Raw genomic sequence first — 72,089 nt, 5'->3', positions numbered from 1 at the left:
CAACAAAATCACACAGAAATAATCAATGGAAATCCAATTTATCAACCCATGGAGGTCTAGATTTGGAGTCACACTCAAAATTAAAGTGGAAAACCACACTACAGGCTGATCCAACTTTGATGTAATGTCCTTAAAACAAGTCAAAATGAGGCTCAGTAGTGTGTGTGGCCTCCACGTGCCTGTATGACCTCCCTACAACGCCTGGGCATGCTCCTGATGAGGTGGCGGATGGTCTCCTGAGGGATCTCCTCCCAGACCTGGACTAAAGCATCCGCCAACTCCTGGACAGTCTGTGGTGCAACGTGGCGGCGTTGGTGGATGGAGCGAGACATGATGTCCCAGATGTGCTCAATTGGATTCAGGTCTGGGGAACGGGCGGGCCAGTCCATAGCATCAATGCCTTCCTCTTGCAGGAACTGCTGACACACTCCAGCCACATGAGGTCTAGCATTGTCTTGCATTAGGAGGAACCCAGGGCCAACTGCACCAGCATATGGTCTCACAAGGGGTCTGAGGATCTCATCTCGGTACCTAATGGCAGTCAGGCTACCTCTGGCGAGCACATGGAGGGCTGTGCGGCCCCCCAAAGAAATGCCACCCCACACCATGACTGACCCACCGCCAAACCGGTCATGCTGGAGGATGTTGCAGGCAGCAGAACGTTCTCCACGGCGTCTCCAGACTCTGTCACGTCTGTCACGTGCTCAGTGTGAACCTGCTTTCATCTGTGAAGAGCACAGGGTGCCAGTGGCGAATTTGCCAATCTTGGTGTTCTCTGGCAAATGCCAAACGTCCTGCACGGTGTTGGGCTGTAAGCACAACCCCCACCTGTGGACGTCGGGCCCTCATACCACCCTCGTGGAGTCTGTTTCTGACCGTTTGAGCAGACACATGCACATTTGTGGCCTGCTGGAGGTCATTTTGCAGGGCTCTGGCAGTGCTTCTCCTGCTCCTCCTTGCACAAAGGCGGAGGTAGCGGTCCTGCTGCTGGGTTGTTGCCCTCCTACGGCCTCCTCCACGTCTCCTGATGTACTGGCCTGTCTCCTGGTAGCGCCACCATGCTCTGGACACTACGCTGACAGACACAGCAAACCTTCTTGCCATAGCTCGCATTGATGTGCCATCCTGGATGAGCTGCACTACCTGAGCCACTTGTGTGGGTTGTAGACTCCGTCTCATGCTACCACTAGAGTGAAAGCACCGGCAGCATTCAAAAGTGACCAAAACATCAGCCAGGAAGCATAGGAACTGAGAAGTGGTCTGTGGTCCCCACCTACAGAACCACTCCTTTATTGGGGGTGTCTTGCTAATTGCCTATAATTTCCACCTGTTGTCTAATCCATCATGCACAACAGCATGTGAAATTTATTGTCAATCAGTGTTGCTTCCTAAGTGGACAGTTTGATTTCACAGAAGTGTGATTGACTTGGAGTTACATTGTGTTGTTTAAGTGTTCCCTTTATTTTTTTGGAGCAGTGTATATTGTCCCATACAATAATCTGTACTCTTAATTTTTTTGTCCCCCCCCCCCCCCCAAAAGTAAATTTTTCTTTACATTTTGGCAACCCCACCCCGACTTTGAATACCACTGATCTACCCTCTAACCCTATGGCCATACCTAAACCCTGCCCCCTCTTAATCCCCCCTCTTAATCTAATGTATCTTTCTCTCTCTCCATTCTCTCGTTTTCTCTCTCCATTCTCCAATGTCCCCATTCACCCTTCTCTCTCGATCTGCATGTGCGTCAACCCATCTCTTTGCATCATACTGTTGCATTTAATTTGAGACTGGTGAAATGCAGGTTGAAGTTTATCAAAAGAGTATAAAAAAGTATGTCCCCACGACCCCACCCCTCTCCCTATTGGTGCTTTTGAGGTGTACAATACCTGAGATGGATTTCCATACAGTTTTGGGGCGTATTTGTGACAACCCAATGAGCATGGGGTACTTTGTTAGGTTCCTTCATCCCTATAACGACAAATGAGGTTGGTTTAATAGCTACTGTTTCTCTACGTGGCTATATTGACATGGACGAGAAAGATACAACGACCACATTTTATATTGGATAGACTTTAACTAGCTTGTTAACGCATTTTAAGTTAAGATAGCAAGTTAGCCAGTTGAAATAAGATATTTAAACAACAACCTAAGTATATGGCTAGCTAGAAAAACAGGCTTGTTAGCATGTTATGTGTTAATAGAATAATAACATAGACTGTGCTACCCATAGTGCAATGCACCACCAAGAAGTGGACGTTGATAGAATGCCTTGCATGACTACACACCGTTGTATTGCTAGCAGAAGTATTTCGTTATTAAAAGTAGTTAGATGTAGACTCAATGAAATGAAGTTGCCACGAGCAGCGCCGCAGATATTGAGATGAGCGAGATGCAAGACTTCGCTCTCACACAGTTACACACAGTATCGGAGCATGTGCACGGGTTCGCTTCACCCTGTTTACAGCGTGGAAGCCAGGTCACCAAAACAGTGGAGAAGTTGAGCCCCACTATGCTTGAGGATCACAAATTTACCCACTATGCTGTTTACTTTCTGCATCTATGTCATATCGCTGAGTCTACCTTTAAACCTATGCCGTGGACTACAGGAAAAAGAGGGCCGAACACGCCCCCATTAACATTGATGGGGCTGTAATAGAGCGGGTCTAGAGCTTCAGGTTCCTTGGTGTCCACAGTACTAACAAACTAGCATGGTCCAAACATACCAAGCCAGTCATGAAGAGGGCACGACAACGCCTATTCCCCCCTCAGGAGACTGAAAAGATTTGGCATGGGTCCCCAGATCCTCAAAAAGTTCTACAGCTGCACCATCAAGAGAATCCTAACTGGTTGCATCACCGGTTGGTATGGTAACTACTCAGCATCCGACCGCAAGGCGCTACAGAGGGTAGTGCGTATAGCCCAGTATATCACTGGAGCCAAGCTTCCTGCCAACCAGGACTTCTATACCAGGCGGTGTCATGTTCAAAGACTCCAGCCACCCAAATCATAGACTGTTCTCTCTACTACCGCACTGCAAGCAATACTGGAGTGCCAAGTCTAGGTCCAAAAGGCTCCTTAACAGCTTCTACACCCAAGCCATAAGACTGCTAAACAGTCAATCAAATGGCTACACGGACTATTTTATTGACCCCCTTTTGTACGCTGCTGCTACTCGCCGTTATCTATGCATAGTCACTTTACCCCATCTACATATTACCTCAATTATCTAAACTAACCTGTACCCCCTCACATTGGCTCGGTACCGGTACTCCCTGTATATAGCCTCGCTATTGTTATTTTATTGTGTTACTTTAGTTTATCTGTATTTTTATAGATTTTTTTTATAGACTTGTTTTATTTTTTCACTCTGCATTGGTTAAGCGCTTGTATGTAAGCACTTCACGGTAAGGTCTACACTTGTTGTATTCGGCGCGTGTGAGGAATACGATTTAATTTGGTTTGTCATTGTTCAAGGATCATACATAACAGTTAGCTAGCTTCTCAGTTATGTAGCTTAGCTGGCTATCAGTTAGCTAGCTAACATTAGCCATTATCAAGCTGGTGCACAAGATATGATCATGCCAGCATAGCTACGTAGGGTAGCCACGCACGTAGACACACATCAAAACAATGTCATTCGTCACTATGGGGGGCGGTGGAACCTTGATAAAAAAGGGCCCCATGCTCATTGGGTTGTCACATATTCTCCTATTTCAGCCAGGTTGCTCAAGATCCACTGTGAAATTCCACGTCCGTCCAAGTAAGCAGGACATTGGAAGATTACTTCAAAACCGGCCACTAAGGGCCATGGTGAGTGCTATTACCATCAAGTTGACAAGCTCGGCTCCAAGGGTCACGTGTTAAATCCCAATGCTAGTCACTCGTTTACAAAATAAAATGTTTAACCCTATCCCAAACATTAACCCTTACCTTAACCATTCGGAATGAATGCCTTGACTTAACCTTAGAAATGTGACTTCTATTGACAAACGTCGGATTCTGCATTGAGACTGTGAGAGCTTGTTGCCTATTTCCTCAACATAACCTACAGTAACTCAGACTAATTTTGACCCTCTCTGCACCAAACGATATACAGGAAAACTCTCTGAAGACAAAGGCGGGTGTTGAGTGAAACAAGTGATGCTTCTTCTGCTCCCTTTCAACAAGGGGCATCAAGCTGTCCTGTATTGAGCCCTGAGTGTGTGCATGGCCTAAGGCTAGGTGGCTGGGTCACACCAGACTTTACTCAGTAGGATTGAGGACATGGCTTAGAGCTATTGGGGTTAAAGATCAGGCTCTCTGTTGGATGCCAAGGAGGGGTCCTAGTTGAGACTGTATTAATATCCCTCGGATGAAGAATCATCACTTGTTACAGACAACATGCTCACAACACTCTCCATTGTTCTAACGCAGAGGTATCAGTCATTTTGCCAATTGGGACATTTCTTTAAAGGCAAAAATCAGGAGGTCTGCAAACGTTGTCAACTAAAAGTCTATTACTTTTTTTTTTTTTACAAATACACCAACGCTATACTTACATGCCCCTAGTATATTACCTATGAATTCTCCAACTTCCAATCTGTTCTAATAAGGGGTGATAGAAAATAAGAAGTAGAATGGTGAAGCCTGGGGAGGGTATGGGAGAAGAGGAACATGTCTGATTTTCTCTGAACACACACAAAAACACCCTGTGGTGGGGCTTAATAGAAGGTGTGTGCGTCGCTTGCAGAGAGGTGAGAGACAGCAGATCATGGGCTGGGGACTTATTTATAAACATTGTGTACCCACAAAATATGCCCCAAAACATGGGTGCGCCAGTTTTCACGCAAAAGTTGGAATTGATAAAAACGGACGTGAGAACGTGCTTATCCTCCCGCAAACCATGTGTACGCACAGTTTCTCATGGTTGAAGTATTGCATTGCAAGAAGGCAAAAGTAGCCTAGTAGTAACCTTGTGCAACAATATACATTGGGGGGAAAAAGTATTTGATCCAAAGCTGATTTTGTACGTTTGCCCACTGATGAAGAAAGGATCAGTCTATAATTTTAATGGTAGGTTTATTTGAACAGTGAGAGACAGTATAACAACAAAAATATCCAGAAAAACGCATGTCAAAAATGTTATAAATTGATTTGCATTTTAATGAGGGAAATAAGTATTTGACCCCCTCTCAATCAGAAAGATTTCTGGCTCCCAGGTGTCTTTTATACAGGTAACGAGCTGAGATTAGGAGCACACTCTTAAAGGGAGTGCTCCTAACCGCAGCTTGTTACCTGTAAAAAAGACACCTGTCCACAGAAGCAATCAATCAATCAATCAATCAGATTCCAAACTCTCCACCATGGCCAAGACCAAAGAGCTCTCCAAGGATGTCAGGGACAAGATTGTAGACCTACACATGGCTGGAATGGGCTACAAGACCATTGCCAAGCAGCTTGGTGAGAAGGTGACAACATTTGGTGCGATTATTCGCAAATGGAAGAAACACAAAAGAACTGTCAATCTCCCTCGGCCTGGGGCTCCATGCAAGATCTCACCTCGTGGGGTTGCAATGATCATGAGAACGGTGAGGAATCAGCCCAGAACGACACGGGAGGATCTTGTCAATGATCTCAAGGCAGCTGGGACCATAGTCACCAACAAAACAATTGGTAACACACTACGCCGTGAAGGACTGAAATCCTGCAGCGCCCGCAAGGTCCCCCTGCTCAAGAATACATATACATGCCCGTCTGAAGTTTGCCAATGAACATCTGAATGATTCAGAGGACAACTGGGTGAAAGTGTTGTGGTCAGATGAGACCAAAATGGAGCTCTTTGGCATCAACTCAACTCGCCGTGTTTGGAGGAGGAGGAATGCTGCCTATGAACCCAAGAACACCATCTCCACCGTCAAACATGGAGGTGGAAACATTATGCTTTGGGGGTGTTTTTCTGCTAAGGGGACAGGACAACTTCACCACATCAAAGGGACGATGGACGGGGCCATGTACCATCAAATCTTGGGTGAGAACATCCTTCCCTCAGCCAGGGCATTGAAAATGGGTCGTGGATGGGTATTCCAGCATGACAATGACCCAAAACACACAAAGGAGTGGCTCAAGAAGAAGCAAATTAAGGTCCTGGAGTGGCCTAGCCAGTCTCCAGACCTTAATCCCATAGAAAATCTGTGGAGGGAGCTGAAGGTTCGAGTTGCCAAACGTCAGCCTCGAAACCTTAATGACTTGGAGAAGATCTGCAAAGAGGAGTGGGACAAAATCCCTCCTAAGATGTGTGCAAACTTGGTGGCCAACTACAAGAAATGTCTGACCTCTGTGATTGTCAACAAGGGTTTTGCCACCAAGTACTAAGTCATGTTTTGCAGAGGGGTCAACTACTTATTTCCCTCATTAAAATGCAAATCATTTTCTAACATTATTGACATGCGTTTTTCTGGATTTTTTGTTGTTTTGTTGTTATTCTGTCTCTCACTGTTCAAATAAACCTACCATTAAAACTATAGACTGATCATTTCTTTGTAAGTGGGCAAACGTACAAAATCATCAGGGGATCAAATACTTTTTTCCCTCACTGTATGATGACGCTCTTAAGAACCACTATCCGCTACCACTCATCTCCTCTGCCTTTGAGCCGCTCCAGGGGGCCACCGTTTTCTCCAAGTTGGACCCGCGGAACGCCTACCATCTGGTGTGGATACGGGAAGGGGATGAGTGGAAGACTGCCTTCAACATGGCCAGGAGTCACTACGAATATCTGGTCATGCCATTTGGTCTAACCAACGCTCCAGCTGTGGTCCAGGCCCTGGTTAATGATGTTCTCTGCGACATGTTGAACCGGTTCGTCTTCATCTACCTCAATGACATCCTCGTTTTCTCCCGCTCAGCCCAAGAACACGTGCTCCATCTCTGATAGGTCCTCCAGCTCCTCCTGGAGAACCAGCTTTTTGTGAAAGCGGAAAAGTGCAAATTCCATCGATCCACCATCCCCTTCCTTGGTTACATCATCGCTGTGGGGAATGTACAGATGGATCCCAGAAAGGTGAGAGTGGTGGTGGATTTGCCCCAACCTACGTCTAGAGTGCAGCTGCAACGCTTCCTGGGATTTGCCGCTTTATCCGGGGTTACAGCACCCTGGCTTCCCCCTTGTCTGCACTCACCTCTCCCAAGGTTCTGTTCACGTGGTCCCCAGCTGCTTCACCACAGCTCCCATATTAGTTAATCCTGAGCCAATGAGGACCTGGAGACGACTCTTCGCTGCCTTGTCTCTGCCAACCCCACCACCTGGAGACAGCAACTTGTGTGGGTTGAGTACACCCGCAACACCCTCCCCTGCTCTGCCACTGGTCTCTAGCCTTTTGAGTGTTCCCTGGGATATCGGCCCTCGCTCTTCCCGGAGCAAGAGGAAAAAGTCAACATACCCTCAGCCCAGATGTTCGTCCGCTGCTGCCGCCGTAACTGGAAGAGAGCCCGGTCGGCTCTTCTCAAGACCACCTCCAGGTATCGACGACAGGCGGACAGCCACTGGACCCCGACTCCCCGGTATTGTCTCGGGAAGAGGGAATGGCTGTCCACTCGGGATCTGCCCCTCTGGGTGGAGTCCCGCAAACTTTCCCCCCGTTTTAATGGCCCTTTCCCCATCTCTAAGATTCTTAGCCCCTCTGCTGTTTATCTTCTGTTGCCCCATACCCGCCGTATACATCCCAATTTCATGTGTCTAGGATTAAACTTATGTCTCACAGCCTATTGTCTGTCCTGGACTACCGACCCCTGCCTCCCCTTGACCTGTCCTTTGCATGCCCCCTGTTTATATTATAAACGTCCATTATTTGAACTGTCTGCATCTGGGTATTTTCCTGAGCCGTGATAAGGTGTCCTTCTTTGCAAGGCATTGGAAAAACCTCCCTTGTCTTTGTGGTAGAATCTGTGTTTGAAATGCACTGCTCAACTGAGGGACCGTACAGATAATTGTATGTATGGGAACAGAGATGAGGTAGTCATTCAAAAATCATGTTAAACACTAGTTTTACACACAGTGAGTCTATGCTACTTATGTGACTTGTTAAGCACATTTTTACTCATTAACTTATTTAGGCTTGCCATAGCAAATGGGTTGAATACTTATTGACACAAGACATGTAAAAATGTTGACATTATGTGGTATTGTGTGTAGGCAAGTGACAAAAAAATTCTAAATTGTATCCATTTTAAATTCAGACTGTAACACAAAATGTGGAAAAAGTCCAGGGATGTGAATACTTTCTGAAGGCACTGTAGATGCCTATTTCTAATTCTTTTTTTTAATGCAAAGATTTAAAAAAATCGATTTTCGCTCTTCTCACTAACAGCAAATGATTGCATTTTGTTATTATATTTAGCTACCAATTTTTTTATGATTAAGTATTTTTCTCTATTTGATCCGATCTGAAGCGCAGTTTAAGGTAGAACAGTCGGTTCACCTTTCCCATTGATGTTTGTAGGCTGCTAGGTCTACCAGGTCTACCTCTGAATACTGTAATGTCAAATTTCTCGAGTAGACAATATTTAATTTATCAACATAGGCCTAATGCATACTACATATATCATAACCATTGCAGAATAAATTCACCTTTTCTGGCCATGGTGTAGCCATACAACAATTGACCATGCGCATCTTTCACTGTGCCTATTAGATAGCCTATTATAACTTGAATTGTTTGCATCCGAAAGGGGAGCGCGGTTATAACATATTCTACAATTGAACTGGTGAACAGACAGTTGGTATTTTGCAATGAAGTGTGTAGGTTACCACTCTAAGTAGCCTAGGCCTACTAGTTTTTAGTTTTTTTTCGAGTAGACAATGTTTCAGAATTCGCAGGCAGTGCAACATATTAGGATCAGAAAAAGTCAATGCAAAACATGATTACATTCCAACGATCTGTTTACAGGTCCACAACAATGTGCAATTGTTTTTGTCTTTCAGACACGGTCAGATAGCCTACAGCAAATGTCACTGCAAAAGAAAACATTCTGCCCTCCAAAGACATTTGACCAAGTTCGCCATGCATTGCTATTTCCTGAGACACTGTCTTGGCCTAATTTCTATACTTCTAAGTAGGGCCAATAGAGAAAATAAGGGCGTTATTCTCACCATAAAAGGTAAATGATGGGCGTTTTTCAGGCGAGCAATTTCACAACAGGTCTGATTTCTAACGGGAAACATGCGTATGTATGGCGTGCGCCAAAATTATACGTCTCAATATTTCTGTGCGTGCGTAGTCTTTTCAGAAATGGCGCAATTAAATGTAGCAACAACGGTTATAAAAGAGGTCTCAGGAGACTACTTCTTCTAAGTAATTTCAACGATCAGGATCCATGCCATGCTCTCCCTCTACCTCTGGGACGGTAATCAATCACTGGTACTGACGGTATTCTGGCAGCCAGCAATTCAGTCCTTAAAAAACAGCCGCAGGTGTGGATAGAATATAGATCCTACAGAATTGTATTGATTATCTCCCAAACAATGGTTAAGCCGAACAATACATGATTTTTTACTCCGCAACTCGCTAATCAGGTAAATCCAGGTCACTTGGATGAAGGAATTCCTGAAGAAATGTCTTAAGTCTATAGTGTTCTTGTCCCGACTCCTGTCCCAAGGTGACAAGACACAGCCCAGTCATAGCGTACAATGCTGCACGGTCATAAAAATAACACCCCTCTCTACTTCCCCTCACTTTATTGAACAATAAGTAACTTTTAAGCAGCTATCCCGCTGGCTTACAATCAATTATCTTCACTGCATTGTTCATTCATTCTCGCTCTCTCTCTCCTTCGCTCTCTCTCTCTCAGAAGAAGGGAGGGGTCGAGCAGAGGCAGTAACCTCTAACGGATAACAGCGCTCGAGGATTTCAAGTTAGACCACCGTCAGCGTGAAGGATATAATGCTGTTCAGTCAAACCGGAGCACTGACCAAGGACATTTTGATCCATTTTATAACTTTTTGGAGCTATTTGACCAATTTAAACTTGATTTGAAAAAGAGTCACAGAGCACACATAAACCAGCATTTACCAGACAAAGATCAGCATCAAACTTCATGCGGACGTGAGAAGAGAAGTGATGTGGACAGTTTGGACAAGATACCCATGACATAGTTGGAATAATAGACCCCCTCTTCTGTTTTTTATGGAACCACTTAATGCCAATCTATGACAGTTGGGGAAGTTGTTTTCAAACGTTTAATTCTCAACTGGGAGAGGCCTATCAAAACAAACATTTTCTGACGTGTTACTCAAAGGATCCTTAGAGAATCTTATTTCCATCTTGCAGGTAAGAAAATGGTTTTACTGACATTCACCTGCTCATGCCTCTTCAAATTGAATTTAGCTGCACATGGGGGGATATTTTAAGCCATCAGGTTTTCTAACTCATGGGCTATTGGAAAAATTGTCCGTTATAAATGTTGTAGCCTAATGTTTTCATGTGTTTATGAGCAGACAGGACTCCTGTCGATTATGGCGAAGACCTTGTTCATCTGTTTCCCACTGGTTCTCCTGGCGGGACATCTCCTCGTGGTTACCGGACAAGCCACCCGAACACCGGTTTCGCAAGACGCGCGCCCAGACGTCCATCCGTCCGCCACCCAGAAACCAGTAATCTCTGGTAGAGAGGACAGGTTCAACGCCAATGTCTCCACTGCTCGGCGCATGCGACCTTTACCACCGATGTGCTCGGGACCCACCGAGATCAGAGACACATTTAAGTACATCAACACCGTAGTATCATGTCTCGTGTTTGTTGTCGGTATTATCGGGAACTCCACGCTCCTCAGAATCATTTACCGGAACAAGTGCATGCGCAACGGGCCCAATATTCTCATAGGGAGCCTGGCGCTGGGAGACCTGTTGCACATTGTGATTGATATTCCCATTAACGTGTACAAGGTGAGAACAATCAAAACACACATCGGCTCGGCATGCATGTAGGCTACGCAACGCGCGCACACACACACACACACACACACACACACACACACACACACACACACACACACACACACGGGTAGTTAAGGGGTAGCTTATGAACAGGCTGTACCAGAACACTGGGCCAAAAATATTTTCTCTGTCCCCAGTAAGCTTGTTTTGATATTTAAAAAAAATCCCTCCAGGCAGGCCAGAATCATATCAAGCTCAGAAACTAGTCTGCAAGCCAAATACTTTCTTCTTCTCAGACCACATTGTATTACAGTAGCTCTGTCTCTGTAGCACGTTTTCCTTCGTCTGAGCCATACCACATTCCACATGACTTTCTCTCTCTGTTATGCTTGAATATTCTGTATATTTGGACTATTGGAGGCCTGTGTGTGTGTGTGTGTGTGTGTGTGTGTGTGTGTGTGGAGATAGATACACATACAGACAGAAAAACAGAGAGATAGTATTCTAGATATTGGCGTTATGGGAAGCCAAACATGTTTAAATGATTAACTGCATACCAGAAGAATCTACCTGTGTTCTATGGAGATAAGACCACATGTGATTCCAATACAGTAGGGTGAGATTGCCTCCACATGCTGATCTATGGTCAGTTTGGTGTTTACCTCCACATGTGATTCCAATACAGTAGGGTGAGATTGCCTCCACATGCTGATCTATGGTCAGTTTGGTGTTTACCTCCACATGTGATTCCAATAGGCCTCATAAGCAGGCATGAAAACCATAAACCCCAATACAGGTTAGCCAGGGTTCAGCCTATACAGATTCTTGTATTTTACTCATGACTGGTTATCATTTGCCATGGGTGTTCTTTTTGTCCATATCATTAAGTAGATTAGTTGAAATGTGTATAGAGTGAAATTCCGGGTTACGCTATTCTACTTACCTAGTATATACCAGGTAGAAATGACACGATAGCATTTTAATCACATTCCTCCAAACTCAGATCATTCCTGTGTGAGTAACCCTGAACTCTTTATCCCTCTTCCCCTAGCTCCTAGCGGAGGACTGGCCATTTGGTGTGGGTCTGTGTAAACTGGTGCCTTTTGTCCAGAAAGCTTCAGTGGGCATTACTGTGCTGAGCCTGTGTGCTCTGAGCATCGACAGGTACGCAAACACACACACACACACACACACACACACAGAGGATATCCCCATAATGTCCCCCCCATCTCATCCTCGTCCAGGTACCGAGCAGTAGCGTCATGGAACCGTATCAAGGGGATCGGTGTTCCCAAGTGGACGGCTATAGAGATCGCACTCATCTGGCTGCTGTCCATCCTGCTGGCTGTCCCTGAAGCTATAGCCTTCGACATGATTGCCATGGACTACAAAGGAGAGCACCTCCGCATCTGTCTGCTACACCCCATGCAGAATTCAGACTTTATGACGGTATGTACACACACACACACACACACACACACACACTAGACTATATGGAGTGTCCCTGGATGGGGTCTGATGTGGGAAATCTGCAGCTGTGTGCTGACTCTCCCCTAGTGGTCACTCTGGAAAATATAAATCATATGACTTATGAGGCCCCTGTTTGTCTGGATACGGTAGTTTTAGTGTGTTTGTGTGTTTTCACAGGTTCGAGTACATCTGTGTGTATGTTTGTGCGGTGTGTGTGTGTCTCAGAGTGACCGATAGATGATAGCTTGAACTTGTGTAGTTGTCGTCCCAGAGAGGTTTTAGATGGAGTGCTAGTTGACGTTTTACCAAGACTGAACTCTGAGTTAGAGAGACCCTTGGTCTGCTTGAGGTTACTTCTCCTCACTCTTCTTCACTCCCCTCATACTTCAGTATTAAGGTTTGGCTCCAAACTAACTCCCAAGGCAATAGGGCCAGTCAGAGTCAGCTTTCCTCTACTGTCCGTGGATCTTTCTGATGGGTATTTTGTATTGTGAATTGCAACACACTTAAAGGGATACTTCGGGATTTTGCCGCTGAGGCCCTTTATCTACTTCCTCAGAGTCAGATGAGCTCGTGGATACTATTTTTATGTCTCTGCATGCAGTTTGAAGGAAGTTGCTAAGTAGCGCTTGCGCAATTGCTAACTAATTTCCAGTCATTGTGCTAATGCCAGATAACATTGTCTCTCAAAACTACCTCTAACTTCCTTCATAGAGACGTAAAAATGGTATCCACGAGTTCATCTGACTCTGGGAAAGTAGATAAAGGCCTCAATGCCAAAATCGCGGAGTATCCCTTTAAACGGAGTGTCCATTTATCTGGTGTATGTATCCTTGCACGAGCCTTGGTGTATGCGAGCTGGAATGGCTCATAGGAGCAGGAGCCCATCTCCTGTTTCTGTAGCGTGAGGCAGCTTGATGCACAAGTACACCCCCTGGACAGGACGCTAGTCTATCGCAGGGCCTTACCCCCAATCAGAGACGCGTCGGGTCCCATTTTTACAGTCTTTGGTACAACTCGGCTGGGGATCGAACTCCCAACCTTCAAATCTCAGGGTGGACACTTTAACCACAAGGTCAATGAGTTGGTGCATTATGTGGTGTGCCCTATATGTATGTGTATTTTCTTTGTGTCCTTCCAGTTCTATAAGTCAGCTAAGGACTGGTGGCTGTTCAGTGTGTATTTCTGCCTGCCTCTGGCCGTTACCGCCGTCTTCTACACCCTGATGACTTGTGAGATGCTGAGGAAGAAAAACGGAGTCCAGATCGCCCTGAGTGACCATCTGAAACAGGTAACCTCTCTCTCCAGCCTTTATTTCATCTTTAATATTTAGGGGCAGCAGGTAGCCTAGTGGGGGTTGGCAGGTAGCCTAGTGGTTAGAGCGTTGGACCAGTACCTGAAAGTTTGCTAGATCAAATCTCTGAGCTGACAAGGTAAAAATCTGTCGTTCTGCCCCTGAACAAGCAGTTAACCCACCGTTCCTAGGCCGTCATTGTAAATAACAATTTGTTCTTAACTGACTTGCCTAGATAAATAAAGGTTTAAAAAATATATTGTAATGTCCCTATATTTATGAAGTGCACTGTAGCTAGATTGGTTGGTTGGTTGGTTGGTTGGTTGGTTGATTCCTCTCTGTGTGTGTGTAGAGGCGTGAGGTGGCTAAGACAGTGTTCTGCCTGGTGTTGGTGTTTGCTCTGTGCTGGTTGCCTCTCCATCTCAGCCGCATCCTCAAGCTCACCATCTATGATGAGAAAGACCCTAACCGCTGTGAACTGCTCAGGTGAGGACCACGTACTCTCACACACTTCAAACTGTTTTCCTTAAGATGTCTATGTGCCCCACCCTCGCTACATTGACCGTAATATTGTAAAAAGGAGAGAGATGAAATAGGATGGTGTGTTTCTCCAGTTTCTTCCTGGTTCTGGATTACATCGGGATCAACATGGCGTCTCTTAACTCCTGCATCAACCCCATCGCTCTCTACATGGTCAGCAAGCGTTTCAAGATCTGCTTCAGGGTAAGACATATGTGTCCACCCACGCACCCACCCACCCACATACTGCATCTAACAGTGTGCCAAATGGTGTTAAATGTCCAAATAACTAATGTCCTCTCTCTCTTTCTAGTCATGTCTGTGTTGCTGGTGTCTGCCAGCTGAGATGTTGATGGATGAGAAGCAGTCCTGTATGAAGCTCAAAGTCTCAGACCGGGCCTCCGACCAGAGCAACTCACGCGCCACTAACAAGTACACTTCAGCATGAGAGGTGCCCTGCGCAGTGCAGATAAGTACTCAACGAAGTAACCGATGATCTACCTTAAAGGACTAATTGAAGATCAGTCATATAACCTGATTCTGACTTAAACCATTATGAGAAGGTCATAAGAAGTGTCTTAAGAAGTGCCCTTATTCAGCTATAGTTGATGTAGTTTTAAACCACTTGGAGAAAATAAGTGCCCTAATCCAGTAAAGTCTCCTCTGACTGGAGGGTGAAGTACTCAAGTGCACTTTGAGTGTTGCCTATGACAGTGAATGGTCTGGGATGTGTAGCTGGGAGAGGGTTGATGGAAAGGAGGATAATTGGGGGAACGAGGAGTAGAAGGATGGAAGTTTAGTGCAGCCAATCAAATATCAGTATTATTGCTAATGAATGACACAACATAGGGTGGTCATATTGTAGAGAAATGACATGATTAGAACCTCTATATGAATGTTCATAAGATACATGACATAAGCCAAACCCAAAGAGGCGTCATAGTGCAAATGCCTGACTTGAGACATACAGAACATTATATGAACATTGCAAGTAGGTTGTAAAAACGTTGTTAGTTATACAGTATAATATCTGAACATATCCCATATACTATTCAGAATTCAAGGACTTTAGAGTTAATTCATTTTTATACCTTTGTTAAATTGCTTTTACACTGTTTGATATTGTTACCAGGGGAGGAAGGCTCGTAATAATGGCCGGAACGGAGCAAATGGAATCAAACACATGGAAACCTTGTGTTTGATGTATTTGATACCATTCCAACAAATCTTCTCCAGCCATTACCACGAGCCCGTCTTCTCCAATTAAGGTGCCTCCAACCTCCTGTGATTGTTACCATTAGCATTTGTATGTGATTTTAGCTGGATAGTTAGCTATAGCATTTGTGATTGTTACCATTAGCATCTGTATGTGATTTTAGCTGCATAGTTAGCTATAGCATCTTTGATTGTGTGTTCTGTGTTTGGTAGGCGTTCAGCTGTTTCTCATTAAACTACTGATCTAATTGGGTTGGACTTCATGTGAATAAATCATAAATGGCAGCACATTCCTAAAGTTCTCGCAATAACTTTTTGGCTTTCTTTTCAAAATGTGTTTCAAAAACAGTTCAGTGTTTGTCTCAAATATGATCATTTTAGTATTCTGTAGCTTTGTGGACTGCCACCCAATTGTAAAAGCGGATTGACTTTATTATGCTTTAATAGCGATCATGACAAGCTAAAAGGACTTTCGCCGCTTACTGGGGAGTCGGATGAGAGGGAGGGGAGAGGATATATTTGAAGTTTTTCTCTCCATATGCCTTGTGGTTTTTTGCCAAGGGATCTGCTGGTGTGTTATTGAGTATGGAGCACAGTATTGATATTGTTGTATATCTTGTACATACAGTAGCTGTCCTGTGAGTGTATGGTTGTGATGATGTGCCTGTCAAAGGTTGTGTGCTTTATATTTTCCCAAAAATGTAACAAAATAAAAAGATTTACGTTTAAATAGTATTTTTAAGACCTCTAGAATCAGACATAATGTAATCTACTGTATCACTACAGTCAACTGTCTGATAAGGACTGAACTAAACCAGAGCCTGCAGCTATACTGAGCCAGCATATATATTAAAATGATATATTTGACTTAGTACTGGTGAACTGCAATACTCTTCAACACTGTGAGGGATTCATTTTTTTTAATGGTTTTATTCTACTCCCCTTTCTCAGAGCTGTTTCCCTGCCCTCTCAAAACTGAGTGTGAACAAAGGCACCCATCATGTGAGACATTCTCTCTCTCTCACACACACACACACACACACACACTCACACAGTGATTTGACTTGGGAATGTCCCTATGGGCCAATGCAGTGTCACGCATGTTACATTACGCGTGAAAGACGGCAGGGAGCCTAGTGGTTAGTGTTGGGTCAGTAACTGAAAGGTTGCTGCATCGAATCCCTGAGCTGACAAGGTTAAAATCTGTCATTCTGCCCCTGAACAAGAATGTTCACTGTTAGGCCGTCATTGTAAATAAGAATTTGTTCTTAACTGACTTGGCTAGTTTAAAAAAATTTAAAAATAATCTATCCCTCTATACATCTGTCCCTCAATACATCTGTCCCTCTACACATCTGTCCCTCTGTCCCTCTACACATCTGTCCCTCTACACATCTGTCCCTCTATACCTCTGCACCTCTGTCCCTCTATACCTCTGTCCCTCTATACATCTATCCCTCTATACATCTGTCCCTCTATCCCTCTATACATCTGTCCCTCTATCCCCCTATATATCTGTCCCTCTCTTCTGTCCCCCTATACCTCTGTACTCTCTATACCTCTATACATCTGTCTCTCTGTACATCTGTCCCTCTGTACATCTACCCCTCTATGCATCTGTCCCTCTGTACATCTAGCCCTCTATGCATCTGTCCCTGTATACCTCTGTCCCTCTGCACCTATTTACATCTGTCCCTCTACATCTTCCCCTCTGTCCCTCTATACCTCTGTCCCTCTATACCTCTGTCCCTCTATACCTCTGTCCCTCTATACCTCTGTCTCTCTATAACTCTGTACCTCTGTCCCTGTATACCTCTGTCCCTGTATACGTCTATAGATCTATCTCTACCCATCTGTCCCTCTACACCTCTCACATCTGTCCCTCTGTCCCTCTGCACCTCTGTCCCTCTGCACCTCTGTCCCTCTGCACCTCTGTCCCTCTGCACCTCTGTCCCTCTGCACCTCTGTCCCTCTGCACCTCTCTCCCTCTGCACCTCTCTCCCTCTGCACCTCTCTCCCTCTAAACATCTGTCCCTCTAAACATCTGTCCCTCTAAACATCTGTCCCTCTATACCTCTATACACCTGTCCCTCTATACACCTGTCCCTCTATACACCTGTCCCTCTGCACCTCTATCCTTCTCTACATCTGTCCCTTCTCTACATCTGTACATCTGTCCCTCTTCTTCTGTCCCCCTATACCTCTGTACTCTCTATACCTCTAGACATCTGTCCCTCTAAACATCTGTCCCTCTAAACATCTGTCCCTCTATACCTCTATACACCTGTCCCTCTACACACCTGTCCCTCTGCACTCTGTCCCTCTGCACCTCTGTCCCTCTGCACCTCTGTCCCTCTGCACCTCTGTCCCTCTGCAACTCTGTCCCTCTGCAACTCTGTCCCTCTGCACCTCTGTCCCTCTGCACCTCTATACATCTGTCCCTCTCTACATCTCTCCCTCTATACCCTTGTCCCTCTACATCTGTCCCTCTCTACATCTGTCCCTTCTCTACATCTGTCCCTTCTCTACATCTGTACATCTGTCCCTCTTCTTCTGTCCCCCTATACCTCTGTACTCTCTATACCTCTAGATATCTGTCCCTCTGTACATCTGTCCCTCTATACATCTGTCCCTCTATCCCCCTATATTTCTGCACCTCTGTCCCTGTATACCTCTGTCCCTGTATACCTCTGTCCCTGTATACCTCTATAGATCTATCTCTATCCATCTGTCCCTCTATCCATCTGTCCCTCTATACACCTATACACCTGTCCGTCAATACACCTACACCTCTGTCCCTCTACACCTCTGTCCCTCTACACCTCTGTCCCTCTACCTCCATACATGTGTCCCTCTATCCCTCTATATCTCGATCTCTCTATTCATCTGTCCTTCTTTACGTCTGTACTCTAGCCCTCTATACATCTGTCCCTCTATGCATCTGTCCCTCTATGCATCTGTCCCTCTATGCATCTGTCCCTCTATGCATCTGTCCCTCTATGCATCTGTCCCTCTATGCATCTGTCCCTCTATGCATCTGTCCCTCTATGCATCTGTCCCTCTATGCATCTGTCCCTCTATACATCTGTCCCTCTAATCTGTCCCTCTATACATCTGTCCCTCTCCACATCTATCTCTCTCTACGCCTGTCCCTCTACACCTCTATACATCTGTCCCTCTATCCCTCTCTACATCTCTTTCTCTGCCTCTGTCCCCCCCTACACCTCTGTCCCTCTATACCTCTGTCTCTTTATACCTCTGTACCTCGATCTGTCTATACATTTGTTCCTTTGTCCCTCTATACATCTGTCCCTCAGTCCCTCTACATCTGCCCCTATATCCCTCTATACACCTAACCATCTGTCCCTCTAACCATCTGTCCCTCCATACCCCTGTCCCTCTATACCCCTGTCCATCTATACAGCTGTCCCTCTACAACTCTATACAGCTGTCCCTCTACACATCTTTATCTCTATAACTATACCTCTGTCCCTCTATACCTCTGTCTCTCTATACATCTGTCCCTTTACACCTCTATACAGCTGTCCCTCTATATCGCTATACATCTATCACTATATATATATATATATATATATTATAAATGTGTCCCTCTATACCTTGATCTCTCTATACCTCGGTCTCTCTATACATCTGTCCCTCTATATCGCTATACAGCTGTCCCTCTATACAGCTGTCCCTCCAATACAGCTCTTTACAACTCTCCCTCTATACAACTGTCCCTCTATACCTCGATCTCTCTATACATCTGTTCCTTTGTCCTTCTATACCTCTATCCCTCTAGCCCTCTATACATCTGTGCCTCTATACATCTGTACCTCGGTCCCTCTATACCTCTATACACCTATGCATCTGTCCCTCTATACATCTGTCCCTCTACCTCCATACATCTGTATCTCTAAATCTATACCTCTGTCCCTCTATACACCTATCCCTCTATACACCTGTCCCTCTATCACTATACAGCTATCCCTCTATACATGTGACCCGCTATCTCTCTATACATCTGTCCCTTTGTGCCTCTATACGTCTGTACTCTAGCCCTCTATACATCTGTCCCTCTATCTCATCTGTCCCTCTATCCATCTGTACCTCTACCTCAATACATCTGTCCCTCTATCCCTCTGTCCCTTCACTCCTCTGTCCCTTCAACCCTCAATCCCTCTCCCCAATCCTCCCTCTCTTTGCTGTAATTCTCAACAACAGTGCCAGTGATGAGTTCTGGGATGTATTCATTCTGCCGATTCTGTTGCAAAACATTTCTTAAACGAGACGAAACCAGGAGGGACCTACCTGAATTTGTACTATAGAAACTCTCGTTTTGCTCTGTTTGCTTACGTTGGGTTCTTAAACGGTAAACGATTTCCATAATAAATTCACCCCTGATGTTTGGAAAACAGAGTGTGCTATCACAGCTCCTTATCGAATCAGTGTCTATCCCTGAACCCTGCATGGATGGCAGCATTAGGAGATCAACAGACTATCCAGGTGTGTGTGTAGGGTCACGGTGTTATAGGATAATGGGTGGGCAATAAAACACACATACTGTACTTGTCTTTGTTCGAGGCATGTTAATCTTGACTGTAGCTCATATTAGAGAGAGTTTGAACCAAACATCCCCAGTGCTGCTCTTCAGTTTACTCTCCAACTGATGAAGAAAACCCAACCAAAATATTCGGGGAGATTTATGAGATTGTATGAGTCTCTCCCTTAGCCTCAATTGCCCCATACTCTCTCATCTCTCTCTCATTCCCATTTCCACTTGAGTTTTCAGATCATAGATGAAGGAGAGGAGGGCCCTTTAGAGTCAGGCTATGGAGTCCATGTCACTGATCCAGCCGAAAGCTGGTTTATCATGCAATTCAGATTTATATCAATCTCCAGTAATCAGGACACACACACACACTGTACGCACGTGCACACACACATATTGTGGAGCGTTTGTCCATCTGGCCGAGGTAACAAACATTTAGACAGAACAAATAAAATAGTCCTGCAGAGTGTGTGTGTGTGTGTGTGTGTGTGTTCTGACAGAACAAATAAAATAGTCCTGCAGTGTGTGTGTGTGGGTTCTGACAGAACAAATAAAATAGTCCTGCAGTGTGTGTGTGTGTTCTGACAGAACAAATAAAATAGTCCTGCAGTGTGTGTGTGTGTGTTCTGACAGAACAAATAAAATAGTCCTGCAGAGAGTGTGTGTGTGTGTGTGTGTGTGTGTGTGTGTGTGTGTGTGTGTGTGTGTGTGTGTGTTCTGACAGAATAAATAAAATAGTCCTGCTGTGTGTGTGTGTGTGTGTGTGTGTGTTTTGACAGAACAAATAAAATAGTCCTGCAGTGTGTGTGTGTTTTGACAGAACAAATAAAATAGTCCTGCTGTGTGTGTGTGTGTGTGTTCGTTCTGACAAAACAAATAAAATAGTCCTGCAGTGTGTGTTCTGACAGAACAAATAAAATAGTCCTGCTGTGTGTGTGTGTGTGTGTGTGTGTGTGTGTGTGTGTGTGTGTGTTCTGACAGAACAAAAAAAATAGTCCTGCAGTGTGTGTTGTGACAGAACAAATAAAATAGTCCTGCAGTGTGTGTGTTTTGACAGAACAAATAAAATAGTCCTGCAGTGTGTGTGTTTGTGTTTTGACAGAACAAAGAAAACACTCACTCTCCTGGCTCTACCATAAAATCACTTCAATGCAAATATGTTGAAGTAACCCAAAGTCAAGATCTTCACTCCACCAAGAGAAGCTATGTGGGCCTGGAATGTGTGTGTGTGTGTGTGTGTCATGCACACGTGCACATGTTTCAAATACATAGTGAGGAGAAACAGAGAAGAACAAAGTTGCCACAACTTTGATCCAAAGCTTCATAAATAACTCATGGACATATGGAGAACAAGATGGGCACACCAAGCTTTATGTTAAATCCAGGAGAACAGAACAGAACCGGCTGAGTTGAAAAGAAGAGGGTCAAGTCAAGTGTTCATGCCAACAGAAAGGTTTGATCAGTTTGTTTTGTGGAAAATTCCTGGGTTTTCTCCCTCTATTCTCCAGTATGAGAGTAATGGTCAGACACCACAGACAGTTTCGTTCTTTCTATGTCCAAGAACCTGTCATCTTCATTTATGCCATTTTATGGTCATATGATACACGATGCAATAGAATGTGATATGATATAAAATGTTGGCGTAAAACACTATAGAATTGAGTACTATGCAAATAGCCCAGTCGACATTATAAAAAATATATCTTCAATAAGATCACTAGGATCTGTCAGTCTCTTCAAATGAGATCCTCGGAAGATCTATATATCTATACCTGCATGTGTTTCCTAAATCTGACAATACTGAGAAGAAGGACCTGACAGTGTCCTGAACTGTGTAATTTCAGAGGCTGGATGAAAGGAGTGGAATATTTGCGTTGCTCCAGGAGTTATCATGGGAGAATGTCTACAAAAACTATACACACACACATGCAAACACGTACGCAGGCTGCGCGCACACACACACACACACATATTCATGTACACAATCAGACTGTGTCCTTTGCTACTTTATAATAACAGTAGGGGGAGTGGACCTATCTTTTTGGGCCAAGTTTATACACCGCAGATAATGGCAGAGGGGGAGGGAGAGAGAGAAAGGGAGTATTAAAAGCAGAATATTGCCTTTAATGGCACTGAAAACAACAACCAAACACACAGTATTATCTTTCCTTTTTATCTGTTCTGGATAGAAGTATGACAACTGGCATCACATTCTCTTGTCTATGTGGCACAGTGGCACTGTAGGGCGGTTCTACACCAGCGGGAGTTTTGAGATATTCACATTTTGAACGTATATTTCAGAGTCCAGACATGCGCCATATGTTAGAGTACACTATAAGGAGTATAATAACACCAGGATGTTGTCTGTATCATGTACGGGTCACATATTATAGGGTCTGACAGGTGGCATGTATAGCAGGGCTGGGAATTGTCAGGGACCTCACAATACGATATTATCACAAAGCTTAGGTGCTGATACGATATGTATTGCTATTCTAACGATTCTATATGTATAGCGATTCAATATTGCAATTTTATTGCAATTCCATGGTCCAAACATTGCTCACCATACAGTATGTCTGCTGCAGAGGGACATGAGAAAACATGGAAATAAAAGTGCTTAAAACAAATGGGCTCCCTATTTAAAAAGAACCAGCTATGAAGGAAAAATAGTTGCGTTTTGTTGCAGGTACAGCCAACTAGTGCAAAAATAATATTGCGATATTGTCAAAACGATAGGATATATTGTAAAAAATAATATCCGATATGTAACTATATAGATTTCCTCCCCCATCACTAATGTATAGGTCTAAAAAGGGCCTAAAATGGGAATTTATCATGATTTACAAAAAATGGTTTGTGATACAAATGTAAAAAGCATGTTAAACATCCTTAGTTCAATGAAGTTCCTATGTGAGAATTGAGAAAACAATCTGAGATACCCAAAATATTTTCCGCTGTCGTGGAATCCCCCTATATGTCACCCTACCACACACACACTTTTGTACAGCTAACCTTGTGGGGACACACAATTCAGTCCTATTCAAAATCCTACTTTCCCTAATGGATACTCTTACCCTAACCCTAAACTTAACCCTAGCTCCTAACCCTCAACTTAACCCTAGCTCCTAACCCTAAAACTAAACCTACAGTACCAGTCAAAAGTTTGGACACACCTACTCATTCCAGGGTTTTTCTTTATTGTAGGATAATAGTGAAAACATCAAAACTATGAAATAACAGATATGGAAAATGTAGTAACCAGAAAGTAGCCACCTTTTGCCTTTGACAGCTTTGCACACTCTTGGCATTCTCTCAACCAGGTTCACCTGGAATGTTTTGAAGGATTTCTTGAAGGATTTCCCACATATACTGAGCACTTGTTGGCTGCTTTTCCTTCGCTCTGCGATCCGACTCATTCCAAACCATCTCAATTGGGTTGAGGTCAGGTGATTGTGGAGGCCAGGTCATCTGATGCAGCACTCCATCACTCTCCTTCTTGGTCAAATAGCCCTTACACAGCTTGGAGGTGTGTTGGGTCATTGTCCTGTTGAAAAACAAGTGATAGTAGCCTAGTGGTTAGAGTGTTGTGCCAATAACCGAAAGGTTTCTGGATCGAATCACCGAGCTGACAAGGTAAAAATCTGTTGTTCTGCCCCTGAACAAGGCAGTTAACCCACTATTCCCCGGTAGGCTGTCATTGTAAATAAGAATTTGTTTTTAACTGACTTGCCTAGTTAAATGAAGGTTTGCTGGTGACACTGATAGTGTCACCAGCAAAGCACCTCCATGCTTCACAGTGGGAACCACACAGGCGAAGATCATCCGTTCACCTACTCTGCGTCTCACGAAGACACGGCGTTTGGAACCAAATATCTCACATTTGGACTCATCAGACCAAAGGACAAATTTCCAACCGTCTAATGTCCATTGTTCGTGTTTCTTGGACCAAGCAAGTCTCTTCTTATTGGTGTCCTTTAGTAGTTGTTTCTTTGCAGAAATCTGACCATGAAGGCCTGATTCACGCAGTCTCCTCTGAACAGTTGATGTTGAGATGTGTCTGTTACTTGAACTCTGTGAAGCATTTATTTGGGCTACAAAAACTGGTAACTCTAATGAACTTATCCTCTGCAGCAGAGGTAACTCTGGGTCTTCCTTTCCTGTGGCGGTCCTCATGAGAGCCAATTTCATTATAGCGCTTGATGTTTTTTTGCAACTGCACTTGAAGAAACTTTCAAAGTTCTTGAATTGACTGACCTTCATGTCTTAAAGTAATGATGGACTGTCATTTCTCTGCTTATTTGAGCTGTTTTCGACTGAATATGGACTTGGTCTTTTGCCAAATAGGGCTATCTTCTGTATACCACCCCTACCTTGTCATAACACAACTGATTGGCTCAAACGCATTAAGAAGGAAAGAAATTCCACAAATTAACTTTTAACAAGGCACTCCTGTTAATTTTTTTATTTAACCTTTATTTAACCAGGAAGGGCTCATTGAGATTTAAAATCTCTTTTTCAAGAGCGTCCTGGCCAAGATAGGCAGCGCCAAGTCATTACAAAAATGACAGACAAACAACATGAAAAACTACAAGTAATCTAGTAAAAAACATAGAATTAACAAAGAATATAACAAAATCAAAAACAGCAAATTAAAAACATTGACATGTCAGGGAATCAGTCTCAAGATCATTCATCAGTGATTTAAAAATACCAATCGGGACAAGTTCTTCCAGTTTAAAAGTATTTTGTAAGGCGTTCCAAGACGATGGCGCAGACTACATAAAAGCCCTTTTACCAAATTCAGTTCGGACAGAAATCCGTTCCAGGTGACTACTTTGAAGAATCTGAAATATAACATATATTTTGATTTGTTTAACTATTTTTGTTGGTTACTACATGATTCCTTATGTGATATTTCATAGTTTTGATGTCTTCACTTTTAATCTATATAGTAAAAATAAAGAAAACCCCTGGAATGAGTAGGTGTGTTCAAACTTTTGACTGGTACTGTAACTCTAATTCTAACCTTAACCCTAAACCCTCTAGAAATAGCATTTGACCTTGTGGGGACCAACAAAATGTCCCCAGTTGGTAAAATTTTTGTTTGATTAGTATTCTTGTGAGGGGTCCCGACCAGAATAGTTAAACACGTCCACAGACACACACACACACACACTCCCTCGCTCCCAAATGCCTGGGAGGAGTGAGAGAGCCAAGCTTCCAGGTCAGTAACTGACAATCACAAGTGCCTGATTTACTGACTGTATTAGCCAAACACTGTTTTTATTATTATTAGAACTAGTTCTCCATATTATTCCTATTTCTGTTAAGCTACCCAGGAAAGCGCTAAGAATAGCCCTAATAGGAGTGTGTCCCCAGAGGTGTGGAAGGAAGCTAAAGTAATTCCACTGTCTTAAGATATCTCTCGTCAACCATCAACTAGGATGGTTGACGAACCTAATCAACGAGCCTAATCAACCGCCTAACCATGTTTGACCAAATACAATGCTATTTTCAGAGAACAAGTTAACAAGTTGACTTTCAGTATGCATGTAGAGAAGGGCACTCAACTTGTATTGCACTGACTCAGATGACAGATGATTGGTTAAAACAAATGGATAACAAGATGATAGTTGGAGCTGTATTGTTAGATTTCAGTGCAGCCTTTGATGTTATTGATCGTACATCATTATTGAATAAACTCACTTGCTATGGTTTTACATCACCTGCCATCACATGGCTGGAGTGTTATTTATCCAATAGAACCCAGAGAGTGTTCTTCAATGGAAGCTTCTCTAACATCAGATATGTACAGTATGGTGTCCCTCATGGCAGTTGCATTGGTTGGTTACTTTTCAACATTTTTACAAAAGGAATTGCCACTGGTATTACAGAAATCTAGAATGACTATGTATGCGGATGATTCCACACTCTACATGTCAGCACCCAAAGCCAGTGAGCTAGCTGCAATTCTAAATAAGGACATACAGTCAGTATCACAAAGGGTGATTAATAATAAACTGGTCTTAAATGCATCTAAAACTAAAAGCATTGCATTTGGTTCAAAACATTCTCTAAGACCTAAACCTCAACTGGAGTTGTGTATGTAAGGTGTGATCATTGATCATGTTGAGGAAGCTAAACTCCTAAGTATAACATTGGATGGTCAATTATCATGTTCAAGTCATATTAACAAAGTTGTTATGAAGATGGGGAGGGGTATGTCTGTTATAAAAAGATGCTCATCATTTATGAGACAAAAATCAACTGTACTAGTTAAGGCTCTGGTCCTGTCCCATTTTGATTACTGTCTGTAATATGGTCAAGTGCTGCAAGGAAAGACCTAGCAAAGCTGCAGCTGGATCAAAACAGAGCAGCACACCTTGCCCTTAATTGCACATACAGAACTAACATCAACAACATGCAGGCCAGTCTTTCCTGGTTGATGAGAGATTAACTGCTTTTCTTCTAGTTTTCATGAGAAATATTACAGTGATGACAATTTCAGATTTTCTGCATAATCATTTAAAATTCAGCTCAGACACCCATACCTACTCCACAAGACATGCCACCAGGGTTCTCCTTACAGTCCCCGAGTCCAAAATGATTTCACGGCAATGCACAGTATTATACAGAGCCATGATCACATGGGACTCCCTTCCATTTCCAATTACTCAAGCAAACAGTAAAATGACATTTAAAAAACATCTCATGGAATGGTGGGGACTATGTGGACTAGAGTATGTGAGTGGAGCTGGAGCGAAGCGAGGAGCAGAGTGTGCCTAATTTGTAGTTTCCACAACTGAAGTGTCCACAACTGATGTAGTGTTCACAACTAAGGAATCATTGTGGAATCTGAAAATGACATGTATCCCGAAAACATGATGATGCACTTAGTACGTGCACATGCTAACAGAAAGGAACGAGCTGGGTAGAATACTAAGGTTGTCATTGTAGCAAAGTATTTATGAACAAAAAATCTAATCTCTTAAACGTTTCATTCATTTTTGTTCTATTATCTATATAATAGGCCATAATAGATTTTGGCCCAGTTGTGGAAACTCCCACATTCAAGGAGCTTTCTGTTTAAATTGGGTAATTTTGCCTAAAAACCTTTAGGACTACCTAAAGATTTTTTTTTTAAACAACTCTGCATCTCTGCCCAGCCTGGCCAAAAGGGTGTTTACCATCCCCAGTGGCTCTGCAAGTGTAGAGAGGATATTCTCTGCTGCTGACTGGCTCTCCAGGTCCCATCGCATGAGCCTGAAGCCACAGACTGGCCAAACTCATGATTCTAAAAATGAATTCAAAGGCACTAATAACACATTTTTCATTTAATTTTAAGTAAGTCACAGCCTATATGCACAATTTATATATAGACTATAATGAGATACAATGAAATGTTTAAATGCTGAGCACTTTATGTCCCTTCCAGCTTGTTGTGTTGCACTCGCAAATGCTTCACAATTAATTCATTTATAGCCTAAATAATACATTTTTGTTCCTTCTTAGGCTCCCTGTCTGGTTCTTGACCTATTTATGCTGTTTAATATGACAAGTAGCCTATTTGAAATGATATGTGCTTCTTACATTCACCTTTTCATGTTTATTCAAATACTTTTCATTCAAATCATATGGTTTGGTTTCAATATCTCAAAACCAAATGGTAGGTCCAAGTAGTCACAAAAATAAAATGGGTGTTGGTTAAATTTAGATTTGAATGAATGGAGCGAATTTGGAGCGGCAGTTTTTTTCCTGTGAGTAGGGAGCGGTTTTTAGCAGAGCAGTTGGAAAGGATGTGGAGCGCTGGAGCGATGTGCGACCATCGCTCCATGAGCAAGATTTCCAACCACTCAACTCCGCTCACATACTCTGACGTGGACACACACAAAGAGACACACTGTAACACACACATTATTTTTGTTGTTGTATTGTTTGTATATACTGCAGTTGTATTTTACATTTGTGTGACTGTCCTTGTCTATTATTGTATCAGTGTTTTGTTACTTGTCATGTTTTGTGTTTTTTGTTGACCCCAGGAATAGTCAATGCTTTCTGCAAAAGCTAATGGGGATCCAAATAAACACACACACACACGACTCAGGAGAGAGGAATGCCCCCTACAGGCCACAGGGAATAGTTGTTTTAGCATGTGGTGGCATTCCCTTTTGAGCGATTAGGGACCTGCTTGAAGCCGGAAATTAGCAAATTGGATAAGTACAAACCAGGTTTCTGTACATTGCAGTTAACCAAGTTCCAGTCATGTCAGATCAGTGATTACATTATAGACGGGAGGAAGGAAGGATAGGCCTATATTGAATTATGCATGAATGTATTAGCAGTTCTACACTCCAGTACGAAAAAGAAATGTATGCAGTCACCACTGTAAGTCGCTCTGGATAAGAGCGTCAGCTAAATTACTAAAATGTCAAATGTAATAAACACGGCCACTAGGGAGGTCTAGTGACTATGTAATTGAGAAACACTGTTGTTCATCTCACATACATACCTGGCCCTGAGCGGTGTGTGCGAGTGCATGCATGTGAGTGTGACAGAGTGTGTACTACATGGTATTGTTGCTCTGCCCTCTGGAGATTTGCAAAGACCGTCGTATACCTGTGTTTACCTTAGATCAGGGTTTGGGAAATGCTGCCTTAGATCATTGCTGACAATGGTCGCCAGCGGTTACCTCTACTTCAGGACAGGTGGCCAATAAGAATTCACGGTGGGAGGGGCCCTTAGGGGAAAGAGGAAGCAGAGCAGTTGTTTGCGGAGAAGGATGAAGTCACCCCCTGGATACTGATCTGAGGTCAGCTTTGTATTTCCCCCCTAGTGGTTACTGTGAGGGTTTGAGGACGTTAAGCTGAACCTATATCTGTGCCAAAAGGCATTCTCTAACCGGAGTTTGTTTTATGTCACAGGAGGGGTAAAAAACTGTTTCCTGTTCTCAGCTTTGTCCGCATTGTACCAGCCAGCTGCTACACACAGACACAGCACAGCAGTAACATACAACAGAAGGTAAGCGCACTGCTCCTATCATAGAGCAGAAGAGATAATAGACGATTTTACAAAGAGAATGCTATTATGTTAATAATAGGAGGTGGGTCTGTGTAGTACAGGGGTGTTAAACTCATTCCACGGACTGCCGTGTCAGCGGGTTTTTGGTTTTTCCTTCCAATTAAGACGTAGACAACCAGGTGAGGGGAGTTCCTTACTAATTAGTGACCTTAATCAATCAAGTACGAGGGTGGAGCGGAACCCGCCGACATTCGGCCCTCGGTGGAATGACTTTGACACATGTGGTGTAGTAGATTGAGGCTGAAGTGAAAGTGAAAGTGTTTAGTGCTCTACAGTTGAGCATTGCAGAAACCCCAAAACTGAGGTTGTGCGTTTGGCATGATCTGTGTGTTATTGAGAATACATACATATCTTATCTTATATCTGTTTAGCTTTAGAGTACTTACATAAAGTATCCAAGCACCTGTGTCTTTGTAGTATAAACATAAATATTGAACAAAAATATAAATGCAACAATTTAATTGATTTTACTGAGTTACAGTTATGAGGAAATCAGCCAATTGCCATAAAATCATTATGCCCTAATATGGATTTCACATGACTGGGAATACAGATATGCATATGTTGGTCACAGATACCTTAACAAAAAATGGGCCTCACAATGGGCCTCAGGATCTTGTCACTCTATTTTCGTGCAGTCAAATTGCCATAGATAAAATGCAACTGTGTTCGTTGTCTGTAATTTATGCCTGCCCATATCATAATCCCAATGCCACCATGGGGCACTCTGTTCGCAACATTGACATCAACAAACCGCTCGCCGACACGATGCCATACACAAGGTCTGTGGTTATGAGGCTGGTTGGACGTACTGCCAAATTCTCTAAAATGACTTGGAGGTGGCTAATGGTAGAGAAATGGCAACAGCTCTGCTCTGGCAACAGCTCTGGTGGACATTCCTGCAGTCAGCATGCCAATTGCACGCTCTCTCAAAACTTGAGACATATGTGGCATTGTGTTGTGTGACAAAACTGCACATTTTAAAGTGGCCTTTTATTGTCCCCAGCACAAGGTACCCCTGTGTGAGGATCATGCTGTTTAATTAGCTTCTTGATATGCCACACCTGTCAGGTGTATGGATTATCTTGGCAAAGGAGAAATGCTCACTAACAGGGATGTAAATAAATTTGTGCACAACATTTAAGAGAAATAAGATTTTTGTGCATATGGAACATTTCTGGGATCATTTATTTTCAGCTCATGAAACATGGAACCAACACTTTACACTTTGCGTTAAAATTTTTGTTCAGTGCATATGCGAGCAAACACACACACACAGGGCCACACATTCACACACACACACGTACACACAAGTCATACACAGAAAGGGGGTTGCGATTTTAATCTCACCAAAACACACAGCTGTGTTACTCAGAATCGTCACATAATTCCTCCATGTTAGATTGGCCAGGCCCAGTCACGCCGGGCAACAGGGGAAGCTTATCAGCTCCTCACCCTATTCCCCTACCAGCCTGGCCTAATTCACAATGCTCTTTGTACACACACACAGGACAGCGAGTGTGTTATGGAGCTTATCACTGTCCCTAAGGGTCTGGCAGCAACTTCACAGGATCAGATCACATGACTGAAGACACAGACACCAACACATGTGATGGATGAACCTCTAGATGGACTGTGTCATGTCCCAAATATTCTTAAAAACCTCCTCTCGTCACCATTGTCCAGGGAAATAAGGAGTCATTTAACAATATTGGGAAATAAACAGGACACAGAGAACATGGGAAGCGTTAACGATAACCCAACATTCAAAACAACCACAATACAAAATGGCCGCCTGGCAGATGTACAATGGAACATTTCTCTCCGTGGTGACAGCTGTTCCAGCGTTGTGTTTGGCTCCCTTCCGCTCTCTCAGGAGGAAGTGGAGCCCACCGAATGGGTTGTGCTTCCTGTGCGATAACAGCCTCAGTCGCATCTTGCTCTCTCAGCCGTCACATGCACGCGCGCACACACACTATGGAAGAAACAGCACATATAGCAACATATCTACTGAACAGGCAAAACAGAAAATACTGGCATTCAAAATGCATCGGCATGAATATAGCATGCGTGATGTCTGACCTGTGAGCAGCTCTCAGGCTGTTTCAAGGGAAGTCTCCTCTCTCTCTCTCTCTCTCTCTCTCTCTCCTCTAAGGAGTTAAGGATAGAGTGGGAGGAGCTCAGGTAAACACAGGCGTGTAGCACAACAACTGTCGTCATGGTGCATGTTACCTGTACGTGGTTGTTTACCTACTGTGTGTGAGAGAGAGAGAGAGAGAGAGAGAGAGAGAGAGAGGTCATGGTAGGCCAGCAACAGCAAAACAGGATTTTCTGGTGCTAACAACAGTCAGTAACTGCCTGAAGAGAGGAGGACAGGTGAGTAAAAGAGTGGAGAGAAAATGTGAGTGACTGAGTGAACAAATAGAGAGGTGGAGGAGAGAGGGGAACACCGAGAAAGTAAAGGAGCGTGTGTGTGTGTGTGTGTGTATATGTTATCCTATCTAACGTTTTTATTTTTTTATTTCACCTTTATTTAACCAGGTAGGCCAGTTGAGAACAAGTTCTCATTTACAACTGCGACCTGGCCAAGATAAAGCAAAGCAGTTCGACACAAACAACAGAGTTAGTTACACATGGAATATTACACATGGAATAAACAAACGTACAGTCAACAACACAATAGAAAAGTCTATATACAGTCTATATAACGTGACAACGAGAACAAGGCCTTAAACACAGAGGACTGGGCTGGGTTGCTGTTGGGGGTTGATTGTTTCAGTCACGTGATGATGGTGTTGGGTCAATCCACGTAAAGAGTGTGTTTTGTGTCCCTTTGATATTTTAGAAGTTGTGCACCAATATTGCATTTTAAAAGCTTATTCAATGAAGTGTCCATTTAAATAAACCACATGGAAAATTCAATACATCTGTTTTTTTTTATATGAATAAAGACTTGCTAAAGCGTCCCTCTGTGACTTCTAGGAAGATTTTAAAGATTTTAAAGCCCTAGTTATTTTGTTGCTTTGACAAAGTGTCAAGAAATGTTTTTTTATTTCATGTGATCAGTGTGATCTATTTACATCTGTTCCTCATTTTAAGGTCAATCCAGTTATGGTGACTCTTTAGATTTTTTTTTTAAAGAAACATTGAACATTTAATTGTCAAATCATAGTGTAAAAGCAGGTTTTGTGGTGGAAAAGTGAGCAGGTCGATCTCACTGTAACAAGCCAACCGTGTTGTGTTTTTTGTGTTTTTACGCTTGCATTCAATTGCCCCACCCTGTTGCACACAATAAGCTTCCATTTCCTCTGTCACAGGGGGATTTATGGCTGATTTAAAGAGCCACTGAACACGCCGATTGACACGTGTTTTCTGTTGATCATTAGAAAAACAAGATTTCAGTCTTGGAAGTGTGTTTCTTGACCAATTCCGCGTGTGGTTAATGATGTTTGTCCCACATGAGACACTAGACATGGCAGCCTATTTCACATCCTCAAAACTCCCAGAATGAATCTAAAATAACTCAAGACATCTGTAATTTTAATGTTTTAGTTGCTCAATTTTACTAAGAGGTTTGGTGTAGTATTTAACAAGTAAATAAATGCGTGACGTCTTATGTAAACAAAGTCAGAGCTGTTGGGGAGGTCTGTCTCAATAGCTATGTTTCCACAACCTTGTCCAGTGATAATAAAAATAAAATTGTCTACATTTAGATAGTTTGCATAGAAACTACATGCAACAATTGTCTGCTAGGGTGAGTTTCCATTGATCTATCTTGTGTCTATGAAAACAGCTGGCTATAATGATATCAGGCCTTAAAAAATACATTTTTTTTTTTGCAAAAACCTACGGTGTAGAATAAAAATGTAGTGGTTGAAGTGTTTCCATTACCCATTTAGGCAAATTGTGCATTAATAAATTGGCGACTGCATAAAGTTATGCCCTCCCACCTATCTGTTTTTTGTTTCATGTAGCCCGCGTAAGCCAGCATGGATAAAATGCAATAATTGACTAATATTTTCCATATTCTAATAATTATCATGTGCCAACATATCGCCATGGTCCATGCCTTGGTGAAACTTGCATTCCTGTAGATCTGAAATAATTGGATGGTGAAACTTGCCAGCCAACCAGATAAGCAAGGCCAAGCATTTCAGGCATTCTTACACATCAGGACAATCCCTGTCCTGCAAAGAAACATCAATTGTTTTATTTTAAAAGAAGTAGGCATTTAGCATTAAATGTGGAGTGGAGCTTATAGTTAATGATTAGCCTACATCACGTGCCCGGCATACTTTCAAAAGTATTCAGCATTCATAATTTATTTGAAAAACACAGTTTCCACCATCATTTGTTGCAATAAACTAAGTTAGACAAAATAAAAATCAACCCCTTTTGAAAGGATACAATTTTTGTAGATCTTTAAGAAATATCACCTACATCTGCCGTTTCCATTACACGTCCTAATATTTTTTTGTTGCAACATTGCTTTTGTCGAATAAACCTGGGTTAATGGAAACCTGCTTTCTGTCCCTGCTATTGGATATTGGATATAGAGCAATCACCGCAGCTATTGGATATAGAGCAACCACCATTTTAGTGGTCAAATCAAAACGCAACCTTCATTTACCTGTTGAGACGCACGGATGTTCCATACTCCATTTTAGACGAGAATGACTTTATGACCTAATTTACACATTGTAGTCAATTTTGACACTAGAATAACTTTGTTACGGTATACCCTGTTACTTTATTTGGCATTTACTATAGTATTTTTTATTTATTTAACCTCTTAAGATGGGACAAACAATTTTTTTTGAAGTTGAACATGTGCTCTTTATGACAGACAGAATGTTAAAATTAGGTGAAATAAAAGTTTTTTTTCTTCTTCACCAAATTACACTACTCAAAGGTACTCAATTGGTGGAACTACAGTACCCTGTTATAATGATGTAGGAGTGATGGACGAAGATGTAGGTTTTTCAGTCTTGTTTGTTACCGATGCCTGTTAGTAACGCAACAAATCCTTTGAGTGTTTGTCTAGAAAATGTACATTACAGTCTGTCGGGGTGTGAAGAAATCCTAATAAGATTAAACAGCCGTCAAAAACACAGGCAATCATTACCTAGCACCTTTTGTGATTCCTCTCCTCCTCTCTGTAGTAATGTAACTCTGTGTTTGTCTGTTCGCTCTGTGCTTATCTCCCATATTAACTATTCCAAACACATTCCAGGCGTGCCTGCCCTGACCAGAGGGAAAGCACCATATCTCCGAATGAGGAGTTTCCCCTCCCTTCAAACTGACACACACACACACACACACACCGTCAGGGTGACCTGGCACAGTGTATGGATGATACACACCCTAATGCAGAAGTCCATTGTCCGACCTGAGCATTAGGTGCTCTGAGCAGGCGCAGTTGCTCTTTTTTGCCTCCTCCCACCCCTCCCCCATACACACACACAAACACACTCATGACGCAGTCCGGAAGCTTCTTTCCTGTTGCTGGTTTGGTCTCTTTAGAAGGGTAGATAAGAAAGCAGTGCATGTGAGAGCTGAGAGAAAGAGAGCAGAAGGTCTGTGTGGCATAATAGTGTGATAAGAGGGATAGGAATATAAACAGTTGCTTGTTATAAGAGGCCTGGGCTCAGTTTGACAGAGGACAGTGTTTTTACCCCTCACTAACAGACTGAACCCACAGACTGTTCTGCCAGCGGAGTTTATAGAGCCCTGATCATGTGATTCTGTTCACTGTCTGCACTTTGATCAGAACGAGTGTGGCTTATGAAGTCTACAAGTAGAGTTATCATGCCCTGAAGAGACTTCTCTAATGTAATCTCTTTCTCTTCTCCCTCCCTCCCTCCCTCCCTCCCGCTACCATCTCCCACCACCAGTCTCTCTCTGTTCCCTTTTCTCAGGTTGAGACCACAGGACCATTGGCGGCCTCCACTTCTTCATCGAGGGTAGAAACTTAGAAAGAGAGAAGGAAACAAGTAACTGTTTCTCCCTGCAACTTCTCTGTCTCTGCTCCTGTTCAGCATCTCATCTATGGAACATCTACTGAGGACCCCTGCAGGATTTTACCTCAACAATTTAACCAACTAGCCAAGCCAACTCTCTTCTGAGAGGTCAAGCCACTGCGCTGGAGTGAGGAACGAGTTACTAGCCAGCTATTTATCTGAAGTTACTTTCATTTAGACAGTTTAGTCACTGTGCTGTTCAGGCATGCAGTTAAGAGTGACTCATCCACAGGAGGACCTGTGAGAAACGGACAGGGGGAAGCTTTCGATACAACTCTCTCTGCTCTGGAACTTCTGGAACACAGAACCTGTGATTCTGACACCTGTAACTTCGATTCGGTGCTCTGGAACTTAGAACGTGTTGTGTGAAACTGCTGGACATCTGATGTGGAATGCTGGGATGATGACATCGTAGACCTGTTATTGGAGTATTCTGGGATGTCTTCCATGCTGCAGCAGACAGAACTCATCTTTGAGTTTGCGAGCGACCACGTGAACAATGGACTACAGGTGGGGACGACCGTGTGTGTGTGTGTGTGTGTGTGTGTGTGTGTGTGTGTGTGTGTGTGTGTGTTGTTTCCACACCAACAGATAAAACATCAAAGCCTCTTCTAAAGTCACACGTCAATGTAGAACCACTTGGGAAATGAAATATCAAAGTGCAGACAAGCTGTATTGAATCCAGAGATAGAATCTACATGTACAGTAGCCAAGGATAACATGATGATGACGTCAGCCATAGTTATTGAAACATCGGTACCAATTTACATTGGGAACATACTGACCTATTTCAAATAGGAACAGTGAAAGTAGTCCTCTCACTCACACCACTCTTAAGTTAAAACCCTAAAGCCTAGCCTCACTGTATGTCAGTGTACAACCTCTGCCAAGACTTCCGAATCTCATGGCACAGATGTTAGTACCCTTCCAATTTAACTGCAGAGTTGCTGGTTCAAGCCTTACCTTGGCTGTTGTCTTACAATATCAAACACTAGATATGGGAAAGTATTAAATAAAGCATTGGCTCGAATGTAAAATAACTGAATTGAAGTGAGTGACAGATCATTTGTCCCTGTGTGTTGCAGCTGGATGAGCACTTGGCCTATCCTGCAGTGATAGTGGAGCAGATCCCACACTCCCACCTGCTCTCCTACACAGGCCTGGCCTGTGAGCAGACACACACAGAAGACCAACTGCTAACAACAGGTAACAACAAACACACACGGTCTGATGAAGGCAATCTGGGGTTGAGCAGCTTGGCCTTCTTGGCATCGTCAACAGCACCTGTAGACAGAACAGACACTTTGACGTAGTTTTGTAGTAGATTAGGAGGGTTACGTTTGGGTAAGATGTTAGGGTAAAGGGTCTGACTAACAGGTAGGGTTTTTCTGTCTAGCCGGGGGGTGTAGGCGCCGAGGCTTCATTCAGCTCCTGAGAGAAAATGTCAGTGTAAAACAGGAGGGTGATATTCACATCCTAAACTGTGCTGGGCAAAACAATTCATGATACAGACTTTGTGCAGTCAGTCAGTACATTCAGGTGGTTAGCCGGTTAGCTTGCTATGGTAGAAAGGTTAGCTAGCACACTAGCTACTTCGACTAAGATGCTATCTGCTGTGTTTATAGCACATATCCTTACTGGAGTATATATAACAACTGAGCAGTTTCAGTCTAAAATACTGTAGTTTAGTACTGTGGCTAACTTAGCTTCTATATAATGAGGCATTTAGAAAGAATACCCTAGCTGGGTCATTGCTATAATGCGGTGTCTTTTCTGTCCGCAGGAAATATCACTTCTGTGTCCCTGATATCACTTTCCACCCTGTTAGTTTGTTGCAATTCTCCATTTAAGAAAACAACCCCTTGCTACAATACCCCACACTTTCTCAATGTGGTGTCATCTGTACTTAACTTTACTATTTATATTTTTGACAACTTTTACTTTTTACTCCTCTACATTCCTAAAGAAAATATGTAGTTTTTACCCCCATACATTTTCCTTGACACCAAAAAGTACTCGTTACAGTTAGAATGCTCAGGCAGGACATAATTATTGTCCAATTCATTCACCTATCAATATAACACATAGTCATTCCAACTACCTCTGTTCCGGCGGACTCACTAAACACAAAACTGCGTTTCTAAATGATGCCTGAGTGTTGGCGTGTGCCTGTCTGGTTTGCTTAAAATAAGGAATTTGATGTATAGAATTTACTTTTACTCAAGTATGACAATTAAGTACTTTTTCCACCACTCTACTTAAGTACATTTTTAAAACCAGATACTTTTAAACTTTTACTCAAGTAGTATTTTACTAGGTGACTTTTACTTTTAGTTGCACCATTTTCTATTTAGCTCATAATAATGGCTCAAACTGTGCAAATGGAATGGCATCAAACACATGGAAACCATGTGTTTGGTGTATTTGATACCATTCTGCTCCAGCTATTACCACGAGCCCGTCCTCCTCAATTAAGGTGCCACCAACCTCCTGTTATAGAAAGGCTGCTATGCTAGCTAACAGTGTAGTAGCTAGATGGCTCTCTTGTTTACTCCCACTGTCCCATCACTAGGGATAGGCCTACAGACAGAGCCATGATGTCATGCTGACACATTACCCTGCCTCTCTCTCAACATATCTTTATCCCAACCTCTCTCCTATCTCTCCTCTCTCCCTCGCTCTCTCCCTCTCCAGTGGAGGACAGTGAGAGTGGAGATGAGGAAACCATGGAAACACTGGTGGCAGCTGAGACTCTCCTCAACATGGACTCCCCTGACTCCCTCTCTCTGGACCAACAGCACTACAGTGAGACACACACACACACACAGCTAGTTTAAGTTAGTAGCTCAGTGAGTAACTTGTCTTGACTCTTAACTCAGTCTTTGCGTAAACAAATCTAGCAGGGTTTTGAGCTTGATGTCTACCATCACAATGGCCACATTCAGTTGCCAAACATTGTTGAACGTTGCAGATCAGAGCTGATATGATCCCTTATTATACATGTCAGAGAGGCATGTTATTCTACATAGCCTATTTCTATCGGGAACGTTCCAAAACACTGCATCCTGCTGAACGCGCCCCAGGTTTCTTTGTATCGCTCCCTAGTGCAAACAAGCATCTATATTTCTGCTCTGCTTGGAGCAGATGTATTCATCCTGTTCTCATATATAATCAAATTGTCTCCTTGTAGACTCATTTATTACACTGTAACCCCTAACAGTGTGTTTGTCTCCTCCCCTCTAGCCCAGCTGTACGTCCCCACCCTGGGTGATGTCATCACGTCACCCATTACCCACCAGTTGACGGTGTCAGCGGAAGGCCTTGTGGGAGCTCTGGGCCAGCCCCAGTGGGTCACACTGCAGAGGGAGACTGTTGCTGAGCAACCAAAGAAGAAGAGAGGTTAGATTGTCATTATCTGGCCATGCTTTCAAACTATAAATTGTAATCATAACCACAACAACCTTAGCTCGTATGCCTGCTCATCAGTTTTGACAATACAACTACTTTTTCTTTCTCACCTGGCCATTTATGGACTACTGTCATTTTGACAATGTCAACATGTCATTGTGACATAACAACTACTCTGTCATGCATTTTAGCTAAGAAATCCAAAAGGCCTGAATCCCCCACACCGGACATCACATTCAAGAGGGGCAAATACAGCAAAGGTACACACCAATGGCTGATCAATCACGTGACACCATTAATTTCTATGTGAAGACTCAATAGCGCATTTGAAGCCAAGGAAGTCGGTTAAGATGGCGTCTTATGGCTACATAACGGTTATTGCTATTTGGTATCCTTGGGACGTCCCTACCACATTGAAGTTTACATTTTCAAATGGTAGGGGTTTAGGGAGGTCCCAAGGACCCCGGACAGCACTAACTGATAACATACGCTCTTATTGAGTATCTCAAGTTGAAGACTTACTGGGGTACTGCAGGCAACTAAATGACCCTACTGTATGTGATTTTAAAATAATCTGGTCTTGTAGAAGCAATTATTGGTTCCAAGATTGTCTTAAAAATCTATATATTTACACAAAGAATGACCATGAAGATAGCTATTTTTCCATTCACTATAATGGGGATCCTGTTTTTTGCAAACAATGCATGCAGTACCATGGTCAGCCTTGAACTTTGTGGCTTCAATAAGAGGCAGTCGTTTTTTTAAATTTACGTCAGTTAAGAACAAATTCTTATTTACAATGACGGCCTAGGAACAGTGGTCCAACGCCTTGTTCAGGGGCAGAACGACAGATTATTATAATTTTTTTACCTTGTCAGCTCGGGGATTCGATCTAGCAACCTTTCGGTTACTGGTCAAATGCGCTAACCACTAGGCTACCTGCCGTTCTCCTCTGGTACATACACACAAACAGACACACACTCCATCTCACCTCTCCCTCATTTGTTTCAGGTAACACTATGTTCTTGTGGCAGTTCCTGATTGAGCTTCTCCAGGACAGACAGGCCTGCCCACGTTACATCAAATGGACCAATCGGCATGCAGGGATCTTTAAGCTGGTCAACTCCAAGGCTGTGGCCAGACTCTGGGGCAAACACAAGAACAAACCAGACATGAACTATGAGACCATGGGCCGAGCACTCAGGTATGCTGTAGTTACATCGCTGTAGTTACATTAATTACATCACAATAATAATAACTTCCAGTCTGTGTCCCTGCAGGTGTGTGTGTATCAAAGCTGTCCTCTCTCTGTCCCTGACAGGTACTACTACCAGCGTGGGATTCTGAACAAGGTGGAGGGTCAGAGGCTGGTCTACCAGTTTGCCTCTCTTCCCAAAGACATGGTCTTCATCAGCGACGACGAAGACCAGGAGGACCAAGACAATCATGAGGAAGAAGAGGACGATGATGGCGTCCCAGATGACCCAGAAGACAGTCTGCCCTACAGCGAACAATCCCTGGACGATTTAGGGTCCTACGAGCATTCTTTCCTTCCCCCTCCCCAGGCTACCAGAAGCTACCATAGGCCCAGACAGACCAGCACAGGTCCAGCAGCAGCCCAGCGGCGCCGACCCGGCCCAAAACCCAAGACCCCAGCCCCGTCCTTAGCCCATCGCAGGACAGTCCTCCGGCCACCAGGGGGCAGTCTGATCCAGCAGCAGCATCTGCCTATAGTCTCAGCTGAAATGTTGCGGACCCTACAGAACGTGCAGTCTCTGCAGCCTGGTCAGCATGGGTCAGTCTTCAGAACTGCTCAGCTGCTGGGGAGTCTGTGTGAGAGACAGGCTGCTAGTGCAGAACAGACCACCAGTCAGATAGTGAATCAGCAGTTACAGCCCTTGACCTGCCCTGTCAAGCAGGAGGAGCTAGAGGTTAGGACTGAGGAGGACCCCGACTCAGGACTGATTGTGGAGTAGGATGCCCCGAGACATCTGATCAGTATCAGCCACTGTCCTTGCCCCATAGTCAAGATGACTGCAGAAGACAATGATTTTCAAAGTGAGACTTTAGAGAAAGATGTTGGACAGTTCTGATGTAAATTTGATTTATTTTACAGATGTGACAGACCTGGATGGTCTTTCTCTCACTCTTACATTCCCTTATGCACCAGAGCCATTCTTACAGAGAGTTAACCAAACTGTCTTCCATGTTGGCACCAAACACTCAAATGTTGATAACATTCCTAATCGGCATTCTAACAAGAATGTAATTGTCTTAGAACTCTTGATACCAACATGGCATACATTCTAATTGCCGACCAAAGACATGCACTGGATTCTACAGCCTCGCTGCGGAGCATCCTGCACTGCTCTATCTCTGTTCGCAATTCAGCTCCACTGAATGCATGGGAGCTCGTGCGCTGTTCTTGTTCTCTCAATGTTCTTTTCTCCGCCATGACCAGTGCTTGCACTATTAACATGTACCATTTCTTTGTCACCACTCTCACCTACCAAAGTGCCTCAAATATTCAAACAGTAATTTTCCAGCTTTCACCAGACAGTCTTAATCTGTAGCACGCTAGCTACCACATATTGCTCCTTAACATTCTTATTTATGTGTGTGTCACTTGTTGATCTTCAACGTAAACACACTCATACTGTCACCCACACCAGTAGAAGACCCACCATCAGTACTTGAGGTAAACGTGTCCTAGTCGATGTGTTCAGGGAGTACATTCCATAGAGATGACACATCGCACGGATTGTGGTTCTAGTGTTTGTCGGCAGATCATTCAACGTGCTGTGTTGTAGGGACCACCCGCTGTAGACATCTGACTGCCTACATTTTCCACAGGATTCTATATGTAAAATCGGAAATTACATTCAGAGATGCTAAGTACTCTCGGCCAGCAAACACTACTGGTGTGTCTGAGCCCTTAACTTTACAGGCTTTTGGTTACATTCATACTTCAGTGGAGAATACAAATAAATACAAATCAAAAGGGATTTTCTGTTTCATTTTTGCAGCGGTACTGTTGGCTTTACAGCTTAATCTCGATGTTGACGGGGTGGCGGATGACTATCAATGATGATAAAAGAATGATAAAACTTCTCTCACGCTTTTAAGAGCGAGTAAACGTACTTCTGCCAGAGTTGGTAGTTGCCCAATGACCCTGATCTAAGGTTTTCCCTGGTCATCATTTGGGGACGGTAAGCTCATCCTAGATCTGCCCCTATGGTCAACTCCTACCCGGAGCCCTTCTGCCAGCAATCCTGTTAGCATTCCTGATATGCTGTAATAGTTATACATGTGCTTTCCTGGACCATGTATGCCTTGATATATAAATATATGTGTTTGTGAACATGTGACTTAACACTTTTTCTGTCAGTTGTTTCTCAGGTGCATCTGTGTTTATTCGCTGCACACACACAGTATACACCGTCCCAATTCCCAGATGTACTCATCTATGCAAAGAAGTATGATGATGTTGCTCCTCAGGCCTAGACTCTGATCTATGGTTAGTTTTGCTGATCCTACAAGGATGGCTTATATATATCCTAATAAAAACACATTTTCCCATGCAATCTTTTCCTTTGATAATATTGCCTTATGCTTCTTTGCTTTTGTATGAAGTCTCTGATATATTTGTTACTGCTATTGTGTGAGGAACTAATTGTGAAAATACTGTACCAGGCTTTTATACTATATGCATAGTATTGATGTTCATGCAGATGTTTTCATGCAATTTATACAGAAGGAGTTGATAAAATAGGAATTATTAAACTTGTTTTCAAGAAATAAAAGTTTTTTTGACTTTTTTTTTTTTTGACAAACCGTGTGAAAATGTTTCTTGGCCGCACCTACTCCTCCACGCGTTACGGTTCGGTAGTGAGAAGTGCCTAGCCTATTTAGCTGACGGTTGACACGCCTCTACTGTTTTCTGATTCCTATCTAGCCGTGGCTAGCTAGCTGGAAAGGTCTATCTCCCTCTGACAACACTTCTAGCTCCATGGCAACCGAACGGCAAGTATATTACATTTTCGAGTATTTTATTTTAAATGTGTCCTTGTTCAAGAGGCTAACTAACGTTAGTTCTGTTTTCTCGTTTTAGCAGTTTCCCCGAGAGCGTCATAGACGAGGACCCACATAAAGCTCTTGAGGTAAAAAACGGTTAGCTGGATAGCCAATGTTAGCTAACTGGCTAACTTTCTAGCCAACTATCTGTCAAACTAGAATGAGCTAGTTTAACTGTAAGTAAAATACATTATTCTTGATAATTAGGGGATTTTAAATGTTTTCAATAACGCTAGCCAGCTACCTCAACCCCACATTGTTAATTATCCTCTTGCTCTTTTGCACGCCAGTATCTCTACTTACACATCTATCACTCCAGTGTTATTGCTAAATTGTAATGATTTCGCCTTTATGGCCTATTTATTGCCTTACCTCTCTACTCTTCTACATTTGCACACAATGTACATATATTTTTATATTGTGTTACTGACTGTACGTTTGTTTATATGTAACTCTGTGTTGTTTTTGTCGAACTGCTTTGCTTTATCTTGGCCAGGTCGCAATTTAAATAGCTCCTTGGTCATGTGACCTAATGTCCGCTGACTTCCCTTCTATATTGCACACTCTTGTTTGTGAACTGTAAAATCACGCGGTGTAACGTACATTTTTCAGAGTTTCAAATTTGCAATACCTCCTTGGTCATGTCAATTACACACCTAAGAAGCATGCAGTGGATATACACCCATATTGCATAACCTCTAGTCATGTATCTTCTATATTGTTGTACATTATTATTAGTTTGACAATTAGGGGGTTCAGTCCAGTGTTGTGTTTACCCTTTTCTTTAATATTTATCTACAATAATTGGTAGTTCTAAGCACTTATTTTCCAAGTTTTTTTATTCTTCCCCCCACAGTATTTAACAGTGGTATACAATAGGAGAGAGAAGATAATATCTCCATTAGTCATTAATATCAACCATAAAGGAAAAGGGCAAAGTACGAGAGTCATGCTATTAACTGTCCAAAGCAGGGATGGAGAGTGAGGTAGGCTGCAGTGGGTTTGCTGGTCAATACATGTACTGAACATGTAACCACAGTAATGGTGGCCAGTAAATCAATGAATAAAAAATGTAATATTGACAAATTAAACAAATTGTAGACACTTAACTTCAATTAAGTATGAAACATTTCAGTGTTAACTTTCTCTTTATCCCTGGTTGATGTACATTTCAGAGCCTCTTCAGTGTGGATGGGGTATAGCATACATTTTCAACAACAAAGACTGCACTTCCAGTTTGTGTTCTTTACTCTGTTGATCTCTTTTTGTCTTCATTCCTAGGCACAGCACATGGAACCAGCGTTGGCATGCAAAACATTCAATCAAAACAAAGTGTAACACGTTATAAATAATATCAAATATCAATGCAGAATGACGAATTAGCCATATATTGTGTTATATCATAAATTGTCTTACATGCCGTCACTGTTGTCAAAAGATTATAAACATGTTAAAGTTACCAACCCAGTCAGTCTTTGGGCCACATCCAGGTTCTTTATCAGTGGCACACATGAAGCAGTTGTTGGCTTTGTTGAACTCTGAAATAGAGGTCGACCGATTAATCGGAATGGCCAAATTAATTAGGGCCGATTTTAAGTTTTCATAACAATCGGCCAAATCGGTATTTTTGGACACCGATTTGGCCGTTTAAAAAATAATAATAATAGTTATTTTTTATACACACCTTTTATTTAACTAGGCAAGTCAGTTAAGAACACATTCTTATTTTCAATGACGGCCTAGGAACGGTGGGTTAACTGCCTTGTTCAGGGGCAGAACGACAGATTTTTACTTTGTCAGCTCGGGGATTCAATCTTGCAACCTTTAGGTTAACTAGTCCAACGCTCTAACCACCTGCTTTACATTGCACTCCACGAGGAGCCTGCCTGTTACGCGAATGCAGTAAGAAGCCAAGGTAAGTTGCTAGCTAGCATTAAACTTATCTTATAAAAAACAATCAATCATAATCACTAGTTAACTACACATGGTTGATGATATTACTAGTTTATCTAGCCTGTCCTGCGTTGCATATAATCGATGCGGTGCGCATTCGCGAAAAAGCACTGTCGTTGCTCCAACATGTACCTAACCATAAACATCAATGTCTTTCTTAAAATCATTGCACAAGTATATATTTTTAAACCTGCATATTTAGTTAATATTGCCTGCTAACATTAATTTATTTTAACTAGGGAAAGTGTGTCACCTCTTGCAACAGAGTCAGGGTATATGCAGCAGTTTGGGCCGCCTGGCTCGTTGCGAACTGTGTGAAGACTATTTCTTCCTAACAAAGACAGCCAACTTCGCCAAACGGGGGATGATTTAACAAAAGCGCATTTGCGAAAAAAGCACAATCGTTGCACGACTACCTAACCATAAACATCAATGCCTTTCTTAAAATCAATACACAGAGGTACATATTTTTAAACCTGCATATTTAGCTAAAAGAAATCCAGGTTAGCAGGCAATATTAACCAGGTGAAATTGTGTCACTTCTCTTGCGTTCATTGCACGCAGAGTCAGGGTATATGCAACAGTCTGGGCCGCCTGGCTCGTTGCGAACTAATTTGCCAGAATTTTACGTAATTATGACATAACATTGAAGGTTGTGCAATGTAACCGGAATATTTAGACGGTTCCGTATTTCACTGACAGAATAAACGTTTTGTTTTCGAGATGATAGTTTCCGGATAGTTTCCGGATTCGACCATATTAATGACCTAAGGCTCGTATTTGTGTGTGTTTATTATACTATAATTAAGTCTATGATTTGATAGAGCAGTCTGACTGAGTGGTGGTAGGTACCAGCAGGCTCGTAAGCATTCATTCAAACAGAACTTTAGTGCGTTTAGCCAGCAGCTTTTCGCAATGCTTCAAGCATTGCGCTGTTTATGACTTCAAGCCTGTCAACTCCCAAGATTTGGCTGGTGTAACCGATGTGAAATGGCTAGCTAGTTAGCCGGGTGCGCGCTAATAGCGTTTCAAATGTCACTTGCTCTGAGACTTGGAGTAGTTTTTCCCCTTGCTCTACATTGGTAACGCTGCTTCGAGGGTGGCTGTTGTCGATGTGTTCCTGGTTCGAGCCCAGGTAGGAGCGAGGAGAAGGACTGAAGCTATACTGTTACACTGGCAATACTAAAGTGCCTATAAGAACATCCAATAGTCAAAGGTATATGAAATACAAATCGTATAGAGAGAAATAGTCCTATAATTCCTATAATAACTACAACCTAAAACCTCTTACCTGGGAATATTTGAAGACTCATGTTAAAAGGAATCACCAGCTTTCATATGTTCTCATGTTCTGAGCAAGGAACTTAAACGTTAGCTTTTTTACATGGCACATATTGCACTTTTACTTCCTTCTCCAACACTTTGTTTTTGCATTATTTAAACCAAATTGAACATGTTTCATTATGTATTTGAAGCTAAATTGATTTTATTGATTTATTATATTAAGTTAAAATAAGTGTTCATTCAGTATTGTTGTAAGTGTCATTATTACAAATAAATAAATTAATTGGCCGATTAATCGGTATCGGCGTTGAAAAAAAAAATAATTCATAATCGGTCGACCTCTAATCCATACCACATACAGCCATTTGCGGATCTTTTCAGTGTCCATGTGAAAGATAGTTATTGCAAGAATGGAACATTTGTTGACTTAAAATATATATATATTTTTAACACTATTGTAAAGTGGTTGTTCCACTGGATATCATAAGGTGAATGCACCAATTTGTAAGTCGCTCTGGATAAGAGCGTCTGCTAAATGACTTAAATGTAAATGTAAACACCCATGTATAATGAAGGCCTGCAAAGCTTACAGATAGCATGAGATGAAAGTAGGTCACATGACCAAGGAGCTATTGAAATTCTAAATATTGAAAAATTCATGTAAAACCCTGTGAGATAAAAATGGACAAACTAAAGGGTGTGCAATGTGTAGGCTACTGAGTGGATATTCTGAATCTTGTTTGAGGTCACCAGGTCACATGACCAAGGAGCTATTGAAATTCTAAATTGTGAAAAATTCATGTAAAACCATGTGAGCTGAAAATGAACAAACTAAAGGGTGTGCAATATAGAAGGGTAGTCAGTGGACATTCTGCACCTTGTTTGAATTCACCAGGTCACATGACCAAGGAGCTATTGAAATTCTACATTTTGAAAAATTCATGTAAAATATTGAAAAATTCATGTAAAACCCTGTGAGATAAAAATGGACAAACTAAAGGGTGTGCAATGTGTAGGCCCACTGAGTGGACATTCTGAACCTTGTTTGAAGTCACCAGGTCACATGACCAAGGAGCTATTGAAATTTGAATCTTAAAAAAGTTTGTACTTTGTTTATGCTCCCTAACTAATTCAACTTGGAATACAAAATGCTGCTCACATTTCCACATCTTTATTAGCTTTGGAAAGCGAATTAATGTCCAAATCATGAAAATAAGACCTGTGCAATGTCGTGCACAATTTTTCCAACATCATGACACTTATTTGGAGTCTGTGCTCAAGTGGTTTGGAAGCTATTGAGGTTTGAAAGCGCGAATATCCGTTGAATATCCAACTTGAAACGGTCTTTACCTCGGTTAGTGATATGTAACTTTTTACAGCAGTTAGCTAACAGCTTGGACAAGAAACCAAGAAATCTAACCAGCATAGATAATTAACTGGCAAACCACCTGTCGTCACACTTTATTATAGCTAGCTAGCTAATGTAAGTGTAGATTTTGTGCAGAATGCCAGGTTAAGTTGTTGGGAACATGAAAACGTATCCAAGCAACAGTCAACCTTCGCTAGTGCTCATAAACATATGTATCTTGGGAATTTAACTCAATTGACCCCAAACTTGCCTATTTGATGACACTGATATTTTCCCACAGGAACTGAATGAAGCCTTGGAAGGACACTGACAATGCAGAATGGTTCTGCCAACGAGCCTACGCCCACCTTCAACTGAAAAACTACAGCTGTAAGTCTCATCCTAACCCCCAACATCTTACCCAAACCTAACCCTAAAGTACTGCTATCAGTCAGACCCTAACCCCAATCCTTGCATCTTCTTAAAGTATTGTTGGTTGGGCTTGTAAATAAGCATTTCACTGTTGTATTCGGCGCATGTGAAAATAAAATTTGATTCGGTCCACAAACTACTGCTCTAACTTTTGATAAAATCCAGCCTTTCTTTACTGATTTTCTGAAATGTGAATAATTTAATTCAAATGATTGTCTTATGTTGGCATTTCTTCAGACGTCCTTTACCCTCCTCTTGTCGTGTCCCGTGTGTGTATATATATATATATATATATTTACATATTTTTCTTCGCATGATCTTTTTACATTTTTTTTCCTTCTAAAACTCAACCTCAAAGCACTCTCCTGCAACCCGCCTCACCAATTTAAAAAAGAAAGTATTATTTACCTCAAATCCGAAATCCACAACAGAAGCTAGCCAGAGGTTAGCCATTTTCACTGGCTAACGTTGGAGTTCAGCTAGCCACGGTTAGCTGTCCTCGGCTATCCGTTAGCTCGAAAAGCTATCGCCAGTTTTTGTACAGCGCGACTCAGACCAGAGCATACCGGACCTATTCTCTCTCCTTTTCCCGATTTCTACCGCAGGCTCAGGACATTTACACCTGGATCTTGCAGCTAACTAGCTGCTACCTGAGTGACTATTGGCAACGTCGGTCCCGGAATTAACACACATTATCCCGGAGCTAGCCAGCTGAAGAGTTCCGTCAGCCACTCGTGGGCTTTTCCTGAGCTAGCCAGCTGAAGTGTCCCCTGGGCTACAATCACCTATCCTGACCCGCTTTACTGCTGATGCGGAGCCCCATCGGGCCCTCACGACTGGACCACCGACGTTATCTGCCCGAGGGAGTTATCCAACTGGCCCCTCCGTCACGACGTAACCTCGCCCATCTGCGGCCCACTAATCGTTAATCGTTAGCTGTCTTATCGGCTGCGATCTGAATAGGTCTATCGGACACTTTTCTTGGGCCACTATAACTAACTATTTTGCCAACTTGGACTGGTCCCCCCCTTCCACACGAAACCCCACTAACCCACAGACGGAAACGCACGAGGTGGCTAAAAACAAACCTCCCTCCATCTTCCACCAGCTTGCTACCTATGGCCCGGCTAGCTGTCTGAATCTCACTGGACCCTTTGATCACTCGGCTAAGCATGCCTCTCCTCAATGTCAATATGCAATGTCCATTGCTGTTCTGGTTAGTGTTTATTGGCTTATTTCACTGTAGAGCCTCTAGCCCTGCTCATTATACCTTATCCAACCTCTCAGTTCCTCCACCCACACATGCTATGACATCTTCTGGTTTCAATGATGTTTCTAGAGACAATATCTCTCTCATCACTAAATGCCTAGGTTTACCTCCTCTGTATTCACATCCCACCATACCTTTGTCTGTACATTATACCTTGAAGCTATTTTATCGCCCCCAGAAACCTGCTCCTTTTTCTCTCTATTCTGGACGTCACAGACGACCAATTCTTATAGCTTTCAGCCGTACCCTCATACTCATTCTTCTCTGCTCCTCTGGGGATGTAGAGGTGAATCCAGGCCCTGCAGTGCCTGGCTCCACTCCTACTCCCCAGGCGCTCTCTTTTGATGACTTCTGTAACCGTAATAGCCTTGGTTTCATGCATGTTAACATTAGAAGCCTCCTCCCTAAGTTTGTTTTATTCACTGCTTTAGCACACTCTGCCAACCCGGATGTCCTAGCTGTGTCTGAATCTTGGCTTAGGAAGTCCACCAAAAACTCTGAAATCTTCATCCCTAACTACAACGTTTTCAGACAAGATAGAACGACCAAAGGGGGCGGTGTTGCAATCTACTGCAAAGAGAGCCTGCAGAGCTCTGTCCTGCTATCCAGGTCTGTACCCAAACAATTTGAACTTCTACTTTTAAAAATCCACCTCTCCAAAAACAAGTCTCTCACCGTCGCCGCTTGCTATAGACCCCCCTCGGCCCCTAGCTGTGCTCTGGACACCATATGTGAACTGATTGCCCCCCATCTATCTTCAGAGCTCGTGCTACTAGGTGACCTAAACTGGGACATGCTTAACACCCCAGCCATCCTACAATCCAAGCTTGATGCCCTCAATCTCACACAAATTATTAATGAACCCACCAGGTACAACCCCAAAGCCGCAAACACTGGCACCCTCATAGATATCATCCTAACCAACGTGCCCTCTAAATACACCTCTGCTGTTTTCAACCAAGATCTCAGCGATCACTGCCTCATTGCCTGCACCCGTAATGGTTCAGAGGTCAAACGACCTCCACTCATCACTGTCAAACGCTCCCTGAAACATTTCAACGAGCAAGCCTTTCTAATCGACCTGTCCCTGGTATCCTGGAAAGATATTGACCTCATCCCGTCACTAGAGGATGCCTGGTTATTTTTTTTAAATGCCTTCCTCACCATCTTAAATAAGCATGCCCCTTTCAAGAAATTTAGAACCAGGAACAGATATCGCCCTTGGTTCTCCCCAGACCTGACTTCCCTTAACCAACACAAAAATATCCTGTGGCGTTCTGCATTAGCATCGAACTGCCCCCGCGATATGCAACTTTTCAGAGAAGTTAGAAACCAATACACATAGGCAGTTAGAAACGCCAAGGCTAGCTTTTTCAAACAGAAATTTGCTTCCTGCAACTCAAACTCTAAAAGGTTCTGGGACACCGTAAAGTCCATGGAGAATAAGAACACCTCCTCCCAACTGCCCACTGCACTGAGGATAGGAAACTCTGTCACCACCGATAAGCCCACTATAATTGAGAATTTCAATAAGCATTTTTCTACGGCTGGCCATGCTTTCCACCTAACTACCCCTACTGCATTCAACAGCACTGCACCTCCCACAGCTACTCGCCCAAGCCTCGCCCATTTCTCCTTCTCCCAAATCCATTCAGCTGATGTTCTGAAAGAGCTGCAAAATCTGGACCCCTACAAATCAGCTGGGCTTGACAATCTGGACCCTTTCTTTCTAAAATTATCTGCCGAAATTATTGCAACCCCTATTACTAGCTTGTTCAATCTCTCTTTCGTGTCGTCTGAGATTCCCATAGATTGGAAAGCAGCTGCTGTCATCCCCCTCTTGAAAGGAGGTGACACTCTTGACCCAAATTGCTACAGACCTATATCCATCCTACCCTGCCTTTCTAAGGTCTTCGAAAGCCAAGTCAACAAACAGATTACCGACCATTTCGAATCACACCGCACCCTCTCCGCTATGCAATCTGGTTTCAGAGCTGGTCATGGGTGCACCTCAGCCACGCTCAAGGTCCTAAACGACATCGTAACCGCCATCGATAAGAAACAATACTGTGCTGCCGTATTCATTGACCTGGCCAAAGCTTTCGACTCTGTTAATCACCACATCCTCATCGGCAGACTCAGTAGCCTTGGTTTCTCAAACGATTGCGTCGCCTGGTTCACCAACTACTTCTCTGATAGAGTTCAGTGTGTCAAATCGGAGGGCCTGCTGTCCGGACCTCTGGCAGTCTCTATGGGGGTACCACAGGGTTCAATTCTTGGGCCAACTCTTTTCTCTGTATACATCAATGATGTCGCTCTTGCTGCTGGTGAATCTCTGATCTACCTCTACGCAGACGACACCATTCTGTATACTTCTGGCCCTTCTTTGGACACTGTGTTAACAACCCTCCAGACGAGCTTCAATGCCATACAACTCTCCTTCCGTGGTCTCCAACTGCTCCTAAATACAAGTAAAACGAAATGCATGCTCTTCAACCGATCGCTGCCTGCACCTGCCCGCCTGTCCAGCATCACTTCTCTGGACGGTTCTGACTTAGAATTTGTGGATAACTACAAATACCTAGGTGTCTGGTTAGACTGTGAACTCTCCTTCCAGACTCGCATCAATCATCTCCAATCCAAAGTTAAATCTAGAATTGGCTTCCTTTTTCGCAACAAAGCATCCTTCACTCATGCTGCCAAACATACCCTCGTAAAACTGACCATCCTACCAATCCTCGACTTCGGCGTTGTCATTTACAAAATAGCCTGCAATACCCTACTCAACAAGCTGGTTCCAGTCTATCACAGTGCCATCCGTTTTGTCACCAAAGCCCCATATACTACCCACCACTGCGACTTGTACGCTCTCGTTGGCTGGCCTTCGCTTCATAATCGTCGCCAAACACATTGGCTCCAGGTCATCTACAAGACCCTGCTAGGTAAAGTCCCCCCTTATCTCCGCTCACTGGTCACCATAGCAGCACCCACATGTAGCACGCGCTCCAGCAGGTATATCTCTCTGGCCACCCCTAAAGCCAACTCCTCCTTTGGTCGTCTCTCCTTCCAGTTCTCTGCTGCCAATGACTGGAACGAACTACAAAAATCTCTGAAACTGGAAACACTTATCTCCCTCACTAGCTTTAAACACCAGCTATCAGAGCAGCTCCCAGATCACTGCACCTGTACATCTATAATTTAGCCCAAACTACTACCTCTTCCCCTACTGTATTTATTTATTTTATTTATTATTTTGCTCCTTTGCACCATATTATTTACATTTTAACTTTGAACTTTCTTCAAATTATAATTCTACCATTCCAGTGTTTTACTTGCTATACTTTTTTTACTTTGCCACCATGGCCTTTTTTTGCCTTTACCTCCCTTATCTCACATCATTTGCTCACATTGTATATAGTCTTATTTTTGTCTACTGTATCATTGATTGTATGTTGTTTTACTCCATGTGTAACTCTGTGTTTTTGTATGTTGTCGAACTGCTTTGCTTTATCTTGGCCAGGTCGCAATTGTAAATGAGAACTTGTTCTCAACTTGCCTACCTGGTTAAATAAAGGTGAAATAAAAATAAAAAATAAATAAAAATGTTAGTTCTATATTTTTGTCTTTGCTAAAGAAACTTAAGCTATGTTTCTTCTGTGTGTGTCTCTGTCTCTACAGGTGCTGTCAATGATGCCAAGAAAACCCAGCAGCTCAAACCCAGCCTTCTTCTTGCCTTCATGAGAATGGGGTAAGACTTACCTACTCTGTGGATGTGACTATGAAGGCATTCCATTGCCTTCATGAGAACAGGGTATGTGTGCAGTTTGGCCCTAGCCCATGATAGCTGAGTTGACATGCATTTACTTTTGCTGCTTGTGTATTTTCTGGCAGGAATGTCTGTCTGACTTTATTTCTGTGACTGTGGGGGGGGGTTTAAGTGCCTTGTACAACATCAGGAGATGGTACATGGGATCAGAGAGTAACCTCCCAGTGTCAATACCACATTCTGCTTACTTTCTTTATACGTACATAGAGACACCACCAATTGTTGGTCATGGACATTTGGTTAAGTCATGGAGTAGGCATGATATTCCATCTGTTAAAATGTGCATGAACCCTGCCACTCCACATCCCCCTTAAATCATTATATATGTCAAACTTAAATTGGTGTCAGTTTTTCCCTGAGTTTCTATCTGTTACTGATAACAAGCCTGCCCCTGTCTCCCTCCCTTTAGAATGGCAGAGTACCACCTGAACCACTGAGGTGTCACATGCTGCCTTCACTAAGGGACACAGCCTGGATGGTGAGGCCTGCTGAGGGGACAAGTGGGGCCTGGTCTCATTTCAGCACCTACACCCTTCCACTAACACCTTCCCCTAATCCCTAAATCTCAAACTGACCCCTTACCCCTATCCTTAGACACGTCATGTACAGTACCAGTCAAACGTTTGGACACACCAATTCATTCAAGGGTTTTTCTTTATTTTTACTATTTTCTATATTGTATAATAATAGTGAAGACATCAAAACTATGAAATAACACACATGGAATTTTGTAGTAACCAAAAAAGTGTTCAACAAATCAACATTTATTTTATATTTGAGATTCTTCAATGTAGCCACCCTTTGTCTTGATGACAGCTTTTCACACTCTTGGTATTCTATCAACCAGCTTCATGAGGTGGTCACCTGGAATGCATTCCAATTAACAAGTGTGCCTTGTTAATTTGTGGAATTTCATTCTTAATGCATTTGAGCCAATCAGTTGTGTTGTGTCAAGGTAGGGGTGGTACACAGAAGATAGCCCTATTTCGTAAAAGTTCAAGTCCATATTATGGCAAGAACAGCTCAAATAAGCAAAGAGAAATGACAGTCCACCATTACTTTAAGACATGAAGGTCAGTCAATACGGAAAATTTCAAGAACTTTGAAAGTTTCTTCAAGTGCAGTTGCAAAAAAACGTCAAGCGCTATAATGAAATTGGCTCTCACAAGGACCGCCACAGGAAAGGAAGACCGAGAGTTACCTCTGCTGCAGAGGATAAGTTCATTAGAGTTACCAGTTTTTGTAGCCCAAATAAATGCTTCACAGAGTTCAAGTAACAGACACATCTCAACATCAACTGTTCAGAGGAGACTGCGCGAATCAGGCCTTCATGGTCAGATTTCTGCAAAGAAACAACTACTAAAGGACACCAATAAGAAGAGACTTGCTTGGTCCAAGAAACATGAGCAATGGACATTAGACCGGTGGAAATCTGTCTAATGAAATGAGTCCAAATTTGAGATATTTGTTCCCAACCGCCGTGTCTTCGTGAGACGCAGAGTAGGTGAACGGATGATCTCTGCATGTGTGGTTCCCACTGTGAAGCATGGAGGAGGAGGTGTGGGGGTGCTTTGCTGGTGACACTGTGTGATTTATTTAGAATTCAAGGCACACTTAACCGGCATGGTTAACCCAGAATTCTGCAGTGATACGTCATCCCATCTGGTTTGCTCTTAGTGGGAGTATCATTTTGTTTTTTAACAGGACAATGAACCAAAACACACCTCCAGGCTGTGTAAGGGTTATTTGACCAAGAAGGAGAGTGATGGAGTTCTGCATCAGATGACCTGGCCTCTGCAATCACCCGACCTTAACCCAATTGAGATGGTTTGGGATGAGTTGGACTGCAGAGTGAAGGAAAAGCAGCCAACAAGTGCTCAATATATGTGGTAACTTCTTCAAGACTGTTGCAAAAGCATTCCTCATGAAGCTGGTTGAGAGAATGCCAAGAGTGTGCAAAGATGTCAAGACAAAGGGTGGCTGCTTTGAAGAATCTCAAATATAAAATATATTTTGTTTTGTTTAACACTTTTTTGCTTACTACATGATTCCATAGGTGTTATTTCATAGTTTTGTTGTCTTCACTATTATTCTATAATGTAGAAAATAGTAAAAACTCTTGAATGAGTAGGTGTGTCCAAACGTTTGACTGGTACTGTAGCTCTAAAACCGTAAGATATTGTTGGTGTTAGAAATATAGTAACTAGGTATGTAACGATTCACCGATACGCATCGGCCCCCGGTTCTAATGTTTAAGATATGAGTGCATCGGTTTGAACCGATCCAAATGAAGTATGCATCGCTCAGAAAACCGATTCAAATATTAAACATTTCCGGTTCACAGTTTTTTTTATTCAGAAAATACCTTTTAACTGTTGTGACTGAACGGATGCTTCCTCCTTCAGTTCAGTAGCCTATCCAACTTTTATACATGTAACTGCGTATGACTGTCAGATAACAACTGTGTGAAAAGTGCGGGAAACACAGCTGCTCAAGCCAATGGGAGGTAGGCCTATCCCTGTTCTAATAGGATATTCGTACATCTGGCACCTTCAGCATTCAGATGCTTGTAAAATGACTTTCGACAATGTCAAATCATAGGCTTCATTAGCTGAGTGACAACCTATGTATTTTGCTGGGTCATTGTTAACAAATGTAGAAAATTGTTTTTGACTGGAGTTGTGTAGCCTACCAGAGTGGAATGCAACTCACATCCAACTGCTGATTGGGGTTTTCTATCATTCAGGTTGTATTTAGAGTCACCATAAGAAATAGTTTTGCTACTTTTTCTTTAAACAGTCAGTGTAATTGGTCATTTTTACATGAACAGGGTAATTTTATAAAGGACCAATCATTTCTCGTTAGGGAGAGCTCCTGTAAAATTACAGTCTAAACCATTCGCTTCCAAGACAGGTAAAATCCATAGCTGCTTTATGTTAATTGGCTAAATGCCATTCTATTGACGAAGTACTAGTTCAAAACATTTTCAATCTGCAAAAATGACAAGTTAATCAGTGGGGGATGGTGGTTTCAGATTTTAAAAGTTGGGGGACAAAAAGCATACATTTCCCCATCCCTAATCTGATAGTGTGGTGGTAGATGCTCAGTCTGCCCAATTGCTCAGCTCAGGTGGCTACACACACCATGACACACACACACACACACACACACTAACTAAAAAGTGTTGTTCCTGTATCGTATCGGAGACCATGCATTTAGATGCATACGAATCGTTCATGAAAGGAGAGCTGCACATCCCTAATAGTAACAGCTCTTGGCCTCTGATAGGAATATTAACTGTATCGGATACGCCTTCCATTCTGGTCAAATGTACAGAAGTGTAAGTGGCTGTGTGTAGATTCTGCCTGCAGTAGTTGTGTTCCAACTGGGTGAGATTGTCTGAACACTGTGTTCTCTTTCCGGCTCTACAGGTTCAGATGACACTTTCCGAACGTGGCTCAAACGCTGTGAGGAGATGATGGCGAGTAAGTAGGATCTGTTCTCTTAGCTCAACCACCATCTAAACCCTAGCCACAGGCCCATCTCCCACCTCTATCTGAATTCTAACACTGTACTAACTAAACTCTTCATTAGAGAAGCTGTGTGTGTCTGTGGTTGTCGTCTCAAAGGGTTTAAACTGAACCTGTTTGGATCACATTAATAATGTACAGTGTATCTGTCTGGGGTGGGGGAGAGGTGCCTTGCCTCAGATCAACCCCTGTAAACATCCACACAGTTCCACACACACACACACACATCCATGGGGTGTTGGGCTCGCGTTCAAAACAGCCATGTGACCCTCCCCCCCCCATCTATAACAAAATATACATACACACACACACACGGATAATACGTCTTCAAACAGATTAAAAACTACACATATTCAATGCACACACACACACACCTCAGTCGTCTGTTGCCATGAGCTGGCCTTACCCTGTGAGTTACCTCCCGTCTCTTTCATGTGTATAGTGACAGTGCTTACCTCCAGGCCCTTCTGTTTGACTCCCCCACTCACATCAAAACGTGGTGTGCACATGGCGATATCACTCACACACGCCTGCCTCCTCTCTCTCTAATGAAAGCAGTGAATATTATAACAGACATAACTGGTAAATACATTGGGGTTTTAATAGGTGTGGATGGACTGGCAAACGAACTGCCTCTGCGATGTCAGGGAGGTGTGTGTCTGTGGCGCTTTCTTGCGCGTGTTTGTGTTCCTCTGTTCGGTTAATGTATGAGTAATGGAAAACTGTTTGACTGTAACATTCTGTTTCCTGCTCCCTTGCAGCGGCGAACCAGAACGGAATCGAGACTAAGGTGAGTGCACCGTGCACTTTTAAAGTGTCACAATGGAAATAAGTAATTTACTTTGTGCTATCCCTGGTAATGTTGTAATTTTTATTTATGTATATATTGTGTGTATTTTCAAACTGAAATAAATCAACCAACGCAAACCTTACGACTGTATACAGGTTTTTCTGGTGTTCAGTTCCACTCTCCGCCTCATGGGGGCACTGTTGTTCCCAACTTTCCAAACCTTACTTATTCTGTTCTAATTGCTAGAGCGAGAGAACGAGCACATCCAGTAAGCCCTGTCTCTTTCTCTCCTATTTTTGTTTGTTTAAACTTTCTCTCTTTTCCTGGGATGCCTGGATGCCACAGCAGACACCACACATCAAGTAAGTATACTTCATTGTTGTATTCCAAATATCACCCTATTCTCTATAGTGCACTACTTTTCTAATAAAATTGTATTTGTCACATGCGCTGAATACAATAGGTGTAGACCTTAGTGAAATGCTTACTTAGAAGCCCTTAACCAACAATACAGTTTTAAGAAAAATACCCCTCCAAAAATATATAACAAATAATTAAAGAGCAGCAGTAAAATAACAATAGCGAGACTATATATAGGGTAATGATGCACCGATATGAAATTTTTGGCCGATATGCGATATTTTCCTTGCCAAAAAACCCCCAATACCGATAACTGATATTTAATATTTTAGGGGCCTTTTAAGCATTCTAGTACAGTTAAATAAACACACAGACACATGGATGCCGCAGTCGAAGGCATCTCAGTGTAAGAGGCGTACCTACAGTCCCTGGTTCGAATCCAGGCTGTATCACACCCGGCCGTGATTAGGAGTCCCATCGGGCGGTCCACAATTGGCCCTGCGTAGTCTGGGGTAGGCCGTCATTGTAAATAAGAATTTATTCGTAACTGACTTGCCTAGTTAAATAAAGGTTGCACACACACACACACCACATTGACCAAAAAGTAATTTTTTTGGCATTTATGCATGTCCCCATTTACCAGTAAAACATAATAATAACCTATTTCTTTCACTTACTTGCTGTGCTGTTTTGTTGTTCATTTGTTCAGTCGTCTCATCCAGGATATCTATGGAACGACGTTTCGGTCTTTGCGTGTCAAAAAAGATGCATGTCAAATGGCACTTTGATGTGTCAAATAAGCTTGTTGACCAATCAGGACCTGAATACGACTGCACGTCAGATAATAATTTAACGCGTTCATAAATTTTTTACTTAGTTATTACACATTGATTACACTATCACTCGTATTTCATGTCACAACGATTCATCGATACGTATGCTATGATGCTGGTAAAGTTGTCTCGCACCTACAGTGCTGGTCATAAAAAAGCTGGATGGATGTAAACAATGTTCTTCCCCAAATACATAGCAAAACGACAATCTGCTAGTTGTCATTTTAGATGTCCTCATCTAAAATAACCCTAATTTAGAAGACAGTTCTTATTTGATTAACTTTTTAGTGACGGGGCAGTCTTCGGAAATTCAGATGAATGACGTGCCCAAATTAAACTGCCTGCTACTTGGGCCCAGAAACTAGAATATGCATATTATTAGTAGATTTGGATAGAAAACACTCTGAAGTTACTAAAACTGTTTGAATGGTGTCTGTGAGTATAACAGAACTCATATGGCAGGCAAAAACCTGAGAAAAATACAACCAGGAAATAAAACATCTGGTGCCTGTAGGTTTTTCAAGTCATTGCCAATCGAACACACAGTGACTAAGGATTCATTTTGCACTTCCTAAGGCTTCCACTAGATGTCAACAGTCTTTAGAAAGTTGTTTGAGGCGTCTATGATGAACAGAGACCGAATGAGAAGGCTGGGAAGTTGGTGACCCAGGGAAGGATGTCAGTTCATTGGCGCGCATTCACGCGAGAGGTAGCTCTGTTCCAAAACGCTTTTCAAGACAATACATGGGTCCGGTTGGAATATTACTTTAGTTTCACGTTATAAAGGTCCTAAAGATTGATGCTATACAACATTTGACTTGTTTGAACGAACGTGAATAGATTTTATTTTATTTTTTACTTTTCGTCGTGACATTTTTCTCGCGCGTCCTACATTTTGAGTAGCTTACTGAACGCGCAAACAACATGGAGTTATTTGGACATAAATGATGAACTTTATCGAACAAAACATTTGTTGTGGACCTGGGAATTCCTGGAAGTGCCTTCTGATGAAGATTATTAAAGGTAAGTGAATATTTCTAATGCTATTTATGCATTTAGATGACTCCAAAATGGCGGCTATCTGTATTGCGTAGTGTATTTTTCTCAGCTCAGTACTCAGATTATTGCAAAGTGTGCTTTCCCAGTAAAGTTATTTTGAAATCTGTCAATGCGGTTGCATTCAGGAGCTGTTAATCTATAATTCTTTGAATAACAGTTTAATATTTTATCAACGTTTATGACGAGTATTTTTGTAAATTGTAGTGCTGATTCACCGGCTGTTTTGGGGGAAATACATTTTCTGAACGTCACGCGCCAATGTAAAATGCTGTTTTTGGATATAAATATGAACTTGATAGACAATACATGCATTTTTTGTTCTAACATAATGTCCTAGGAGTGTCATCTGATGAAGATTGTCAAAGGTTAGTGCATAATTTTAGCTGGTTTTCTGCTTTTGGTGACGCCTGTCCTTGCATTGAAAATGGCTGTGTGTAATTTTTTGTCTATGTACTGTCCTAACGTAATCTAACTTTATGCTTTCGCCGTAAAGCCTCTTTGAAATCGGACAATGTGGTTGGATTAAGGAGATGTTTATCTTTCAAATGGTGTAAAATAGTTGATTGTTTGAGAAATTGAAATTATTTGATTTTTGCTATCTTGTCAAGCAATCCCGTTACCGGGATCCTATCTCGAAAGGGTCCCCAACAGGTTAAACAGCTCTTATTCTCTCCGCTTCACAGTAGAAGCCTGAAACAACGTTCTAAAGACTGTTGACATCTAGTGGAAGCCTTAGGAAGTGCAATCTGACCCCACAGACACTGTATATTGGATAGGCAATCACTTGAAAAACTACAAACCTCAGATTTCCCACTTCCTGGTGTGATTTTCTTCTCAGGTTTTTGCCTGCCATATGAGTTCTGTTATACTCACAGACATCATTCAAACAGTTTTAGACACTTCAGTGTTTTCGATCCAAATCTACTAATTATATGCATATTCTAGGTTTTGGGCCTGAGTAGCAGGCAGTTTAATCTGTGCACCTTATTCATCCAAGCTACTCAATACTGCCCCCAGATCCCAAAGAAGTTAATGCAGCTGGTGGACACACCAGATACTGACTGTTACTTTTGATTTTGACCCTCACTTTGTTCAGGGACACATTATTCAATTTCTGTTAGTCACATGTCTGTGGAACTTGTTCAGTGTATGTCTCAGTTGTTGAATCTTATGTTCATACAAATATTTACACATGTTAAGTTTGCTGAAAATTAACGCAGTTGACAGTAAGAGGACCTTTCTTTTTTGAGTTTATATACACGCACACACACGTCAGTGTAGGGCTGGGCGATATGGACCAAAAGTCATATCCCGATATATTTAGGCTGAATATCGATATAAGATATATATCCCGATTATTTTTTCTGCAAAGTGAGAGCAAATGTTCAGTCAAAGCCAGATATGACATGTCTCAAGTAGTTTTATTGAAACCGGCTATTTCAGTGAACAGTTGAAAAATCAAATTAATAAACAGGGCTCTTCACCTGGTTCAGATTAAATGCTCAGCTGTTCAAATAACAATAACATGTAAACATAAACACTGTATAACAACAGGAGTACCTTTTTTGAAATCAAAGCTCCATAAGGTGCACATTTAAATAAATAAATGACAACACTACCACTAGGAGAGGAGAGGCTGCTCTCTGACAACACTACCACTAGGAGAGGAGAGGCTGCTCTCTGACAACACTACCACTAGGAGAGGAGAGGAGAGGCTGGTCTCTGACAACACTACCACTAGGAGAGGAGAGGAGAGGCTGCTCTCTGACAACACTACCACTAGGAGAGGAGAGGAGAGGCTGCCCTCTGACAACACTACCACTAGGAGAGGAGAGGAGAGGCTGCTCTCTGACAACACTACCACTAGGAGAGGAGAGGAGAGACTGCTCTCTGACAACACTACCACTAGGAGAGGAGAGGAGAGGCTGCTCTCTGACAACACTACCACTAGGAGAGGAGAGGAGAGGCTGCTCTCTGACAACACTACCACTAGGAGAGGAGAGGAGAGGCTGCTCTCTGACAACACTACCACTAGGAGAGGAGAGGCTGCCCTCTGACAACACTACCACTAGGAGAGGAGAGGCGGCCCTCTGACAACACTACCACTAGGAGAGGAGAGGAGGCTCTCTGACAACACTACCACTAGGAGAGGAGAGGCTGCTCTCTGACAACACTACCACTAGGAGAGGAGAGGAGAGGCTGCTCTCTGACAACACTACCACTAGGAGAGGAGAGGGCTGCTCTCTGTCAACACTACCACTAGGAGAGGAGAGGAGAGGCTGCTCTCTGACAACACTACCACTAGGAGAGGAGAGGAGAGGCTGCCCTCTGACAACACTACCACTAGGAGAGGAGAGGAGAGGCTGCCCTCTGACAACACTACCACTAGGAGAGGAGAGGAGAGACTGCCCTCTGACAACACTACCACTAGGAGAGGAGAGGAGAGGCTGCCCTCTGACAACACTACCACTAGGAGAGGAGAGGCTGCTCTCTGACAACACTACCACTAGGAGAGGAGAGGAGAGGCTGCTCTCTGACAACACTACCACTAGGAGAGGAGAGGCTGCCCTCTGACAACACTACCACTAGGAGAGGAGAGGAGGCCCTCTGACAACACTACCACTAGGAGAGGAGAGGAGGCTCTCTGACAACACTACCACTAGGAGAGGAGAGGCTGCTCTCTGACAACACTACCACTAGGAGAGGAGAGGAGAGGCTGCTCTCTGACAACACTACCACTAGGAGAGGAGAGGCTGCTCTCTGTCAACACTACCACTAGGAGAGGAGAGGAGAGGCTGCTTTCTGACAACACTACCACTAGGAGAGGAGAGGAGAGGCTGCTCTCTGACAACACTACCACTAGGAGAGGAGAGGAGAGGCTGCTCTCTGACAACACTACCGAGAGGAGAGGAGAGGCTGCTCTCTGACAACACTACCACTAGGAGAGGAGAGGCTGCCCTCTGACAACACTACCACTAGGAGAGGAGAGGCTGCTCTCTGACAACACTACCACTAGGAGAGGAGAGGCTGCTCTCTGACAACACTACCACTAGGAGAGGAGAGGGCTGCTCTCTGACAACACTACCACTAGGAGAGGAGAGGCTGCTCTCTGACAACACTACCACTAGGAGAGGAGAGGCTGCTCTCTGACAACACTACCACTAGGAGAGGAGAGGCTGCTCTCTGACAACACTACCACTAGGAGAGGAGAGGCTGCTCTCTGACAACACTACCACTAGGAGAGGAGAGGCTGCTCTCTGACAACACTACCACTAGGAGAGGAGAGGCTGCTCTCTGACAACACTACCACTAGGAGAGGAGAGGCTGCTCTCTGACAACACTACCACTAGGAGAGGAGAGGCTGCTCTCTGACAACACTACCACTAGGAGAGGAGAGGCTGCTCTCTGACAACACTACCACTAGGAGAGGAGAGGCTGCTCTCTGACAACACTACCACTAGGAGAGGAGAGGAGAGGCTGCTCTCTGACAACACTACCACTAGGAGAGGAGAGGCTGCCCTCTGACAACACTACCACTAGGAGAGGAGAGGAGGCCCTCTGACAACACTACCACTAGGAGAGGAGAGGAGGCTCTCTGACAACACTACCACTAGGAGAGGAGAGGCTGCTCTCTGACAACACTACCACTAGGAGAGGAGAGGAGAGGCTGCTCTCTGACAACACTACCACTAGGAGAGGAGAGGCTGCTCTCTGTCAACACTACCACTAGGAGAGGAGAGGAGAGGCTGCTCTCTGACAACACTACCACTAGGAGAGGAGAGGAGAGGCTGCCCTCTGACAACACTACCACTAGGAGAGGAGAGGAGAGGCTGCTCTCTGACAACACTACCAGAGAGGAGAGGAGAGGCTGCTCTCTGACAACACTACCACTAGGAGAGGAGAGGGCTGCCCTCTGACAACACTACCACTAGGAGAGGAGAGGCTGCTCTCTGACAACACTACCACTAGGAGAGGAGAGGCTGCTCTCTGACAACACTACCACTAGGAGAGGAGAGGCTGCTCTCTGACAACACTACCACTAGGAGAGGAGAGGCTGCTCTCTGACAACACTACCACTAGGAGAGGAGAGGGGGCTGCTCTCTGACAACACTACCACTAGGAGAGGAGAGGGCTGCTCTCTGACAACACTACCACTAGGAGAGGAGAGGGGCTGCTCTCTGACAACACTACCACTAGGAGAGGAGAGGCTGCTCTCTGACAACACTACCACTAGGAGAGGAGAGGCTGCTCTCTGACAACACTACCACTAGGAGAGGAGAGGCTGCTCTCTGACAACACTACCACTAGGAGAGGAGAGGCTGCTCTCTGACAACACTACCACTAGGAGAGGAGAGGCTGCTCTCTGACAACACTACCACTAGGAGAGGAGTGGAGAGGCTGCCCTCTGACAACACTACCACTAGGAGAGGAGAGGCTGCTCTCTGACAACACTACCACTAGGAGACCCTGCCTCACACAGGAAGCGGCGCAGGTCCTAATCCAGGCACTTGTCATCTCCCGTCTGGATTATTGCAACTCGCTGTTGGCTGGGCTCCCTGCCTGTGCCATTAAACCCCTACAACTCATCCAGAACGCCGCAGCCCGTCTGGTGTTCAACCTTCCCAAGTTCTCTCACGTCACCCCGCTCCTCCGCTCTCTCCACTGGCTTCCAGTCGAAGCTCGCATCCGCTACAAGACCATGGTGCTTGCCTACGGAGCTGTGAGGGGAACCGCACCTCCGTACCTTCAGGCTCTGATCAGGCCCTACACCCAAACAAGGGCACTCCGTTCATCCACCTCTGGCCTGCTCGCCTCCCTACCTCTGAGGAAGCACAGTTCCCGCTCAGCCCAGTCAAAACTGTTCGCTGCTCTGGCACCCCAATGGTAGAACAAGCTCCCTCACGACGCCAGGACAGCGGAGTCAATCACCACCTTCCGGAGACACCTGAAACCCCACCTCTTTAAGGAATACCTAGGATAGGATAAAGTAATCCTTCTAACCCCCCCCTTAAAAGATTTAGATGCACTATTGTAAAGTGGTTGTTCCATTGGATATTATAAGGTGAATGCACCAATTTGTAAGTCGCTCTGGATAAGAGCGTCTGCTAAATGACTTAAATGTAAATGTAATAAAAATATCTTAAACAAAAATGGCCTATAAAATAAAATAGGCCTATCTTTTTCTGAAATAAATATTATATATATTTATGAGAAAAGTCTACTTTTTTTAGTTTGACAACTTTAAATGGCTTATTAAAATCAAATTACAGATTTCTTCTCCTTTCTAACAAATCCACAGATGCAAATAACGAACATTACAAAATAATAAAATATGACAAACCCTAGTAAGGGCAGCAATTATATATAAATAAAGAACAAAATAAAGTGCTCAGTTTGAGAAAATGTTTTTTAAACATCAGCCTGAGATTACCATTTGCTTTTTGTTAACTCAATTTGTTATCTGAACAGCCTCAACCAGTTGCACAAGAAACAGACTATCAACTCAATAAACATTTTCCCCCTCTTTTTTTTACTTTGATAAACAGTAATGCTGTCTTGAGGTAGACATTAGGCACACTGCGGGAAAATGAAGTTTGCAGTGAGCTTTGTTTCGGGGCTGGAGCTTTTTCGGGTTGTCGACGGCTTGCGGCTGGGGCTTCTGCAGCGCGCAGTTTCACACACTCTTCGTATTGCAGTTTGTGCCACTGTTTTAGGTGGTGAAAAAGATTTGTAGTGCTTCCACCCCTGGCTGTAACTTTTTTTTATGGCACTGCCTACATATAACGTGATTTTGTTGCTCATCTGATACTTTGAATCCGAACCATCTCCAAATTACTGAGCCAATGCTTTTTCTTTTACTAACCAATTCCTCCTCAAAACGCTCCGCAGACGCTGTTGCTTCCTCCATGTTTGTTGAAGTGTCTGTTCCTGCCCCTCCCCCCTCTGTGCATGAAAGAGGAGGGGCGGGGAGCAGCGCAGAGAGCTCCGGGTCTGCAGCTTGCTTGGAGCAAGGATCAAAGCGCAAATTTGAACTATATCGATATATGTGAAATGGTCTAATTTCATATCACATTTAAAACATATCGATATATTTTTTATATCGCCCAGCCCTACGTCAGTGTAAGGGGTTCTTGAGGAGAGAGAAGTACAGTTCAAAGCTGTCACGAGTGCTGCCAGAGTATTAGCAGCCCTGTATAGTTGTTGAGGAGGAAGCTGTCCCTAGCATGACTTTATTTCTCATCTTATTGACGTTAAAATGAGTCTGTTTGCGGTGGTGTAGATAACATTGAATCAATTCGATGTATGGGCTTAGTGTTGGATCTGTGCTGTAAATTAATGATTTGGGTTTAAATGAGATGGAGATGTGGAGTAATGGATGTTCTGGATCTGAAATGAAAGATTTCAGGGGAGTCATTCGCCCAGAGGCTGAGTAGGGCTCGTGTGCGTACACAGCAGTAAAAATAGGGGGTTGTTGTCCCCTGAGGTCCCGTTACACTAGAGCAGTGCTCCCTCTGAAACACACAGAGAGGGGCCTGATTCCAATTCCACATCTCACACCCCTCCCTTCTCTCTGCCCTTGCCCACTCTCTCTTTCTGTGGTTGTGAGAACAGTAGGAGAGGTGTTATTAGGGGTATTAAGATGGCTAGGGGCTTTACCTCCAGGGGCACATGTGCCTTCATACATACACGCTCACTCACTCCCACAGCTAGGCCCTCAGGGGTGCCTGTAAACTCAGGGAGGGTAAACTGTTCCTAGATCTAAGTCTAAATCCCCAATCCAAGAAAGAAAGCCCAACTGATTTCAGACCAGCACTAAACCCCTCAGGGTGAATTTGACGAAATGGTCCTCGACCGCCACCCCTCTATAACAAGAGGTGTGTGTTTTATAATTGTGTGTATCTCTCTCTCTGTAGTTGTCGGCTGTGGTGAAGCTTCCTTCGGGGGAGGACTTCAGCTTGAACATGAACCTGCTGCATCCTATTGTCCCTCTACACAGCACCTTCAAGGTCCTCTCCACAAAGGTAACACACACATCAAACCACTCAGCCTATCAGAACTACCATTTGCCTCAAAAAGGGCATAAAATTGCAGCCTTCAAAGTCTTTATAAGGAACCCATAGCGATGTGATTTAACACACAGCAGGTTACCAGAGAATAACCACACTGGAATGTGGTAATTAACCATTAGTAGAGAGTCCTCTTTAATACAGACCTGACTGTGTCAACACACACCAGAGAGCTTCCCTGTGAGGATTAACAAGCTCTGAAGTTGTTGGTAATTATGGACATTAATGAGTGGGAAGGACACTTGTTAGTGTACACTAATATGTGTGTATATAGTGTAGACCAGGGGTCTCACATTTTTACATTTGAGTCATTTAGCAGAAACTCTTATCCACAGCAATTTACAGGAGCAATTAGTTTTAAGTCCTTTTTCTCAAGGGCACATTGACAGATTTTTCACTTTGTCAGCTCTTAACCGCTAGACTACCTGCTGCCAAACCCTGTTCCTAGTACCGCTCTGTAGGTTTTTCTCCAACCATAATCTAGCGCACCCGATTCTAATAATTAGCTGGTTGATAAGCTGAACCAGGTTAGTTACAACTGGGGTTGGAGCGATACAGGAGGGAAGCTCTCCAGGAACCGGGTTGGAGAGCCCTGGTGTAGGCTAATGAGGGTGTAGGCATCTCTCCATGGCTCTCTGGTGTTTCTGCTGTATTCAGTTGAACTTACAGAAGCCTGTGGACAATCCTTCTGAATGTCAAAATGGAATATAGATATATTGCATCGACGACAAATGGCACGCTTGAAAAGGTTTCAATGAGTGTGTGACTAGCTTGAAACAGATCCAATGAGTTTGTGAGAATTTCATCCTGTGTTTTGTGTGTGCGTGTACATGTCTAAAAGGGTTTGGGTGAGAGGGAGAGAAAGAGCCAACCCATCGAGTGTGCTTTGGGAATCTGTGGATAGGTGTAGGCTGTCGGGGCTCGCTCAGGGCATGAGATGGTGCTCAGTCTGCTAACGAGATAGTGGGACATGCCACACACACGGCACAACGGGGGTAGGATGACAGAGAGTGAAGGGGGAGATGATTTGGAGGACAGATAGACATGCAGCCTCATAGCTCAGCAGAGAGGGGAAAAGATGGAGGGACACAGAAAGAAGAAGAAATGGATTAGAAAGTGAGGTAGAGAAGTGAGAAGTTATTCCTGAGTTCCTGCCAGCCAATGCCAAAACTAGTTTCCCCCCTAGAGAGAGGATGTAGCACCTCTTTCCCCCCCCTCACACACACACACACACACACACACACACACACTCATAGTTCACCATGGCGACAGCAGACCCAGAGGTGCACGTGTGTTGAAGCTCAAGAGGGGTCGGGGGGAGAGAAGAAGCGCAGAAGCGGAGAGGGGTGGGGGAGAGAAAGACACGGGGTTGGGGGAGAGAAAGACACGGGGTTGGGGGAGAGAAAGACACGGGGTTGGGGGAGAGAAAGACACGGGGTTGGGGGAGAGAAAGACACGGGGTTGGGGGAGAGAAAGACACGGGGTTGGGGGAGAGAAAGACACGGGGTTGGGGGAGAGAAAGACACGGGGTTGGGGGAGAGAAAGACACGGGGTTGGGGGAGAGAAAGACACGGGGTTGGGGGAGAGAAAGACACGGGGTTGGGGGAGAGAAAGACACAGGGCGAGAGAGAGAGCGCGCGCACGGGGAGACGAGCGAGAGAGAGCGCGCGCACGGGGAGACGAGCGAGAGAGAGGCGCGCGCACGGGGAGACGAGCGAGAGAGAGCGCGCGCACGGGGAGACGAGCGAGAGAGAGCGCGCGCGACGGGGAGACGAGCGAGAGAGAGCGCGCGCACGGGGAGACGAGCGAGAGAGAGCAGCGCGCACGCGGGAGACGAGCGAGAGAGGCGCGCGCGCACGGGGAGACGAGCGAGAGAGAGCGCGCGCACGGGGAGACGAGCGAGAGAGGCGCGGCGCACGGGGAGACGAGCGAGAGAGAGCGCGCGCGCACGGGGAGACGAGCGAGAGAGAGCGCGCGCGCGCACGGGGAGACGAGCGAGAGAGAGCGCACGCGGAGACGAGCGAGAGAGCGCGCGCGCACGGGGAGACGAGCGAGAGAGAGCGCGCGCGCACGGGGAGACGAGCGAGAGAGAGCGCGCGCACGGGGAGACGAGCGAGAGAGAGCGCGCGCGCACGGGGAGACGAGCGAGAGAGAGCGAGCGCGCGCACGGGGAGACGAGCGAGAGAGCGAGCGCAGCGCACGGGGAGACGAGCGAGAGAGAGCGAGCGCGCGCACGGGGAGACGAGCGAGAGCGAGCGCGAGAGAGCGCGCGCACGGGGAGACGAGCGAGAGAGCGCGAGCGCGCGCACGGGAGAGAGAGCGCGCGCACGGGGAGACGAGCGAGAGAGCGCGAGCGCGCCGCACGGGGAGAGAGAGCGCACGCGGGAGACGAGCGAGAGAGCGCGCGCACGGGGAGACGAGCGAGAGAGAGCGCGCGCACGGGGAGACGAGCGAGAGAGAGCGCGCGCGCACGGGGAGACGAGCGAGAGAGAGCGCGCGCGCACGGGGAGACGAGCGAGAGAGAGCGCGCGCACGGGGAGACGAGCGAGAGAGAGCGCGCGCGCACGGGGAGACGAGCGAGAGAGAGCGCGCGCACGGGGAGACGAGCGAGAGAGAGCGCGCACGGGGAGACGAGCGAGAGAGAGCAGCGCGCGCACGGGGAGACGAGCGAGAGAGAGCGCGCGCACGGGGAGACGAGCGAGAGAGCGCGCGCGCGCACGGGGAGACGAGCGAGAGAGAGCGCGCGCGCACGGGGAGACGAGCGAGAGAGAGCGCGCGCGCACGGGGAGACGAGCGAGAGAGAGCGCGCGCGCACGGGGAGACGAGCGAGAGAGAGCGCGCGCACGGGGAGACGAGCGAGAGAGAGCGCGCGCGCACGGGGAGACGAGCGAGAGAGAGCGCGCGCACGGGGAGACGAGCGAGAGAGAGCGCGCGCGCACGGGGAGACGAGCGAGAGAGGCGCGCGCACGGGGAGACGAGCGAGAGAGAGCGCGCGCACGGGGAGACGAGCGAGAGAGAGCGCGCACGGGAGACGAGCGAGAGAGAGAGCGCGCACGGGGAGACGAGAGAGAGAGAGAGAGCGCGCACAGGGAGATGAGAGAGAGAGAGAGAGAGAGAGAGAGAGAGAGAGAGAGCGCGCGCACAGGGAGACGAGAGAGCGCGCGCGCGCGCACAGTGAGATGAGAGAGAGACACGTCTCCCACACATACACACACACAGGTAGACAGACACACACACACAAACACAGGTAGACGGGGACACACACACACGGGGGCACACACACACACAGGGAGACACAGGGACACACACACACACACAGGGAGCGACACACACAGGGAAACACAGGGACACACACACACACAGGGAGAAACACACACACACACAACACGGGAGACACACACAACACGGGAGGCACACAGGGAGGCACACAGGGAGACACACACACAGGGAGACACATACACAGGGAGACACATACACACACAACACAGGGAGACACATACACACACAACACAGGGAGACACACACACACACAACACAGGGAGACACACACACACAGGGAGACACACACACACACACACACAGGGAGACACACACACACACACAGGGAGACACACACACACACACACACACACACAGGGAGACACACACACACACACACACACAGGGAGACACACACACACACAGGGAGACACACACACACACAGGGAGACACACACACACACACAGGGAGACACACACACACACGGAGACACACATACACACGGAGACACACACAGGGAGACACACACATCAGTTGATGGGTGCATTCCTTCCGTTAGGCACACTTAGAGACTGGCTGATTTCTGAATAGGTGAATTGTGTGCGTTGTGTGAAAAAGAGAGCGAGAGAGTGTGTGCTGAGATTATTTGATGCTTGTCTGACTTAATTTTAGTAGATTCTGGTATGAGAAGGAAGAAATACAGAAAAACAGACCTCCCTTTTATCCCTAACCTGTCTCCAACTAACTTCTCTTGAGTCCCATGGCTGTGCAGAAGTCAGACTAGCTGCAGTGCTCACTGTTTATCAGGGTGCATTGGGTTCCTTTCACTCCAAATGTTTGTTTAATTTCCCTGACGCACAGTTCAGTCACTGAATTAATAATGAGTCGAACTGAATAGAAATTAAGAATGGGCTGGCATGGTTAAGAGCTTTGATTGATGTACCAATTGGTTTCATACAGCCGCTCTCAACACTGCAGCAGACCTCCTTGGTTGGTTTTGGGTCGAATTCGGGCGTAACAGCGACTTCTCAGAGATGTCCTCCACCTGCGACCTGGAGCCATGATTGTGCTTCCGTTGTGGTTGTGGTCGAGAGGCAACCTTTTTTTTGCATGAAATTAACATGCATTACTTTTCGTCCGACAGTAGAAGAACTGCTATGGCTCGCTGCATGAAAGAAGGCAAGCGGCGCAGTGGTCTAGGGCACTGCATCGCAGTCCTAGCTGTTCCACTAGAGATTCTGGGTTCGAGTCCAGGCTCTGTCTCAGCTGGCCCCGACAGGGAGACCCATGGGGCGGCGCGCAATTGGCCCAGCGTCGTCCAGGTTAGGGGAGGGTTTGGCCGGCAGGGATTTCCTTGTCCCTTCGCGCACTAGTGACTCCTGTGGCGGGCCGGGCGCATGCATGCTGACACGGTCGCCAGGTGTACGGTGTTTCCTCCGACACATTGGTGCGGCTGGCTTCCGGGTTAAGTGGGCATTGTGTCAAGAAGCAGTTGTTTGGGTTGTGTTTTGGAGGACGCACGGCTCTCGACTCCAGAGTCCATACGGGTTGCAGTGATGAGACAAGACTGTCTACCAATTGGATACCATGAAAAGGGGGTGAAAAAAGGTAAAATGAAAGAAGGCATGCTTCACCAGTACCACTCAGAAAGAGCGTCAGAGGCTGCCGAACTATCGTGAAATGACAGGCGACGCGTACTATATTGTTTCAGACGGCAATCTATCCCCAAAGTGACGTAGTTCTGTGCTGCAATAGGGCACTGTTTGAACTAGGGCTTAGAAGGGAAGATAGACACACACATGCTCAGAAATTACACTTAACACTCTTGTGCTGTCTTCACAGAATCTTTCCGAAGTTGTCCTGTAAGTGTGTGCGTTATGAGTGTGTGTCTCACATCTGTCAGTTCTGACCTCCTCCCTCATCGGCTATGACAGACATTCTAATGCGCGGGGTTGTCACGACAACATGGAGCAAGTTACAAACCAGAGTGTTTGATCAGAACGGAAGGGTAAACACACACGCTCCAAACTCATCTCGTCTCTGTGAATAGATAACATACAACCTCCGTCCCTGTAATTTCCATGCCTGTCAGCCTCCCTAACCAGACTGTATTTCTATTTGATAATTTGCTTTTTAAATTCTTCTCTGCTGTAATCTAAAGTAGGGGCTGCCATACGACCCGAATGCAGTTAATAAACCCTAAAGGAAAACCCCTACAGTATAGCCAGTGGTTACCAACCTTTTTTGGTTACTGTACCACCAACTGAATATTGCTCTGCCTGGATACTCCAGAAGTACCCCCCTCGTGCATTTTACCAGTCTCCTGAGTCTTTTCAAGTACCCCCTGTGGATAGGCCAAGTACCCCCAGGGCTCCTAGTAGCCCTGGTTGGGAATCACTGGTATAGCTTATAAAATAACGTGTGCCTCTTTGAGCTGTTATTGTGACTCTTCAGACCGTCACAAATGTCATAGGCCTATGCACAATTCAATACATGGGCATCTCTGTCAGACATGAATGCTGTTAACAATTTAGAG

At 44.2% G+C, this 72,089-nt stretch overlaps 2 protein-coding genes, 1 long non-coding RNA gene and 1 pseudogene across 4 annotated transcripts; 3 read left to right on the top strand and 1 right to left on the bottom strand.

The window, feature by feature from the left end:
* The first annotated feature begins 9,173 nt into the window (after positions 1–9,173).
* On the top strand, positions 9,174–15,697 carry LOC106569465 (endothelin receptor type B). The gene is made up of 8 exons (XM_014140836.2): positions 9,174–10,304; positions 10,472–10,918; positions 11,961–12,073; positions 12,154–12,358; positions 13,521–13,670; positions 14,026–14,159; positions 14,288–14,396; positions 14,506–15,697. Exons 2-8 carry the CDS (start codon positions 10,490–10,492, stop codon positions 14,638–14,640), a joined length of 1,275 nt encoding a protein of 424 aa, XP_013996311.1. The 5' UTR covers positions 9,174–10,304; positions 10,472–10,489; the 3' UTR covers positions 14,641–15,697.
* A 13,088-nt stretch (positions 15,698–28,785) lies between these two features.
* Positions 28,786–42,281, top strand: LOC106569466 (ETS-related transcription factor Elf-1). 2 transcript variants are annotated; one of them, XM_014140837.2, is made up of 8 exons: positions 28,786–28,980; positions 34,935–35,570; positions 36,146–36,266; positions 37,755–37,865; positions 38,304–38,459; positions 38,660–38,728; positions 39,480–39,672; positions 39,790–42,281. In XM_014140837.2, exons 2-8 carry the CDS (start codon positions 35,499–35,501, stop codon positions 40,442–40,444), a joined length of 1,377 nt encoding a protein of 458 aa, XP_013996312.1. In that variant the 5' UTR covers positions 28,786–28,980; positions 34,935–35,498; the 3' UTR covers positions 40,445–42,281. The 2 variants fall into 2 exon arrangements, with proteins under 2 accessions (XP_013996312.1, XP_013996314.1); XM_014140839.2 differs by lacking the exon at positions 28,786–28,980 and adding an exon at positions 31,183–31,416.
* A 52-nt stretch (positions 42,282–42,333) lies between these two features.
* LOC106569482 (protein SGT1 homolog) lies at positions 42,334–67,633 on the top strand (annotated as a pseudogene).
* Positions 43,672–56,850, bottom strand: LOC123726694 (uncharacterized). Its single transcript, XR_006758813.1, has 3 exons — positions 56,641–56,850; positions 44,007–44,080; positions 43,672–43,819 (listed from the first exon to the last, which is right to left on the bottom strand). It is a non-coding gene; the product is annotated as an uncharacterized lncRNA (long non-coding RNA).
* Positions 67,634–72,089: the final 4,456 nt, after the last annotated feature.

The sequence above is a fragment of the Salmo salar genome, chromosome ssa14, assembly GCF_905237065.1.
Source record: "Salmo salar chromosome ssa14, Ssal_v3.1, whole genome shotgun sequence".
NCBI classification, from domain to species: Eukaryota; Metazoa; Chordata; class Actinopteri; order Salmoniformes; family Salmonidae; genus Salmo; species Salmo salar.
Note: the sequence above shows the minus strand (reverse complement) of the source record. Positions and strands in the feature narration are given on the sequence as shown.

What these genes read in the sequence shown, in the direction of transcription:
- LOC106569465 (XM_014140836.2), top strand. Translation starts at nt 10,490, where the DNA reads ATGGCGAAGACCTTGTTCATCTGTTTCCCACTGGTTCTCCTGGCGGGA. An exon ending in TGAGTGACCATCTGAAACAG is followed by an intron (nt 13,671 to 14,025) that starts GTAACCTCTCTC and finishes GTGTGTGTGTAG; the next exon opens with AGGCGTGAGGTGGCTAAGAC. An exon ending in GTTTCAAGATCTGCTTCAGG is followed by an intron (nt 14,397 to 14,505) that starts GTAAGACATATG and finishes CTCTCTTTCTAG; the next exon opens with TCATGTCTGTGTTGCTGGTG.
- LOC106569466 (XM_014140837.2), top strand. Translation starts at nt 35,499, where the DNA reads ATGTCTTCCATGCTGCAGCAGACAGAACTCATCTTTGAGTTTGCGAGC. An exon ending in ACGTGAACAATGGACTACAG is followed by an intron (nt 35,571 to 36,145) that starts GTGGGGACGACC and finishes TGTGTGTTGCAG; the next exon opens with CTGGATGAGCACTTGGCCTA. An exon ending in AGACCAACTGCTAACAACAG is followed by an intron (nt 36,267 to 37,754) that starts GTAACAACAAAC and finishes CTCCCTCTCCAG; the next exon opens with TGGAGGACAGTGAGAGTGGA.